This window comes from Chelon labrosus (genome assembly GCF_963514085.1).
Source record: "Chelon labrosus genome assembly, chromosome: 12".
Lineage (NCBI taxonomy): Eukaryota > Metazoa > Chordata > Actinopteri > Mugiliformes > Mugilidae > Chelon > Chelon labrosus.
The window spans coordinates 10,000,586-10,061,244 of record NC_140345.1 but is presented as its reverse complement, the minus strand read 5'-3'; the positions used below and the strand labels follow the sequence as shown (position 1 = coordinate 10,061,244).

The 60,659-nt window shown below is 41.8% G+C and overlaps 4 protein-coding genes across 5 annotated transcripts; all 4 read left to right on the top strand.

Moving 5' to 3' along the window:
* The first annotated feature begins 6,561 nt into the window (after positions 1-6,561).
* Positions 6,562-12,657, top strand: LOC311497331 (uncharacterized protein). The gene is made up of 6 exons (XM_084557605.1): positions 6,562-6,661; positions 8,132-8,475; positions 8,620-8,695; positions 9,028-9,106; positions 9,455-9,638; positions 9,753-12,657. Exons 2-6 carry the CDS (start codon positions 8,134-8,136, stop codon positions 10,302-10,304), a joined length of 1,233 nt encoding a protein of 410 aa, XP_084413731.1. The 5' UTR covers positions 6,562-6,661; positions 8,132-8,133; the 3' UTR covers positions 10,305-12,657.
* Positions 12,658-18,732: 6,075 nt separating this feature from the next.
* On the top strand, positions 18,733-26,637 carry prpf3 (PRP3 pre-mRNA processing factor 3 homolog (yeast)). Its single transcript, XM_084556349.1, has 17 exons — positions 18,733-19,002; positions 19,449-19,602; positions 19,903-20,033; positions 21,177-21,344; positions 21,459-21,545; positions 21,669-21,925; positions 22,045-22,163; positions 22,279-22,466; positions 22,575-22,741; positions 22,884-22,966; positions 24,306-24,449; positions 24,529-24,628; positions 24,735-24,848; positions 24,942-25,060; positions 25,557-25,634; positions 25,724-25,779; positions 25,870-26,637. Exons 2-17 carry the CDS (start codon positions 19,458-19,460, stop codon positions 26,017-26,019), a joined length of 2,106 nt encoding a protein of 701 aa, XP_084412475.1. The 5' UTR covers positions 18,733-19,002; positions 19,449-19,457; the 3' UTR covers positions 26,020-26,637.
* A 114-nt stretch (positions 26,638-26,751) lies between these two features.
* On the top strand, positions 26,752-40,480 carry rprd2b (regulation of nuclear pre-mRNA domain containing 2b). 2 transcript variants are annotated; one of them, XM_084556170.1, is made up of 10 exons: positions 26,752-27,056; positions 33,388-33,517; positions 33,657-33,862; positions 33,949-34,004; positions 34,110-34,236; positions 34,477-34,652; positions 34,906-35,191; positions 35,279-35,533; positions 35,710-35,874; positions 35,977-40,480. In XM_084556170.1, exons 1-10 carry the CDS (start codon positions 26,861-26,863, stop codon positions 38,004-38,006), a joined length of 3,627 nt encoding a protein of 1,208 aa, XP_084412296.1. In that variant the 5' UTR covers positions 26,752-26,860; the 3' UTR covers positions 38,007-40,480. The 2 variants fall into 2 exon arrangements, with proteins under 2 accessions (XP_084412296.1, XP_084412295.1); XM_084556169.1 differs by having other exon boundaries at positions 35,707-35,874.
* Positions 40,481-40,603: 123 nt separating this feature from the next.
* tars2 (threonyl-tRNA synthetase 2, mitochondrial) lies at positions 40,604-56,469 on the top strand. The gene is made up of 18 exons (XM_084556171.1): positions 40,604-42,323; positions 45,361-45,536; positions 45,621-45,735; positions 46,123-46,244; positions 46,522-46,630; positions 48,442-48,506; positions 48,605-48,683; positions 49,338-49,484; positions 49,574-49,672; positions 50,912-51,081; positions 51,157-51,319; positions 51,754-51,891; positions 52,411-52,488; positions 53,504-53,604; positions 54,426-54,527; positions 54,621-54,693; positions 54,823-54,937; positions 55,064-56,469. The coding sequence occupies exons 1-18, from the start codon at positions 42,240-42,242 to the stop codon at positions 55,204-55,206; spliced, it is 2,079 nt and encodes a 692-aa protein (XP_084412297.1). The 5' UTR covers positions 40,604-42,239; the 3' UTR covers positions 55,207-56,469.
* The last annotated feature ends 4,190 nt before the right edge of the window (positions 56,470-60,659 follow it).

The window sequence follows — 60,659 nt, the reverse complement described above, 5'->3', positions numbered from 1 at the left end:
TGGGCAGAGACACAGGGACATCGGGGAGAGACAAGACTGCATAGAGAGAGCAGTGAGTGAGAATTAATTCAGTGTTAGTTGCGGAAAGAGTGGGGTGATACAACAGAGGGTGAGAAAGACAAAGGGGGAGAGAGAATGCAGAGCTGAGAAAAGAGGTGACTGCACGAGGCTGTGGGGGTGAAAAATGGTTTTAGACATAAAATAAAGAGAATAAAATCAAAATAAAAACATGCACAACTCATTCAGCATATACTGGACCTGACCAATTTGTTTGAGGTCATCTGAAGAGAAATCATTTTTCAGACTGTTAGATTTGTTGTATTGTTTTATAAATTAGATCTGTCATATTTTCCTATTTCTAGTTAAAATGACTCATCTTTTACTTCATACCTTCTACAGTTTATTTTAACTTTGGATATTGGCTTTTTAATTGATGGTCCTGTAGTACAGGTATTTTATTGTATTGATCCCTTTAGTTTCAATACATGAACCTGAACTTGTACATGAAACATGTGTCTGGCAATGACCTAACTTAAATGAATTTGTGTATTTGTAGTTTGCTAGTCTCTCATTTACACATTTACATTCTTTATTTGCAGGACTCATTAGAAAAAGGAATGCATGTAGATGTCACCATGTGTTTTGTATGGGCTGTTTCAGTACAACACTAATTTGTATACCTTGAAGTGTGTGTCATGTAATTATCTTCAGCAATGACATATAAATCAGTTATCCATTAAGTGCAATTCTGATGTTCTTGTACATCAGCACCTCTGTTTCATGCAACTTTAAACCCTTACTATATTTCATAGGGAGTTTTATTTTGCTCTCCTCCCTTTGATAGCTTTTATGTTATTATGAAGTTATTCACCTCTAAAATGTCAATTTTCCATTTGAAAAAAAAGGTGTTTATATATATGAAAACTGCACAGTTTAAGATTAATCATGGTATTCAACACATTTTTGTTATTCTTGCACATTATCTCTTTAATTTTTTGTCTCCTTCTCAGTTCTTCCAAAACAAACACATCTAGACTTCTTTCACCCATCAGTGCATTATCTATTACCGCTTATTCTGTAGAGAGTTGTGGGGGATGAAGCCATATTACCTTTGGCATTGGGAAAGAGATGGGGTAAACCCTAGAGAGGTCACCTGTCCATCACAGGGACCGCCAAACGTCTTATATAGTTTAAAAACAAACCTTCAATTTTATTTTATTTTTTTTAAATGAGCAAAGTGTATGTTCTCAATCATCTATATCGCAGCCCTTTTGAGATGCCTGTCTTCTATTTCGGGAGCCACGTGGTCTAAGGTCTTTTTATACACTTTTAAATTTGTTTTTATTTATATTGCATTGTATGTTTTATCCCACGACCCTCCAGAGGACAAGCGGTAACAGAAAATGAATGAATGAATGTTTTAGCGGTAACAGAAAATGAATGAATGAATGTTTTATTCTTATGATGTTTTGTGCTTTGCTGTTTTATGTAAGGTGACCTTGAGTGCTTTAGAAGGCACCAACAAATAAAATGTGTTATTAAAGTGCTATATAAATGCATAAAGCCTTAGAAACATCTCAGCATTCATGGAGCGAACGGTGAAAGGCTGCAACACATCAATGCATTAGGTTTAATAATGTAATCTGTCTCAGTACAGTCACAGCAGTTATATACGTGCCTACGTGGTGACTGAAAATATTAAAATGAAACGACTCATTTCTTGCTTCATCTGGCTGACTTATATTTTAACTATTTCTAGAAAAGAAATAACAAAACTGTAGCCATGCCCCAGGTAAAAATGAATTGAACCATTTAGCTGCTTCAGTTGCAGGGTCCTGTTATTGTTCATGCTGGCTCTCTGTCACACTGGAATATAAATAACATTAACATTAATACAACACCCATGCTCTTCCTACTATGGACAGTTAAAATACATTATGTCTCTAAACTGAAATGCATTCTATACGTCTTTAACTCAATTCTGTGTTCTCTCTCTTTGTTAGCATAAACTTGCATTATTGTGTCTAGAAAAAATGTTTGATGTGTGCACGGTTTTCTGAACAAAGTCTGGCTGTAAATTCTGCGTCAATTTTACATTATGTCTCTGTTCAAATGTTGCATAAGCTGAACATATGCTGCTGTATAATGCACAGAACTTGAAATAAAAGGTGTGTTCAGTGTGAACACTAGGGGGAGCCTTCTCCACGTGACATATATTGGGCCTCGAGTCAAGAAAATGTACATTTAAACCAAATGTTACTCTTTCTACGACCCTGGAAACACCGGCTACAGTCCCGGGGCTACCCCCTGCCACCCTGAAGGATGGGACAAGGACAGCCATGTTGATGGAAACGTGAGATTCACTGTCACAAAATAAATAAATAATAAATACTCATGTGACTGTAATAAAATTACTCATGTGACTTGTGTAAAGCACAAAGAAAGTGAGCCCACATGACTCCATGACTCCACCAACCGCACACTCCCACCAAATTACATCACCAATTTAAATCTTCCTGCTGCGATTAGCTGGGTATGTTATTTTAAACTGGGGGCGTTACATAAATACTATTTTAGGTGCATTTCCCTTTAAAATCTTAGAGACATTGCAGCCAGGAGAGGTTTTTTTTGATTTACATTACATCACACTGTGGAGTTAAGGATGAAGTTAAAACTTTAGGATGATAAAACTGCAAAGGTTACATCAGTTGCTGCACCATACATAGATGGCTAGATGAATATAGAAAGATAGACAGACAGATATATATACATATCTTAAACTATGTTAAATTAAGGAGGTTGTTAATGAATATTTATTATTCTTCAACTATAAAATAAGAGTCTTTGTCACTGGGCAGACTCACCTTCATATTTAACTCTTTATCAGTTTCTATTTACAGGTTTGTTTGCCTGGTGACCAATATTTCTGACATGAACTTACATCTCTGTCTGTAACGCCACTCTTTTTATTTGGTCTCCCCTCTCCATCTTTTCTCACTGGGTGTCGGATCGCTCAAACGTGAAGCACTTCATCCAAATTATGCAACAGCAGTAACCCCCGCCGGGCTCCTATTGGCTGCTCAACGCTCGGCTTGGGGGGCGTGGCCATATATGTTGTTATACGCCATTGGCTACGTCTACGCGGGGGGCGTGTCGGTTGATTTCATTCACAAATCTGCCAGCAGAGCGTCACTCAGACATGTGAAGAGCCTTCTGTTTACTGCTGCGCGCACGTCTCAGTGGATGTCCGTTTGCAGCCTTGGCAGAAGATAGAGTCTGAATAGTTTTGTATCAAACATTAATGTTGACAACTTGCTGAGAACGTTCTGATTTAGTATTTCTAAGCTATATCATAATGCAAGGTGCTGAGCCCCGTTTGCTGCTCCACATTTGGACGGTCATGAAAGAAGTCTGCACTGTTGTTCCACCAAATGTCAAATCCCTCAGTATGACAATCTGACTGTGAGGCCTGTAAGCAGACAGATGTGGTTGGTTATAATCAATTAGGGCAATAAACCAAGTAATAAATGCTTTAAATCTGAAACATAATGCTTTGTACTGTCTGAGCACTGAGGTGAATGCATGCATGTATGTATGTATGTTTCATCCTGTTCATTTCTAAAAACAAATCACTAACAGCTAGACTTACTCTAGTTAAGAGGAGGCTGGCAGACAGGGGCAGTGCAGCGAAGCGAAAGCAGCGATGTGTAATTGTTCCCCAGCTGTCCTGGTTTCCAGGTGAAATGTGATATGTTGGTCGGCCTCTGCACTGAGAGTTTTTTTTTTTTTTTTTGGCGTTGGCGTTGGCAATGGCTCACAGTTTAGTCTCTCTAAAGGCCTCTGTTTTCCCTCAGGCAGATAAGATTTCGGTTGTGGCGTCTAGCTCTTGCCACACCTGCTCATGCATTCTGCTCGGCCTTACAGGAACGTCTGCATGCTTTCACTACCTGAAAGCTTGCATGCTTTCACAGTGAGGAACACAAATGCCTCTTTTCATTACAGAAATATTAGTAACATGATATTCAGTGTGTCTGAATACGCTGTAATTAAGCTCCCTCAGCTTCCTCCTGACAAATCTGAACCAGCTGTGTTTCTGCTCTGTCATTTAAGGACATGAGCTCCAACATCTACAAATCATTCTGACGTAAGAGGCAACCGAAGTGTTTTATTCCATACGTGCACATACCACAAGTAACCCAATTGAGGAAGGCACTAATTTTGCCATTAGGCTACCTTTCACCCACTTCATCGACAAATGCACCATCCATAGGCTTACAATGGCCCCTCTTATTGGATTCTCAAGCTTGTCAATACAAGGGGCAATAATGAGAAGAGGACAGAGAGGAAAAACACAGAAACCATGTGGGGGATGGGACTCAAGAGAGAAGGGAATTGGAGAGATGGAAAGGATGGGGGTGGTCTTCAGTAACCATGAACTCAACGCAGGTTCACTGGGTTCATGTACTGCAGAGGAATGCTGTGGGGGTTGGAAAGCTTCTTCAACCAGGTCCATACACAAACAGTAACCTTTCACTTGGTTTACTATTACCAAAGGTTAACCTTTATTGTGTTTCAACACTAAAGGGGGGGTTGTTTGCTCACCTGGTTTTGAGGCTACTGAGTTTGGATTAGTCACAAAGACAGGTATTGTCAATCAACCAAGGACACAGGCTGTTGTGTGTATGTTGAGGAGAAGTGTCATTGGGTTCATGTGTATGTTGTATGTATAGTGGGGGATGGGCAAGGCTTGACTGCAACACGCAAGGGTCTTTAGTGGAATCCACCACTCCCAGTGCTTTACCGTGTTTCACATCTAAAAATACCAGTAAAAGTCTCAGTAAATCCTGACCTACAATCAAGGTCTTATGAGGAGAGAAAACACCAATACACATCATGGGTATGGGACAGATGATGGTGTGTGTGTGTGATCTATACATGCTGGTGTAGAGCAACGCATGTTGCAAGAGAGGGTCATTGAGTTTACTCTGTAGGAACCTAGAGGTATTATGGTTGTAAGTCATGACCTAGAAACTGATTTGCCACGCTAAAGACACATCGTTTTACTAAATATCTTGATTAAAAATACAACCATGTCAACATCAAGTAGAATAAAATGTCCCATTTAAAATAAAATATAATTTTTTAGTACATTTTTAATTTTTCAACTCATATTGTGAACCTGTTCTTCAACCTGAACAATATTAACACGTTTTTTTTTATATACACTCACTTGTATATATAATTATAATATATTTATACACTCATGTATATATAAAACAACACACAGCCAACATTTCACAAACAATTATGGTTCTGGCAATGCTGAATAACCACTACCATTAAAAAGGTATTCTTGCCATATCAGAAACGTTACATATTGTGGTCTATATGCTCCCTATAGACATATACACAGCATAGGTCACCTGATCATGTGCTTTGCCTTGGAGGAGCCTCATTATACCGTAAAAGCTGAAGCGAGGGTATTCGAAATGTGTCCAGCATTATCGGCTGTGGTAATTGAATCTTGACATTGAATCAGTGAAGGGAGTTGTTGGGGTTGCCTGGAGACAGATTGTGCTGCATTGGTTTCATGTATCCCGTGATAATGCCACACGGAGGTATCTGAGTGGTGAAGCGTGGCCGGACCCAAACATGTTGAATTACATTTGATTCATAGGTCAGTGTCAAGTCTGCTGTAACGAGATTGAATAATGCACGAGAGAAGTGTTCTTATGCCTAAATTTGGTTTAAAGCTGCCAAAACGTTAGGTACACTAGCGGAAGTGAGCGTTAAAAAAAAAAAAAAAAAATAGGGTTGTCAAAACTCAACAGTGCTACAAGCCACAGCCTCTAAAATGAAAACACACCCTCTTTCACTTAGTTTAACAAATACTGAACACTATAACCTTCATGAAACTAATATTAATTGCAGGACTGATCTATTAGATTACGCAGTGAACTGGTAAATGAGGATGACTGGAGAAAAAGAATCGTTGCTGTCTTTTAGATGCGCATGAATTAGTTTTATTAATCCAACCATAGTTACATTCAGTAGCGTAAGTTTGCTCATTTCTTTGCCTTGTGAGTGTGCTTTCATGTTTTCGGTGTGGGTGGGCGGGGTCGACACTTTCGTGTACACTCGATGCATAAAACATATCGTGCATCGCACGGGCCGACTCCTTAGTTTGTGTGTGTGTGTGTGTGTGTGTGTGTGTGTGTGTGTGTTTACACCCGCTCGCTGTAGTAGTGCAGCCCTGCCCGACACCACGCACACGGGCGACACATGAGTGGGCAGGTCCATGAGTGCTCGGGCCGCTGGCCAATCAACGCCGAGTAAGCCAATCACTGGCTGCGAGCTTCGGCCAATGGCGTGCGCAGCCGCCGGGACGGCAGCCAATGGGATGCGCGCAAAACGTGGGCACGTGGATCCGCGCACATGTTGACGCTCGTAAACTGCCGAGAAAAGCAGCTAGCAGAGTCACAGACGGATGAACGGCCGGGCGGTGTGTGTGCGTGCGTGTGTGTCTGAGAGCTGACTCTGGACGCCCCGATGCTGCTCCAGCTCCGGAGTGTGTACTGACGGACCAGTCGTATCAAAGTAGGAGATAGAGCCGTCATCGATAGTTTTCGGCAGCTGCTGTTTTCGTCTAATATCACCGAAGGTTAGTATTTTACATTTTTTTTTTGTTTGTGTCGTGGCTAACGTTCCCTGAAGTTGGCGAGCTAGCCTAAAGGAATTTCCTGCCCCGCTATATCCTGTATTTGTTCCCAGTACAGTTCAATAATACAGGATAGAAATCTCCCTCTTCCGGCTTTCTATTATTATCATGAATTGTAATATTTTATATTCAATAATTTGATCTTATATTTCCCATATGTTTTGTTGTCCCTAATACCAGGATTAGTTTTTCATATATTAAATGATAATCTATTATATTGGCATTACTGGCGGTGCGCAGACAAGACAGCCAGCACCTGAGACGCAGCCTCATGGTCCTACCTGTGCAGACTGTGCGACACATGCACCATCCCATCCCATCCCATCCCATCCCATCCCACCCTGTCTCCATCCACCACGGGTTCTGAACCAGATCAGAAAGGGCGTAGACCAGTAAATAAATAAATAAATAAATAAATAACAGGAGTTGTGTTCTCTCAGTATATGTTGACTCATTCATCTAAACAACGTGACATTTGGATTTTTGTCAGATGAAATGGCAAAGCATGCAGCCCGGTGTCAAAGCTCAGCAGATCTGAATAAAGGGTATTTCTGTCTTGAGACACAGTGAATCCAGTTCGTTCTCCCTTTTGCTCCAGTGTGCTCAGAAATCAGTGTCACCTCATTTGCGTGCGAGTTTAGATTGTCACATCGTTCCGAGGCGTGTTGGTGTGTTTACTAGTTGAGCGCGTCCCCCCGTGGGTTGGTGGGATGAGAGAGAGAGAGCAGCAGGCACTGGGAGATCACACAGACCAAGACAGAAAGAAAGAAAGAAAGAAAGATGAGAGAGCGGCACATGGCCCGAGATGCAGAATGCAAAATGTGAGAGGAGGAGAGGGGCACAGAGCTTGTGTGCATATCGAACAGGATGAGCAGAGAGAGAGAGAGAGATGAGAGGCATGCAGAAATGCAGCCGGAGAGGAAAGAGAGTGGTTTGTGTGTGGATCCAAGGGGGGATGGAGAGCAAGCGAGAGAAGGAGAGGAGGGGCTAGAGAGAGCACCGGAGGCTGTGGCAGAGAGAGAGAGAGAGAGAGAGAGAGAGAGAGAGAGAGAGAGAGAGAGAGAGAGAGAGAGTCTATTCTGATTTCACTACTCTACAAGCTCCCATCCCCCTCAGATTTTACTCTCTTCCAGTCTCCAATCTCTTCAATGGGAGCCACCATTGTGTGCCTACTGTGTGCCTACTGCCTACCCCCAGTCCCACTCTGCACCATGTTAAACTAGGGCACTGATATACCCACCATTTTGAGTAAAATAGGTGATTATTTTTGGTAGAGAGAAAATGGACTGAATTTCTCCCTCCTCTTGCCTGTCTCCATTTGAACTGCATCTCACTCGTGTAACAACTTCAAACACGCTGGCTTTCAGTGTTCACTCTGATGGTGATCCTAACCCTCTGCTGCTCCTCCGACAGCGATGCAGTCCCAGGGCAGCACTTCCTCCCAGCCCTCCTTCGATTCCCTGAGCTCCAGCGACAGCCTCCTGTTCAGCGACTCGGAGCAGGCTGAGGACGACGCCGACGTCTTCCTGACAGACAGCTCTTCCTCTGTCATCATCAGCCAGGTGGGCGGGGCTGCGGCCGACGGGGACCGGGCATCGGAGAGCCCGGGGTCCCAGTGGACGTGCGACGGCTTCACCGATAAGGACGAGGAGGACGAGTCGGGGAGTGGCGGCAAAGTGGCTCGCATCGGCCTGGGCGAGACGCATCCTACGGGCCAGGTCCCAAAATCACAGGGAGATCTGCTGTTTGCTCAGAAGGTAAGGGGAAAGAAAAAGAGGGTGATGAGGAGAGGGATAACGTAGCAATGTGTGCGCAAAGGAAATCCCTGCGGACTGCTTCAGACGGCAAAGCCTGGCCGAAAGTGAGTAGTAATCTATCTTCTCTCCCTCTTCCTCTGTCAGTGTGCTGAGCTGCAGGGTTTTGTCAGGCCCCTTCTGGAGCTGCTGAATGGACTGAAGAGGGGCCGATTTGACCGAGGTAAGCATCCTTACATCACTGCCTCCTGGCAAGCGTGTGCACGGTCTAGCGGCTAAAGTTGTAGATGCTGAACACAGGTTTATATGATCTAAGAGGTCCCTTGCTGTAGTCATAGTTCCTCTGTGCAGCAGTCTGTATTGATGCAGCTTATTGATGCAGTTCAAAGTGCTGCCTGTGTGAAGCAGCAGTCTTGCAGCTGACTCATTAGCTCACAAGAGTTTACCGATACCATGAGTAGAAGCGGTGCACGTGTGTCTGAGAGAGAGAGGGTGTCCACGTGCGCACTCATTCAGTGTGAACGCTGACGGGAGGATTATGTTTTTGATTGACAGGTTTGAGTAGTTTCCAGCAGAGCGTTGCCATGGATCGAATCCAGAGGATTGTGGGAGTTTTACAGAGGCCCAGCAGCGGGTAAGATGTCTCCTGTATTGTTCCGACATCCACGCTCACTGTTACTTGTCCTAGCATCGCTGGACTTCTTGATTTGTGAATGCAAATGATTACAGTGTACACAGGGCCAGTGAAGTATTTGCAAGTGTCTTGCATTTTAACCCTCAACTCGTGTTGCATGTTTTATTGAACAGTCCATGGGGTAGGTAGAGTTACAGCATTCACTGGCGGTGCAAAGAAATTCAAAGCTTCAGAAGAAATTTTACCCAGATCTATATGCATCATAAATGTTCCTGTACAGTAACACGATCACAGTCCCATCTGCTCCTCACCTACACTGTATATCTCCCTTTCCTCTGTTCAATGTAGGGAGAAGTACCTGAACACTCTGCTCCAAGTGGAGATGATGTTAAAGCTTTGGTTTCCTCAGATCTCCACTCAGCCTGTGTCTGCAGCCTCCAGCGTGGCCACATCCCCCACTCGCTCCCTCCAGGACACTTCCAGCTCCACCCCGCCGCACAAACACAGGGATCAGTTACATATTCCCGTCAAGGTGAGAGCACTCGCATTCCCGTGTGTGCAGAAACCTACTTGCACACATAAACGCCGCCACCACAAGTTGAAGTTAATATTCACGGGCAAATTGCTCTCCTATTCATTTTTCCAGAAACGCAGACTCAGCTGGACAGGCACAGACTCCCCTGCGCCTTCCCCCATACATGTCAAGTGCCCTCGTATCAGTGCAGAAGAGAAGAGTGCGAAGCATGATCCAGATGAAAGAGAGGGCCCTCCTCCTTCTCCGTCACTGGTGCAGGATCCAAACCAGAAATCACCAGATGTGGCCGGTAACAGCCAGCTAAACGATGGCACAAAGGGAAAAGACACTGACAGCGAAGAACCAGGCAAGCTATCAAAGTACAAAGCAGGTCAAAGCTCTGAGCCGAGCCTGACGTGGGTGCACGTGGCACCCATCCCATCCCCGTGGAAGGCCTGCCTCGCACACGAGGGCACGGCAGCGGTGGGTAACAATGAAAGGACCCCCGGCAGGAGGTGCAGTCCAGCTACACAAGACAGCTCCATCTCTTCCACCACACCCCACAAAAGCCCAAAAAATCTGAAGAAGCCAACCCGGTGCCAAAGCCAGCCTGTTGCCGGACAACAGAGTGAGACCGCTGAGACATGTCAGGGTCAAAGCCAGCCTCCTCACGTCACACTGTAGCCTTTGCCCAGGGTTGTGCCCGAACACCTTAGAGACCTGATGCGCCGAACACACAAAGAGCCAACAGCCTTGCTTTGTGACACCACTGGGCTAACAGCTGCTGCAACAGGAAGAAGGGAAGAGGCGACAGGCTTGTGATTATAAATGCATTAAAGAAAGGAAAGAATCATTGGCGATAGATGTTGGATCAAACATAACCCCTCATCATGACAAACATAAAACAGTTATTAAAAACAGGACAAAAGCAGCTTCAATGAAATCCATCAAAGAACAGTAAACATGTACAAAAGTGGTTTTGTTTGAAGGGGAAAGGAAGATGAAACACTGAAAAATACTTTGCAGTTTACAGGAGTAATGACCAATAAGAGAGACTCTGACGAATACCGGGGGGTTTACATTCCTCCTCAGCATTAAAGCAATCAATATATCCTGAGATGGCTTTTTCACCAGGCATCTAATGTGAAGGACACGCGCTCTGAAAAGTGAAAAGCTGATGTCGATATTCAGAAAGAAAGCTTCCAGTGTTTATTGTGGCGTGGTAGTTAGGATTCAATCGAGAGTGAGCAGGAGACTTTACATTCACTTGTAGATAGAGGCTTGCAGAGAAAAAAAAAAAAAAAGGTGAAAACTCTCCTTTAGCTTGTGATGTGAGAAACGCCGCGTGTCAGAGCCATCGGAGACGGCGGAGAAATGATGTCACTACTCACGAATGTAATCCAAGAATTTGTCGGGGCACTCGTTTGGCAAATCAGCGGGGATCGATGGGAGCGACATCCAAGTGATCGCACAGCTTCTCCTGTCTGGTCCCCCGAAAGCAATCGGTGTCATGAAAATCCAAGAAAGACTATAAAAAGACCAGCCGGAGGGGGGGAGAAATAAAAAAAAAAAAAAAAAAAAGAAAACGGAAAACAAGGACCACTCAAAAGACATGTGACTCTTGAGTCCACACAGTTAATTTATTCATGTGTTGCTCTGACATTGCATCTATTTATTGTATTTATTTATTGGCAGCTGATGATCGCCTGCTGTGCACTGACTCGCAGAGGTTGGCGGTGTTTTTTTTTTTGTTTTTTTTTAGGAGATTGGAAAGATGCTGTTGACAAGTTTTTCTTTTTATTGCTATCAAGAGGATGGGGGGAAAAAAAAAAAGAAGGAATTCTTACGATTGGACGACTGGACTACCGTGCCTTCTACCAAATAGGATGTGTTCAGAAAAGCATTCAGTGCATTCATACGGCATTTTGATTGTTTGCTTGTACTTCACGAAACATTCAATCATGAGAGCCCACATGTAGTCGCCTCCCTTCTAAAGCCACACACAGCATTGAAACCATAGACCGTGTATAAATATTATATAAAAGTCTATGATTGAAACCAACAGTATCCGCCGACTATCTTACTGCTGAAAACACCGACAGTCGAATCCAAACCACCTACGTCTCCAACCACAACACACACACACAAACAGCGGTGGCTACTATTCGTCGTGAAGTATTTAAGTGTAGCCTTCCTCTGGGGCTTTTCTTCTGATCACTGGGGGGATAGACCCAACTGCACTTACAGCTGGTGCTCTTGAAAACTTGAAAATAAATAAATAAATAAATAAAAATACAACAGAATATGTAGATGCAAGGGAGGAAATCTTTTATTTGCACCACCCTCTACCGCTGCTAATCTAAATCCAGCTCTGAATTGGATCATAGGAGAATCTGTTTGGGGATCTGCTCACGGCATTCTTCCAAATGTGGGAGGAGTTTCAGCGACCTGAATGGATTTACCTGTACTGCGAGATGCGTTGTAAATATTTACACTAAAATATTTTTGAATTGGTGTGAGAGGTTCATACGCCGGAGAGGGGAGGGATATCCACGTAACAGACTCCTCCGATTAAAAAGCGCCACGCGTGACCACGCGGAGCCACTGGCAGGCCACCACGTTACTGCCTATGATTTTTGGGGTACGGTGCAAACAAAACCCCACCCACAGATCCAGGGCGAGCGTGTCCTGTGACTGGACGCCGGCTCTCGATCCAGGGCTGGGGGGCGTCTGCCATCCCTCTCCTGTTTTTATACGGTTGTGGTATGACAGAGAAACCAATTGCACTTATTTTTCATTGATTATGTCCTTTTTCATGTATGTTTTCTACTGCAGCGACCACTGCTGATTGGTCAGAAATATTTTAGCTGCCTTCTTCTTATTACATTGTAAAGCCGACTAGTTCCCTCCCCTCCCTTCCCCCACTCCGCTGCACTCGTCTGACCTTGCCTCCCTCCTCTCCTTCACCCCCCTCAATCCTGTTAGTATCATTTCTTTCTAAACTCTTTCTCTCAACCCATCTCTACGTGATATTACTCCCCTGGCTTTTTTTTTTTCAATAATGAGACAAAAGAAACTAAAAAAATCTTTTAATAAACGACACACTTTTGAAAGCTGAACTGTCTGCTGGTGTTTTGTTTGTCTGTGACACGGCCCGGCGGCGTGAGTAAGACTTGTGGTTTATTTGAGAGCGGCTCTCACTAAACAGATGTGGGACTCAATGGGGTGCAGATTTAGAGACTGTACATTTTGGAGTGTGTGTGTGTGTGTGTGTGTGTGTGTGTGGGTGGGAGGGCGATGATGGGAGGAAGGAGAGGGTAGTGAGAAGGAGGGGCCGCAGGGTGTGCGACTACAGCCTCTGTAATCTGACTGAGTAGTAGTAGGGGGGCTGGCTGATCCCCCAACCAGCTGCTACTGCAGAGAGCAAACACTACTGTAGCTTATTTGTGCGTTCGTGTGAGTTGGTTGTTTATTTCAGGAGATCATCACGAGTAAATACCTCCTGGAGTTTTAGAGAAGGTTCTGGCATGGAGCTGGTTGTCTGTGGTCCTGGGATCAAAACAATCACGCATGGGCTCCAGTCTGATCTCTGCGTCCAGGCTCTGTGATTCCAGTCCCTCGAAAAAATAAAAAATCAAAGGCTCAAAGTCAAAAATGGTGTAGATGTTCTAGAGATTACACCACAATATTATATACAATCACCAGATAGTTCATTAGGTACACTGGAGAAAATAAATGCACCAAATAGTCAGCGTTTAGACTTAGACAGAACTTTATTGATCCACAAGGGAAATTGCTTGGTCACAGTAGCTTAGTTGTGTATAAAAGACACTCTTGAGAACCACAAGTAAAAAGAAAGATACAATTAAATTAAAATTAAATTAAAATAAAAATATAAGTAAAAATCTAGTAAAATAAAATAAAATAGTAGAAGCAAATTTACAAAATTAGTATATGAACAAATGTATAAGATATAGAGATAGAAGTAAATATTATATTATATTATATTATATTATATTAAATAAGGTGCAATAATCTGCATGAATAACATGGAGTTATCTGTTGCAGAAAAGTGAGTTCTTGTACCTTTGTTTAAATAACTGAGATAGCTGTTGATTGAGCTGTACTGACACATGTTTCTATTATTCTGACAACCCCGTTGCAGTCAGTGGGCTAGGTTTTTAATTCAATAGTTTAACAGCACCACAAACTACCATCATATAGTTAAATTACTTCCTTTTGTGATGCTGTTTCATCATAAACTGAACATTACAACAGTCTGCGAGGGGGATTCAATCAGTTTCTCTTGTGTACCCAGTGTTTTTGCAGATGAATGTTAAATGATAAAAACAAAAAATGAATTTCTGATGACACTGATTAAAATCAGATAAGCTACAGACAACATAAAGCTGTGTGTGATCAAGTATAATATAGGAAAATGTATCAGCAACAGTTTTGATTGTTGATTAATGGTTTTGTAGAAATAACTCCAGCTTCTCTTCTTTTTTTGTTTTTTGGACATTATAAATTTGATTTTCACAAATTTCACTGATATTTTATAGAATAAGCACAAAATTTAAATGAATTGTTCTTAAATAATGTAAAGAAGGTTTTTAAAGATCATCTGACTCAAATTCCTGAATTAAAAAGACAAACATTCACCATTTGTTCCTTCACATCCGTGGATATGCTGCGTGCACATGGGCACGAGAGTGGCAACATTTTGGGTGGGTGTGGTCTGAGTTCCCCCCTGCTCAGACGGGATGAAGTCAGCCATGCCGCACGTACTCACACACAAACATACCCGGAGTCATAAATACGGACACACGCCACTCCCCGCCACACCGTCTGACACACTGACTGGCTGATTTTGTGATGGGCCTGTCTCTGACACACTGACTGTGCTGCGTTACAACAACAGAGACGGCCCTTCCTCCCTCCTCCTCCTCCTCCCTCCCTCTCGGCCCCCCCTTGTATCCATGCAGTTTTTAGCAGAGAAGCCCTTGCCCTCCATCTACCCACCGCCACTACTCCCCCCCTTTCTCCTCTGGAGGATGGAAACGAGGGGCAAGTGGAAAAGGACGGGAAGAGGATGTGTGGAGGGCACCAGGAGGAGACTTGACCTCGCTACAGTTTTGGGGAGGATGAAGGACATTTGTTGTTTTCCCACTTATTTTAACATTTCTTTGCACTCACTACACCCATATATTTGTGTTTATTTTTTTCAGCTAGCCAATGGGAGTAAATCGAATGTCATATAACAGCAAAAACATAAAAACGATTAATTATTGCACCATTCATGTTCTGAGTTTCACTTCTCAGAGTATCCAACAAGCATGTGTTGGATTAATTGAGCATGTGTGTCCGTGCATCAATAGGATTGCACATAATGAACTTACAGAGCCTCTTATCCCTTGTTGTTGTTAATTGTGCGTCCACGTCCCGTTATTGGTTTGAACAAGTCAATGATTTAACGGTGTGTGTGTGTGTGTGTGTGTCCAGCTCTGCTCTGTGTCCTGTGTGTGTGTAAAGAAGCGAATGACACAATGAGGTGCTTATTCACTTATCCTAAACTCCCCTCCCCCATAATTCAGTCGCTGCACTCCTGAAAAACTCACGTGAGGTGAAGCCACACTGGGAATTTACAACTACATATACACACGCTCACGTTTACACGAACACAAAAGCACACTCACACACATATGCTCTTACTCACCCCTGAGTCCACGGGGGTTTTTAGTGCAGACTAGTCCCAAAACAGCCTCAATGCTCATTAAAATTGCACAGTGGCCAGCCCTGCTATGGAAATCAGAACTGTTTCGAAGTCATTTATGCCTTGCTGGAGATCACAGCGATGACAGGCCTTGGTTCATGTGTGGGGTTGACGGGGTTGCTCCGCTCGCCATCTGTGGTCCCCGTCGCCGTGATGTCACCAACAGGGGACACGGCGAAGACGGAGATACGAGAACTACATTTTCAAGGACGCACGTGTATCTCGTGACATTGTGTGTGATATTTGGGGCACGGCCGAGCTACAGGCAAATAACATCCTCATCAGTTTCTTTGGCCTGGATGTGTTCTCGCAGCCTGCTCGTGGTGATGACATCTCACCAGACTGCTCAATTATTCAAGTTGAGTGAAAGGGAATCACCAGATTGCCTACAAGGATGATAGGAAAAATAAAGATCGGTAGAGAAGCAGGGGCAAAAAAACATCTCATTATGAATGAGAAAAAGGTGCACGTATTAGTAGATGAACTGGGATTTAAACACGTGCTCTCACTCTGACACGCGGGTCCTTGCAGCCCATGTGTGAAGTAAAGACAGCAGAGTCCCAAGAGATTGTATCTTCCAACATGATTTACAGCCCCTGTCAGATATAATGAAATAAAACTGGGTCAGCATGATGAAATATACCATAACCGAACACTTGATGAATCAAAATCTTTGTGGGGGTACAGGGGAATGTCTTAACTAGAGTCATAAATAATGCTCTTATGTAATATTTATAAGTCACATTAATATACTCAGCTGACATCCCGTTTGGAACTGAGCGTGATGAAAGCACACACTTGTGAGACTCAACAATTAGTGCTTTGCAGATATTGGATTAGTAACTGCAGACTAAATGCTTTGCATTCCAGTAATATAATAGATTAATTCAGGCAGATCTCATCACATGCCCCCATGATGCTGTGTTAGCTGCACAGGCGAGTCGAAATCACAGCCAGTGTGGGATAAGAGCATGTGTGTGTGCATGTGAGCACGTTTTGTTTTTCTGTGTGTACTTGTATAGAAATATCTGTGGTATTGTCGTATTATGTGCTGAGGTGTCATTACATAATAGAGTTGGCTCGAGAGATAGAGGGGGGCAGACAGGACATGTGAGGTGCCAAAGAGGACGTTGGGGTGATAACGGGTGGCGGTAGCTGGGTGGGTAAATGGGAGTGAGCGTGTGTTGCTGTTTACCGGCCGGCTAATCATTTGATTACAAGCAGATTAGAGCACCACTCTTGTAAAATGTCATGCAAATATTTAATCAGGCGGTGGTCTAAATTCAGGTGAGTATTATTAAAATCACAGATCAGAGCAATTTTATGTGGAAGTCTTGCAGTATATTATTTGATTGTCGATCAGCAGAAAACTGACAGACAGCCATTTTCATAAACACCTAAACCAAACACTTTCTATTTCCAGCTTCATAAATGTGAGGATTTACTAGCTTTTGCTATTGTGCATACATTCCAATACAATTGTAATTCTTTAAAATATATACAGCTGGTAGAACACAATAATGTCACTATGGCTGCAACTAACAATTATTTTTTATTATTCATTCATTCATTCATTCACCTTCTATACCCGCTTGTTCCTGTTAAGGGTCGCGGGGATTTTTTTATTATTAATTAATAAATTTCTTTATCATTTGATCTAGACCTTTCAGATTTAAAAAAAAAAAAAATGCTTTGTTTTGTCCAACAACAGTCCAAAACCCCAGTTTGATCAATAAAATCCGCAAATGTTAAATTGAGAAGCCAACTTAGGCACAACTTCAGGACTTTGAACCTTGTGTGGCTGCCCACTGATGCAAGTGTATTAATTGCTGAATGGGTTGAATGCAAAGAACAAATGAACTGCATGTGTATATACAGTACATACTTTGCCAATAAGGCTGATTTACATTGCCAAAAAGCCGATCAATTTGGGGAGTAGAGAAACAGCTTTGGGAGTGTAAGGTCACAGGTTTGCATCCCACACATGTCCATGCCTCTCCTGGGTGCTGCACAGGTGGCAGCCAACTGCACACTGTTGTGCGAACAAATGGATGGGTTAAATGCAGAGGAAGAATTTCCCCATGGCAGATCAAAAATGGAAATATATTCTCATTGTAATTACTCAAATAACAGTCTTGATGCTGCCTCACTGCCTCACTTCCCCATCATTTCCACTGACAATATCTGTAGCACAACAGAGAGCACTTTATAAACACAGATTTTAAGCTTTTTAGTGTTCGATTTAATAGCTTTCTCTTGCACCTTGTTTTCTTGCTTTGTTGCTTTTATATTTCTTTTATTTATTTAGTGTTGTTAGTAGGGAGACTTACAAAACAAGAATTTCATTGTATGTCTGAACTGATGTCTTTACTGTGCATATGACAATAAAACCTCTCATATCTTGAATCTTGTAGCCCAATATATGATTCGTATTTTGACTCTGTACATACACCGGAAAGAAAGCTCACATTCAAAGCACATAATGAAAGTTTCACAAACGCCCGTGTGTTAATATGAGGTTTTCTTTGGGCTACCACATATCCTTCCATATACCAAGCTGGAACACTTCAACCTGGCTATTCACACAAGTCTGGTCATAAACATGGACGTGAGTGAGTAGGTAAACTGTCGGTGATGATGAATCAGCATGTGATTGATGGGTTGATGATGGAGGGGCGCTGTTTCAGTACGAGTAAATGAATGCAGCTGTAATAGCGTGCATTTTGAAACACCATTTCTGGCAGCTATAACGTGTATACAGTTTATCCTGGCAGTTCCACATAACATTAGCGCTGTGAGTGAAAGCAGGGACATGGCTTGTTTTGGAGGGAGGGGGGTGATTTGGCAGACTGGTGTTGCCTCAAGGCTCGCTACAACTGATTCATGCTCACACTACTACAAGTGCACTCAGTTGACCCACATCATGCAAAGAGTGAAAAGGGGAGGGGAGGGGAGGGGAGGGGAGGGGAGGGGAGGGCCTGCAGTGGAAGGAAATGGAGATCACCTGATAATCTGCATGTTTTTTACAAGTTGACTGGGTTCATGACCAGTCTGTGGTTAGTTGGGCAATACTTAGGCAATGTTTAACTGACAAATAATAAAAAAAAAAGATGGAAAAGTTGTAGTTTTAGCCTGTAAACCCAGACCTGTGCCTTTTAGAGTAGAAGAAATGTGCATGCTCTTTACCACTAAACAGCTAAATACAATATTGATGTCTGATCATATATATATAATGCATGCATACATTTTTTTTTTGGTCACAAACAATCTAAAACCTTAATTTTCTTCACAGTTTTTCAAAATAAACAGATGTCGCCTAAAGAGAAGCTGATGCAAATGGCGTAGATCCTCACATCTGCAGATAGGGGGAAACGGAAAGTTGTTAACCGAAAAGAGTGCGTGGAAAAAGGCCACGAAGAAGAAGAAGAACCAGCGCTCACTTCCTGTTCCGGGTTATAAGCCTGAAACGTCGTGTGAACGGCGCCACAAAACAGAAAGTTTGATAGAAAACTTGGCAGTTTGAGTGAATTACGCGGCTAAAACCTGATAGTTTTTGTTTCATTGGCACAGTGGACACGGACTGTCAAGAAACAAAGGGACAATCGAAAGGTTTGGAAGCTTAACTGAGCAGTTATTCGCTTATGTTGGTAGCACGCATACAGCAGTGTGCTAACGGTTGTTAGCAAGTGCTCGGAGAGTTTTGGCGGATGTGATTGATTTTAGCTAATATGTTGCTCCGGGTTAGCACATCCATGTAACCAGGCTAATAAAACAGTTATGAGCTGACAAAAAATAGCACGTTTTGGACTGACTGTTTGTGTGAGTTTGTTGAGGTAGTACCTTGTGAACGTGTGTTTCTGTGCAGCTGTAGCTAAGTGGGTATGGATGGATGGATGGATGGATGACGGAGTGTGTTTATGCTCATGTAGCTCCTGGTTGGGACCTCGCTGGAGTGTGATTTAGTCCAAGACGGAGGTGATACACAGGGATAATGTAGTTTATTGACGCTGCTGAGTGGCTGTGTTTCATCTTGTGAATTATATGATGCTCTGCAGAGCTGGAGGATGTCTCTTCCTAAGCGGGAGGTGGAGGAGCTGAGGCCATGGGTGGAGCGCACAGTGAAGAAAGTGCTGGGTTTCTCAGAGCCCACTGTGGTTACTGCAGCTTTGCACTGTGTGGGAAAGGGATTGGACAAAAGGAAGACCATAGGTAAGTCTACTGACCAGTTTAGACAACTGTCTTATATCTGAATACACATTGATTGTATAGTCGAGACAAAATTGTGATCTACTGCACAGCCTTTTTGACCCAACCGTCAGGACAGCGACCTTAATTTCATCAGTTTATTGCAGAAGTCACCTATGTGAGTCAGATAAATCCTCTAAAATCTTTATTTGTCATCATTTTTATTTTCTGTAAGGCACTCTGTGATAGGATTGTTTGGTGACGCAGAACAAAGAACTGATACTGGATTATTTGCTACCTTGTTTGACACTTATTTGTCCTCAGACCAGCTGCGTCCTTTCCTTGATGAATCTGCTGGGGGTTTTGTGGAGCGCCTTTTTGAAGCGCTCGAGGAGAGCCGCAACACCCGTGGCAGCAAAGGAGCAGGGGAAAGGAACCGCAAGAGAAACGTCAAGGTAACCAAACGCCATAGCAAATATGTTGTCTTTATGTTGTCATTGTGTAGGTAAATAATTAGACAGAAACAAATCTGGTCTTTCATGCAAACACGTCATCTGTCTTGTTGTTTCTCTTTACTCAGGGTGTTAAGTAATTTGACACCTCAGCCCCTATTATAAATTTGATTGTGTTATCTGGGTCAGTCTTTGACTTGAACCTCAAACTAGGTTTAAAGCAGCACTAAAGAAGTTTTCTTCTTTGGTCCCCCTACTGGTTGGAAGTGGAATTGTCCATTACTTCCGTCGTAAATAAGTATGCCTACTGCATCCTACTGTCGCAAGCACGTTATTTATTTATGCAGAACCGGCTTTGGAACACCTTAGCTAGGTTTAGCTAACATGAGCCATAGCGATAGTTACATATATATTAGCACAATAGCTAACGCCTTAGCTAAGATGAGCTGATAAAATAATTGACAATGTATTGTACACCGATGCACACTGTTTAAAAAAAAAAGATTACCGGTATTACTTACAAGTCCAGCAGCAGCAAAGCCAAGTCACCATCCGTCTTGCATTTTGTTGCCTCCTTCAGCTCTCGCCAACGAGTATGAGCCGGTCCGATATTCACTCTCGTTTTAGCTCTTTCTTTATCATGCTCTCGTTTTCTTTTCTTCGCCTCATCGGACACTACACTCCTCCTTTTCTTTGCAGGCTCTGTCATGGCGAAAATTTAAAAACTATCTAGCTGGTATCTTCCACACACCTGCTGAGTGTTCTCTCGCTGATCTGATTCACTCTCTCACTGATTTGAGCCTCAACCTACCGGCTTTTGTAGCCGCGTTGCCGTAAAGCAGGTCAAATTTGTAGTCTTTTTAGAACTACAAAAACGCTACCCGACGAAGCAAAGTTACATAGTGCGGTTACAGCCAATAGAGGGCCGCAAAGCGAATACAGAATTGGCTTTCACCCGGTTTTGAGGTGATAAATCACTGAAACTATTTTTGAAACATTATTTTAAGGTACTAAAAACTCTTTAGTGTTGCTTTAATTTTTAACAATATTATCGATAAAATAAAAATAAAAAATACTCCTGTATTTGCCTTAATTGCAATATCTGGTTATTTATCTAATGTTTCTGTGTTTTATGGTTTGACTCAGGATGTGTTTGGCGATGAGGGCGATACAGGCACAGTGCAAGAGCCTCTTGATTCAATCGACGGGACTGTTGTAAAGCGAAAACGGGTCCCTCGCTTTGAGGAGGTAGAGGAGCCTGAGGTCATACCTGGACCGCCGTCCGAGAGCCCTGGCATGCTCACCAAAATGCAGGTACAATACTGACAGTGCAATGGAACAGTGTATATGATAATTATTTGGTCAATCAATCAATTGTTTTGACACATTTCTGTGATTGGTTAACTGATCCCTTTTCTGTATTAACAGATCAAACAGATGATGGAGGCCGCCACAAGACAGATAGAAGAGAGGAAGAAACAACTGACCCTTTCCTCTTCAGTGCCAGCTGCATCAGTAATAAGATTTTTTTTCCCAAGAACTCGAAGATTTAATGATACAAAAAGAAAATATCAGTTATTTCAGGCAGTGCTTTTAATATTACAGTGCTGTTATAATTTTCCTTTTCCCACCCCACAGTCACAGCTGGATGCCCCTCCAGTCTCACGGCTTCATGGCACTCCTGCAGCTAGCGGTGGTGCCTCATCCATCGCCCCCTCCCAGGCTGCCAGCTTCATGAATGATGCGATCGAGAAGGCCCGTAAGGCTGCTGAGCTACAGGCACGCATTCAGTCCCAGTTATCTATGAAGCCTGGTATCCTCGGAGCCCTGGGGAACACTGGGCCTCACAACTTAGTGGCTCTAGCTAATCTACATGCCATGGGGATTGCTCCACCGTGAGTAATTTCAGAGTATATATCATTTATAAAAGAACAAAAAAAAACTGGGGATTATATTTATGTTTTCTTGGGCACTGTGAAGGTAAACTGTTTTCTGTGTGTGTGTGAAACTACAGGAGAGTAGAAGTTAAAGAGGTGAACAAGCCAACACCTCTTATCCTGGATGATAAGGGAAGAACTGTGGATGCCAGTGGCAAAGAGGTTGAACTCACACACCGCATGCCCACTCTCAAAGGTATGTAGTATATGTATACAGTGGTCCAACAACAGTATACAGACACGCACATTTTTTATTTGTTTAATTGTTACTGAGATGATTCTTCTCACACCATTTTCCTCTTCCTGTATAGCTAATATCCGAGCAGTAAAGAGGGAGCAGTTCCGTCAGCAGCTGAAAGAAAAACCTGGAGAGGATCTGGAGTCCACGTCCTACTTTGATAATCGTGTGTTTATTACACCAGCTCAGCGTACTCGCAAGGGCTTTAAATTCCATGACCAGGGACGGTTTGAGAAGATTGCTCAGCGAATCCGAACAAAGGTTCATTACAACTCATAAACTGTCCCGTGTCGGCAAATATCTGCAAATGTTAAAACTTCATAATATACTTTTTATCCCTCTTTCATGAACCTTTTTTGTTTCCATCAGGCCCAATTGGAACGGTTGCAAAATGAAATTGCCCAGGCAGCGAGGAAAACAGGAATCCAGGCATCCACCAAGCTGGCACTGATTGCCCCTAAAAAAGAGATTGGAGAAGGGGAGGTGCCCAGTATTGAGTGGTGGGACTCTTACATCTTGCCCACCAACATGGAAATGTAAGGATGTTCAGCTAGTACTAAATACTGAGTATGATGTAAAGTTTAACACCATGTTGAAGCTATAGAATGTAACACATTTTTATAAGTTACTGCAGTTAACTAATGTTTCTCCTTTTTTTTTTTTTTTTTTTAATTAAAGAAATCCAGAAACAAAATTCGAAGAGTTGGTGTTGTTTGGTGTGACCAACCTGGTAGAACATCCTGCCCAAATGAAACCTCCAGGTAAGTCTGTGCAAGGTAAAAATGTGAGCGTTGAAAACTGAAACACAAAGATCTGTTAACAGGTAGAAATGCACTGCCTGGCCAAAAAAAAGAAAACATCTAAGGAGATTATAGAAACCACTAAAATTGGGTTAAGAACTGTCCAATGCATTATTAAAAACTGGAAGGATAGTGGGGAACCATCGTCTTTGATGAAGAAATGTGAAATGTGTGTAAAAAAAATCCTGATTGATCATGATCAGCGATCATTTCTTCACATCGAAGAAAAACAAGAGTTGTAATAGTGAAAGTAAGAACATTTCCACACGTACAATGTGAAGGAAACTCAAGGGATTGGGACTGAACAGCTGTGTAGCCTTAAGATAACCACTAATCAGTGAGGCTAACTGGAAAAAAAGGCTTCAGTTTGCTAGGGGAGATTGGACTCTGGGTCCAGATTTACCCTGTTCCAGAGTGATGGGGGCATCAGGGTAAGAAGAGAGGCAGATGAAGTGATGCACCCATCATGCCTAGTGCCTACTGTACAAGCCTGTGGGGTCAGTGCTATGATCTGGGGTTGCTGCAGTTGGTTCAGCAACATTATGTGTCCAAAGAATGAGGTCAGCTGACTACCTGAATATACTGAATGACCAGGTTATTCCATCAGTGGATTTTTTCTTCCCTGATGGCGCGGGCATATTCCAAGATGACAATGCCAGGATTCATCTGGCTCAAATTGTGAAAGAGTGGTTCAGGGAGCATGAGACATCATTTTCACACATGGATTGGCCACCACAGAGTCCAGGCCTTAACTCCATTGAGAATCTTTGGGATGTGCTGTAGAAGGCTTTACACAGTGGTCAGACTCTCCCATCATCAATACAAGATCTTGGTGAAAAATGAATGCAACACTGGATGGAAATAAATCTTGTAACATTGCAGAAACTTATAGAAACAATGCCACAGTGCAGGCAGTGTATATTCAGAGAGAGTTACCAAAGGTCAGTGGGAGGTACATGAACCCGGTGAGATAGCTGAAAGTATTGTGGTAATTTTAAAGCAATTACTGTATATAAACTGTAAAAATACAGTTATGAAACAAGTACAAGTCATGAAAAGGTCTAGTTTCCCTATTTCCTTTCCTCAATTTTATAGCACAAGATCCACAGTCAAAATAGAGTTTACAGAAAGCACTGAGGGAAAAAAAATTGTGTTCACAAGCATTATGCAGGGAGAGCACCAGCTGTGCATATTTGCTTGATTGAAGATGTGGCGTTCATGTGCAGAATCTGTCATTGCCAAACTTTTACCTTCCCGTTCAACTGTCTTGGTCAATAAAGTGTTGTTTTTTTTTCCTCAGTTGACACAGATAAGCCTGTAACTCTGGGCGTTTACTTGACAAAGAAAGAACAGAAGAAATTGCGAAGGCAGACCCGGAGGGAGGGTCAAAAAGAAGTGCAAGAGAAGGTCCGACTGGGATTGATGCCTCCACCTGAACCCAAAGGTAGACATCACAATGATTATAAGCTATTACTGTTATAGATTAAACGGAATGAAGCTGATATTTGCTTTTATTTTCTTAGTGCGAATCTCCAACCTGATGAGAGTCTTGGGGACGGAAGCTGTTCAGGACCCCACGAAAGTAGAGGCCCATGTCAGAGCTCAAATGGCCAAGAGACAAAAGTCAGTAACATGATTAATTACTCTGCCTCCAGTTATTATTTATTTATTTATTGCACCCACATATTGTACAATAGTCTGTGAACAACAAAGTCCTTGTCTCTTGCAGGGCTCATGAGGAGGCTAATGCAGCTCGCAAGCTCACAACAGAGCAAAGAAAAGAGAAGAAGGTCAAGAAATTAAAAGAAGACCTCACTGATGGCGTTTACATTGCAGTGTACAGGTATGTGTTTGTCGAGAGAGCCGCTCATCCTGCAGTTCAAACATATAATGCAGAGTTTGTGTCTAAATTAAGCACCTTACTGTCCCTGCACAGGATCCGCAACCTGCAAAATCCTGCTAAGAAGTTTAAAGTGGAGGCCAATGCCAACCAGCTGTACCTGACAGGCACAGTAGTTCTACACAGAGACGTTAACCTTGTTGTGGTGGAGGGAGGTAAGAGACACTGACAAATTAATCTCATTTATGCTTTCTTTCACATATAACACGGGTACTTTTAATAACATGATTTGTAATTTCCTGTGAGGGGAAATGTCTAGTATGGCGAATTAATCCCACAATGTTCTTTATTTTATAACATTTTTGTAGTAAATTACATAAGTGTAGCTCAGTGAATGGAAACATATTCTCTGTGTTCTTGTCAAACACTGCCACTTGTTTTATTATAAATTTATTATAAATTTATATATTTTAGTTGTCCTCAGTTTGAATAGAGAAGTAGGAATATATTTAATTTCATTAATAACCAGCTGTTGTACTAGACGTTCTTCACAGCTATATTGAAAAAATATTCTTTTATTACATTACTTGTATAGTTGCACATCTACGAGACCTGTTGTCAATTTCTGTTGCCTGACGTTCTACAGTCTTACCTGGCAACATTTTAATAGGATAATTAAAGTATTAAAATCAAATTATTTGTCTATTTTAGGTCCCAAGTCCCAGAAAAAATTCAAGAAGCTGATGCTGCACAGAATCAAATGGGTGGAGCACAATAGTAAAAGAGATGGTAAGATTGTCTTGATGTTTGGGCCTTTATGTGTGTTTGTACACATATCTGTCACATTAAACTATTTATTCCCATTTATTCTCAATCAGATCCAGATGGTGATGACGATACAAAGAGAAACAACAAGTGTTGGTTGATTTGGGAGGTGAGTGCTCACACATTGAGGTCATGTTCTGAAATTAATTTGGATTATCTTGTTTTTGTTGAGAACTAATGTTTCCTCTCTGCTCTCCAGGGAACAGCTAAAGAGCGTAGTTTTGGGGAGATGAAGTTCAAGCAATGTCCCACAGAGAACATGGCCAGGGAACACTTCAAGAAGCATGGCACAGAACACTACTGGGACCTTGCGCTCAGCCAGAGTGTGTTGGACAGCACAGACGACTGAAAGCTGCCACTGGAGCGCCTAGTTTAAATCAGTGCCCCCTTCCTCCAAAATCCAGAGCCTCACATCCGGCAGACCCTCACTGGCTTCATCTGCAGGGACACAGACTTGCTAAAGAGACTTAAACATAGAAAAGGACGAACAATTAAACCTGTGTGGACGTTTGCGTGGGAATGTGCAACAGATGAGTGTGTACGACAGTATGTGTGTGTGTAGATCTGCATCAGTGTTTATCTCTTTGGTGGTAGACTGTTCTGTCAGATATTTCGTTATGTATCATTGAATACAGTCTGACAGGTTGCACTGTGTGATGTGAAGCTGTCCCAAGGCTTTATGTGATGAGGATGATGATGTCAGATTATGTTTTGACTGATGTTTTGTGACGAAAGCCCCATCTCCACTGTCAATAATCCCATTTGAGTCAAATAATAAAAACAAATGAAACATTTAGGTAAAACCTTGAGGGATATCTGGGTAATGCTGTAGTCATTGCCGATACATTTCACAGAGTTTAAAGTTCCCAAATTCACTTTTCTATTGGAGATGCGAGTAAATTTATGGCTGTAGCTTTATTTCTCTGTAACATGACAGTCACACCTTTAATAAACTAAATGTAACCGACTTTTGTTTGTTTATCTCTCTCTTTCTATATACATATCTATACCTATATATCTATATCTATATATCACAGCAACAAACAGGCATGCCATTTTCAAACGTTAGGCATTAGTTTAGTGTGTTGCTTGTCAAAGTATAAGATGGGGGCGTGTTTCCCCGGAGTCGTCCTCATTACGTTAGCTCCTTCGTCCCCATTAGCAGCAGCGATCCGCAGAGAGCTGGAAAGATGGCGGCCGGTTCAGGGGCTGCAAGTGGCCACGGAGCCCGAAGCTCCAACGCTGCACTGGAGGCGACTTTAGACCGGCGGTTTCAAGGAGTATCCAACACTATGGAGTCGATACAGGGGCTTTCAACGTGGTGCATTGAAAACAAGAAGCACCACGGCCTTATCGTTCGTTACTGGATGAAGTGGCTCAAGAAATGTGAGTGCCTTGCCGCTGGAGCTAAGCTGCTAGCTAGCTAGCCAGCGCACTTTTAGCTAATTCAAATGCATTTGTGTTTTGACCGTGATGTGCGTTGCAAAACTCGGCTGTAGCATTTTGTGGTAGCTTTACGCGGAGTGCAATGCAGACCAGTGCGCCATAAATAATTAATTCACCCTCGAAGTGGATTTTAATTAACGGCACATTTGAAAACCAACGCTGGCGTTGTTATTACTACTTAAAATTAGCCGCTAAGCTAACGTTTCGCTGCTAGCAGTGTTTACAGATGGGCCTCTGGGTTCATGGTCTGGACACACCAATGCACTTCACTATGCGTGCGTGTGTGTGTGTGTGTGTGTCAAAGAGCCGATGCTTTACATTTCTACTTGAAGGTTAGTCACATGCATGATTGAATTTGTGATGCACTGACAAATAGTTTGGAGCAGGACTGTCCACTAGCAGCGCTCATGTTCCTATGAGTTTTGTTTTTGTTAGTGGAAGTAACATGTCTGTCCTCAATATGTTCAGGGTAATATTTAAAAGCTGAGGTACACATATAAACTTTCACACACTCGTCAATATTAACTGTCTATTTTGATGTTACAGTAACAATGTTATTACTGCTGATAAACCACACAAGTACACAAATTATATATTTAAATACTACACGTTTACTGCTACTGTTGATGAGCCTTAACAGATGTATTCCATTTTATTTACTTTATTCAACCTTGTAGTCTTTCTAAGCCAAAATGAGTGTCTGCAGTATTTATTTTTTTTTTTTAGTGGTGTATGACAATAATCTTCAACAGTAATCTTTTTTTATTATTCATCACTGAAGCCAAGTGTCAGTTCTGCAGTGGAGTTAATGTGAGGCGGCCCACTGCTTCTTTACATCATTGCTTGCTTTTTGTCATCACCAATTTGTCGCTTCCATCGCTTGTGTCCACCGTTTCACTCATCAAGAATAGCTCTGGTGTTTGTATTCATTAGATGAGATGTCATCACCGTATTACTAACAACTGAAGGACTTTGCGTTTACAGAAATGTGCACTGTCTCTAATAACTCACACTTTGTTGAGAAACAAGTAGCATAAGCATTTGTGGTTATAAGCCGATTGTTTTTTTTAAAATGCGGGGTGCTGGTTGGTTCAGTGGATGTTTCACATTTCATCAGAGTGTGAGCCAAGCTGAGCAGACTGAGGGTCCCATGTGCTTTTTAGTGGGACTGATGTTGGTGAATGCAGGATTAAATGTTACGGGTGTTGCTAACACTTGATGAAGACATAATTTAATGTGCTGGAAGAGTTTCTTTATTGATTACATTGTTAGAAGAATGAGAATATCATTTATTGCCATTGTTGGTGCAATAAACATAACAAAAAAAAACAACATAAAATGCAAAGGATATATAAAAATTCTACTTTAAACAGTGAAGAAACTGTACGTATAAGAATGGATGTGCAAGAAATAGTCAGGGAATGTACAAATGTTCACAGTGTTAAGTATAAGACCATAGTCCAGAAAATGTGTGTTAAGGTAACATATAGACAACGTTGTTCTGGTTGCATAGGACGGCAGATTTATGTTTAGTATTCAGTCATCACTGTAGTGGACGTTGGATGAGTTATTGGCCTGTATTTGTTCATAGTTACATTTGTGTGAGAATTGATTGACATTAACATGAAGTCATTACTTTGAGGGTGTTATAAACCAACTCATACAGCTACCGTTGACGTTTGTGTGAAGCAGACTTTAAAAGGTTTCTTGATTGTGTCTGCTTGAACGTTTTTGAAAGGTAATATGATGTTTATGAAATTCAGAAACGTCAGTAATCATGCATTACCATTGATGATAACATTTAGAAAATAGGGCAAGCAGTAGCCACTTTTTCAGCATGGAGGTGTTGATACAAAAGTTGTTTTCCATTCTCATCCCAGTTTAAACATGTTAATATATAAATGTGGAGGGAAATCAGTACAACTGCTCAAAGCCAAATAAATAATCTGCACTAATTGTCACTGTGGGAATTTTAAATTTTCTGAGATGTCGAGTTTTTCAGATAGAACGACTGTAACAGCAGGTAATCTGTAAAACCAATGAGCTGCAGGCTCTTCTGGATCCTAACATTTGGAGATTTCATTTATGGAGCGAGGAGTTCTGTTGGAACAGTCCGTCTCGTTCAAACCATCATGTGGACATTTTTTAAATCCCCACCCTGCCCTGCATCACTGCCCACAGAATAATGCATGATAAAAGCTTATGCTGACAATACACGATGAACTGCTGCCCGCCCGGCTGAGTCTTTGTATTTTGCTGCAGAGCAGTGCCAGCTAATCAAGAGTCAATGTCCTGGTCATCATTTACTGCCGGTGGTTGTCTATGAAATGTTCAGCTTAGTTAAAAGTGTCCCATAAATGTTTACAGAGCCATAAGGTGGATGCATTATGAGTGAAGACAATCTATGACAGTTTTTAAATCGGCCAACATGCTGTTTCGTGCATCTTACAAAGACATTGCTTTAACCATAATTTTATTATGCTTGTTTCATCTTCTATTTTAGTTAGGCTGTTGACAGAATAGCCTAATTTAACAAAAACTAAGTTATTCAAGTGTTTGTGGTTGTGGCTGTATGATTTTAGTCACTACTGCCAACTTGCTATTTTTGTTTTTTAGTACAAGTCGTGTTTTTTTTAGTCCACCAGTCTTTGCTGTGGTCTCAGTATCAGTGCCTGTGTTGATCAATATTCTGACAAGGACCTGCAGAGGACAATAAAGATGCTGGATGCATGATGGTGTGGGATACAACATAGTTTCATTAATAATGTGCATTGTAATCCTGTATTGTTGTGTTCTAGGATGGATTTAGCAGAATTGATATGCACATTTATTTATAACATGCAACACAACAGTAGAAATTATACATTATACGCTGTTATTTGATTGTATGTAATAGGGCTTTGACTTTTGCCCTAAAATCATATTCGAAGTTCGTTTGTTTATTAATATTAAAATTCGAATATATTCGAATATTTATTAATTATATTTTGACCATTAAATGTCTTCAGTAAGACTGATATTGGTATCAAACTTAAGTTCTATATGTTCTGTCCACCAGAGGGCAGTGTATCAGTCAATGTTAATAGACTACGTGCACGAAAGGCTGAGTATTTATGCGTGTTAAAATTTTTATTATTAAGCAAACAAGATATGCAGTGTCGGAATGAAGATGTAACGAGCAGAATATAACAGAAGATGCTGTTACGACACAGTTAACGCTCCATCGGAAATACACAAGCTTACAGGAACCTTTCGTTAGTCAATGATGCTTTCGGAAGAAAAACACCGTCACACCAGGCGTGAAAAAAACAAACTCGGAATCTGAATTGAAAACAACGTTTACAAGCAAACACATTTACAAAAAATAATTCCCATACAGGTTCGAATATTAAGAGATCCCTAAAATTCGTTCGAATATCTTCAGTTTTTAAAATAATCTAATTATATTCGAATAACGAAGTTCGGAGTCAAAGCCCTAGTATGTAATGAGTGTGAATACAATATCAGAAGAGAGGAATGATGTTGAAATAGAAAAACAATATTTCATCTATATTCATAGATAAGTGGCAGTGTGTGCAGCTTATGCTACCCCTGTATTATTATGAGGCGTTATTATGAGTCTGTTTTCCAGACCAGGTAAATTTTTATTTGAAAGCAATATTGACCCTTTATTCATTTTCCATTGTTGAGCGACGCATCCATTTAATCTCATAGTCTTCATGGTTTGTGTTAAATAAAGGCCCCCTCAGCGTTCTGCCCATAGGAACTTAACTGACGTTGCTGAAGTTACAGTTGTTTGTGGATACTTTCTAAGTAATAAATAGGCTGATTGAGGTTATGAATTAATGAACTAGATTTAAGACAGGATTTATAGTGGGAGGCATTTACTGTTTGGTTGTCGTAACAGTCTTTGTTAAAGTGCATTCTGTATGTACATGAGTGTGTTGACCTGAGTCAGGACGGTCAGCAGTTGTTTATGAACGCATATGTAATGTAACCCTCGTTATTTAATATTTCATTATCTTAATTATGTTTGGTAAGAATCCAGTGTAAGGCCAGGTCATACAGATTACTGTCCCATTTTATTTAAAATGTATTGCATGCTTTTTGTGTTTATGTTTTCAGTCGCTGAAAATCAACGGACTTCTTGAATCTATGAAATTTTCACTGATGTACTAGACGTTCTTCCGAGGGTATATAATATATAATATATAACCTTCACTGAAATAATCAGTGAAGGTTATATATTATATATTTTCATTTGATATATTTTATGCATTGGTAATTTTGTGGATAGTTTGAATCTGAGTGTCATTGTACAGAATTAGGAGATGTAAATAACATTAACCACCTTGTGACAATATAATGTTGTGCTGGGAAACTTTTGGGCCTGGCATTCGTGTGGAAGTTACTTAGACATGTAGTACCCGGCTAGATCAGACCAGGCACTCCCACCCAATGGCAATGACATACATTTACGCCTAATATTAAAGCCAGGTGACTATGGAAAGTTGGAAACACATTTCTGGATCTATGACTGAATTAATTCATGCCAGCAGAAGCAGGCATATCTTCAGCCTTATGCTTAATCATAATTTCAATTCACCGTAATTTAAAAGATCTGGATGCATTTTAGGCTTTTGAATGAAGGCCAGCTGCCATATTGGTGATATTATTATTTTCAGTCACATGGTTTGGTCTTGAAAAGGGGAAAGAAAATCAAGTGGCTTGGATTGCAAAGGACAAGTTTGTTCAGGTCTAGCTTCCACAGAGGATCCAGAACAAGCAAACCTTCTGATACAAATAGACATTTCCAAGAACCCTAAATTTCATCACAGTATCCGCAAGTGACTGCTCTATGCATCTACATTTACTGAGAAATTGTACAAATTTGACCTAAAAGAGAGGTGTGCCATTGAAAACCTTTCCTGTCCAAAACATTAGAAATGAACTACAGCTTGTTAGAGAACATTCAGATAGAGACGAGCCCCTGTGGAGTAATGTGCTCTGGACAGGTTTATCATAGATAGACTGGTTTGGTAACAGTAACAGCAGACATGTTTTTTGCAGATCAACAGCTTTTTTGCAAAAAGAACTAATACCATCTGAGAAGTATTGTGGTGGGAATGTTATGGTTTGGGGTTGCTTCACTTTCGCTCAGTGATTCTAACATGAATTCTGCATTTTATCAAAGAGTACTTGAAGGTCATCTGTTTGGCCTTTCAACAGAATAATGATCCTACGCACACAGGCAAATCTAGCGAGTCAGAGACCAGTGGGCAGTTATATAAAACGCCTGCAAGAACGTATGTCTGTTGCAGAGGGAAATATTAGCCTTTTTGGTAAATGTTAGACGCAGAAGAATATTACAGCTATTGATGCTTTTGAGTAAATTATTGAAAATCCAATTTAACCAGAAGCTCAAATGTTTTCCTGTCAGAATATTCCAGTAATTTCCAGATGAATTGAAGAAGCCGCTTGGATGAGTGATGAACTGATTACAGATAACTTGCTCAGTAAAGTTGCCTTTTTATGAAATATAGTTTTTAGATATAGCATGACATTATATTACATTAGTTGCAGAGTGGTGTAACACAGCTGAGCATGTTAATGCGTGATGAAAGGAGTTTACTGCCAAATATCAACTAATCCAGCTCTAGTTTGTCAAGAGGAATTGTGTGAATGATGCTGTTAGCTAAACCTAAATTATTATTTGTCTGCATGTTTGATTTTAAATATAGCTAAAAACAAGAGTTTAAAAGTGTCCAATAACCACATCTTTATGAACAACAAAAGAGTTTTAAAATATTTTTTTTAGGACTCGCATAACAAGCAGGGTTTTTTTTTTTTTTTTTTTTTATACTGTCGACACATCAGTATGTCAGTGCTGCCTGGAGGGCAAACTATAATGGGGAAACTTGTTGATAAATTACCTTTATAGAGGTTGCACAGCAGGTATATGCTACTTATTGATTGACATACAAACTAATGCTGATGTACATGAATTTGATTATATGAGAATCAGCTAAGAGAAATGTGTACTTTCTTTTTTGCCATCTGTGCTTTTATTTGATAACAAATCATCTAGAGACAAACAGGAACCAAGGAAAGAGAAAGAAGTAAAATAGACAAAGTTATACTAACTTTGTCTAAGTATACTACTTGAAATTTAACCCTAAACCCTCTTGTGGATATGTGGTATACCCGTTAATTATTTTACTGTCAGAACAACCCAGAGGAACTTGATTTCTTGTCTGCCTTTTTATTCCAGCTGACAACAATCACCGCTTGAATCTCTTCTACCTTGCCAACGACGTGATACAAAACTGCAAAAGAAAGAACGCCATTGTCTTTCGTTCAGCTTTCGCAGAAGTCCTTCCAAATGCTGCCCAGCTCATCAAGTAAGTGTATTCTGCTGGATTATTATGCCAACATTACATTTGCTTTTTTCCCAAATTATGATTGCTATTACTGCAAAATGTTAAAATGAACAAAAACGTTGCTAGTACTGAGACGTGCACGTTCATTGTGCTTTGTTAGAGATGGGAAGGTCCGCAAGTCAGTGGAAAGGATCTTTACAATTTGGGAGGAGAGGAGTGTGTATCCAGCGGAGGTCATTTCCCAGTTTAAAGCTGGCTTGAACAAAAAGGAAAAGGAGCGCGAGAAGCAGAAGGAAAGAGAAAGAGAAAGAGAAAAGGAAAAGGAAAAGGAGAAAGAGAAGATAAAGGAGACTCCACCTGCACCCGGTCAGTTTGTTACTTTCATGTCTGTCAAATCCAAAATTGGTTCCTTAAGTTTTAAAATATTAAAGTATTTTTTTTTTTTTATGCAGTAGTTCCTGCCAATGCCAAAGCTGCCCTGAAGTCCAAGATTGTAGCAGAGTTCACAGTAAGCCTTCGTTCTTTGTTTTTTTTTTTTGGAATACATCTTTTAAAAGTATTTTTGAAAAGCCGTGTAACGTTTTGTCATCTTTGTTCTTGCTCTCCTTTTTAGCCCCAGTCCCTCATTGAACAATTGTCCAAATATAAGCGAGCAGTGGCTGAAGAAGAGTTCAGGGAGAAGCAGCTGGCCACTCTCAGGGTGGATGTGTGCAGCACAGAGGCCCTCAAGAGGCTTAAAGGTCAGATGTCATGGAGCACGTGTGTTTTCCTCTTTATCCTAAGACACTTGACACTTGGATGTTGGTGTCTTCGTCATGCCTTGTCAAAACATGTATTAATAGTGGAATCTGTTGTGTGCACACTAAAAGAAGGACCACTGAATTTTTGACATTTGACAGTATTTCGTATTCAAACATTCGAAACCTTAGGTAGCTGTGTGCTTAACTGTCTGTGCTTTTGTCATCTTTCTCTTATATTAGACAAAGCAGGAGGGAACAAGTTTGCCAAGGACTTTGAAGATGGCAGTTTGAAGCTGCAGGAGTTTGTCAGCTTCATGGAGAAAGAGTTGAAAACTGGGCCACCTCTGCTGGAAGCTCTGGGAAATGCAGATATATTCTACGAGATGCAGTACAAGGAGGTTAAGATTGTGGCCAACGTGAGTGTTGTGGTCTTATGGTGCCATATCTAAAGATATGTTTAGTTTTTGGGCAGAGAAATTGTAAATGGTTTAACAGACAGCTACATCATTATTTATGCATGAAAGCGATCCAGACATTTCATGTAAAGGTGATTTTTCACTAGGTAACAGTAAACAAATCCTAAAAAAACAAGATTGATGTTAAAGGATTGGATTGTTTTTTTTTCTTCATGACTCCCGTTTAATTTTGTGTATTTTAATTTTTACTCAGGCGTACAATGCCTTTGCCAACCGTGTGGCCAGTCTTAAAAGGAAGCTGGATTCTCTCAAGTCGACTCTACCTGGACCTGAGGACTCTCCCATCCCCTCACCATCTGAAGATGCCCCGTCCCCCACCGGCTCTGATTCACCCTTCTTGGGAATGAGTGCTAGCAGAGCCCAGGTGGATCCAGAGCTGGATGGAAAGGCCATGGATGAGGGAGAAATGCATAATGATAACAGAGACATGGAGGACATGGACATGTCCGATGAAGAGACTGATGGTGCTGCAGCGGGCGGTTAGTGGCTGCACAGTGTTTTGATCTGTGGTTGCATTATCACACTTCTCTCCATATGTCTGTATTAATTATTATTTTCGCTTGTAGATGACAAAAAAGACAAGGCATCCGTTGCCGCTTCCAAGACTGCAAAGTCGGATGTGGCGTCAAAGCCTCCCAACACGCCTACAAAAGCCTCTAAGACCAACACTTCTGCTGCTGCGACAGTCACCCCGCTTACTCCCACATCTGCTACTGCTACAAGTGCTCCAACAACCCCACTAGGAGTCAATCTTGCCAAGGTGGACCTGGGAAAGATCAGCTCCATTCTCAGCTCACTCACATCTGCCATGAAGAATACAGGTGTGTTTGGAGAGCCTACAGGAAAATATATATATAAATTAATTTTTTCATAGATTTGTTGAGAAGAACCATATATATTCACTGGACTTATTATTTTTCACGAGTTTTAGCTCAGTTCAGTGCATTTAATATCTACTGATCTTCTTATCTTTCTGTCCATACCTTCCTCTCAGCAGCTAGTCCGTCACCTCGGCCATCTCCTGGGACCCCGACCACACCCTCTGGCCAACCAGCAGCTTCCAAAACGACCCCTCCAAGCCCGGCCTTGGCCAGCATACTGTCACGTGTTGACATCACTCCTGAAGGAATACTTAATGCTCTGTCTAAAACCAACACACCAGGTTAGACACACATGTTACTGTTATTTGAACAGACAATGTTGTTGTTTTTTTTTATTAGAATGAATTAATTAGGTTTTTCTGTCTTTTTGTTGTCTGGCACAGGTTTGTCCTCTCTTCTGCAAAGTGTGACCAACACCACCTCGGCTCCTCCCACAAGAACCTCCCCAGAATCAGCAACTGCTAAAATCCCGCTCAGTCCAACCACACCAAAAACAAAACCTTCTCTGGGGAACAGCCTGAAACGAGACTCAACCGGGAGAACCAGAGACTGGGAGAAAGAGAGACAGCTGTCCCCTCCTCCTCCTCCACCCCCTCCTCGCCCCTCAGCTCCCACTGTCTCTCCCCCCAGTTTGGAATCAAAGATCAACAGTTTCTTGCAGGGTAATCCAGGTTTTAGCCTCGCTCTTGGTGATGTCAGTCCTGATGGGGTAGACGGGACCCCGGTGAGAGATGAGGCAGCTGGCACCCCGACCCAGGATGAGATCATGGACACACCTGGAAGTGTGCCAGAATCTCTAGGCTCATCTGGAGGTCATAACCTCTCACCCACAGCCTACCGCAGTGAGCCATGGGATGCTGTCATCACTCCGTCAGGAAGCAACAATGACGGAGACTATCTGACCTCCTCTTCTTCCCGGCATGGCACTGGGAAAATGAACAGCTCAAAATTAAAGGACGATGACGTGATGAACATGAGGAAGCAGGTCTCCTCTTCTTCCACCAATGACATGAAGGGTAAGAAAGATGAGCAACACAACCAGTTAAGAATGATGGCAAACAACAGAGCGATGGGAGAACGGAGACTCTCTGCTGGCTCACGTAAGGCGAGCACAGGTTCAGATGATGGAGGTTTGATTGGAAGAAGAGAAGACAAGGGAAAGGGTCACGAGTCTTCAGGTGGAGATATGAAGGAGGGCCAGTACCATCGTATTGAGACACTTGTGTCGCCCTGCACCGAAGGAGCACCCATCCAAACTCTAGGCTACTCCAACCAGCCACTTGCTGGAGAACGCATCAAGACGGTAGAAAGCATCCGTGTAATTGGTCGAGGCTCTCGGCGAGGGGGAGGGGCTGGCAGCCGGCCAGCGGGAGCGATGTGGTACGAAGAGGAGGAATACCTGGAAGCTCAGCCTCCCTCACCCCACATAGTCCCCCCTCCTCTAAACATTGGGCAAGGAGGCTCAGAGAACATGAACGCCACCATGCCTCCTCCTATTCCCCCACATCTCCTCCTTTCACATCTTCACCCTCCTCACCCCCATCCCCACTCACATCCCCCTCCCCACAGTCCGTTCCAAATGCCCTACCACACAGACAACATGCAGACTCCTCCTCCTTCACACCTCCACCAGCATCTCCCTCCTTCATCCCCTTTCTTCAGTGCTCCTCCACCAATCCCAAGGCCCCCTCCTCCTCCCGTACCGCAGCGCATGTCCCCACCACATTCTCACTCCAATGTGCCCTCTGCAGTCATGGTGGGGGGAGTGTTGGTTCCAATTGACCGGCCCCTATCTCTTCCTCCACAGATCAGACCTGAAGGTGCAGAGCGAGGTGGAATGGGGCACAGAGGAAACAAAGTGGCCCCTCCACCCCTTATGTCATCTTTGCTAGGCGAGCCCCCTAGGCTTCCCCGTCCTGGCACAATTAAAGAGGCATTTGGTCCTCTCCATGCGCCCCCTCTCCACCGCCCAGGCACCCCTGGTGTCCCTCCTCCCTTACTAGGCAGAGTGAAGGAGCCTCTGAATCTACCTCCTCCATCCCCTTCTCCCTCTCCCACATCCTCCACAACCTCTCCTTCCACACCTAGTTCCCCTGCAGTTGACACCGCCCCTGCTCGCTCACTTGCTCAGTCCACTGCCCTTCCTCTCCAGAAACCCCCTGCTAGCCCTCCAGCTCAGCCCCGCAATCAAACCTCTAACCCTGTTCCCCTCCTCAACTTGCCCAATCCTCGACCCCCAATGCTCTCTGTTCCCATCCCGCAGAGACCCCTGCTGCGAGGTCGCACCCCATCTCAGCAGCATAACCAAGATCTCCCCATGAGGGGGTTTCAAGGGGGAAAGCGTTCTGGTCCTCCATTCACAGGTGGTCCCTTCCATGCACAGAAGAGGCCTTTCCGACCCCCACGCTACTGAAGTGGTCGTCTGTGACGAGCAGAATGAGAAGTGCAAGCCACACGTCTAGCAGTGCAGTGTGTGTTAGCCCTGCTGGTATGAGCCCAGATATCTTTACTCTGTTAACTAGTGTGAATTAAAACTACCTTAGGTTGTGTGTAAATAGCTGATTCAATTTTCATGCTTCTTATCAATAGTCAGTCATTGTCCACTGTACAGTGCAGCTAAGAGGTTATCAGTTACGTAGTGCAGAGTGTTGTGTAACAACCCTCAATCTCTCCTTTTTTCCAATACTCCATATACAGCAAATAAAAGTTGCAGTAGGTCTGGTGCAAGAGAAACATAACCATATGAAGTAAATACTGATAGTTCAAGCAGAAATTAAACTATACTACGTTTAGCGTTTACCTACTTGTGTGATTTTTGGGTTTCTTTACCTGAGACAGTGAGAGAAAGGAATGTTTTCTCGTGAGATACTGAGAAGAAACTAAAAGCAGTAGTTTGGTATTTTGGGAAATGTGCTTTTCTTGCTGAGATTTACACAAACTCAGTACGACTCACTTACATCAACTGGCTGTACAGTCCATGAAGCTTGGCTTAACAAGGACTGGAAACAGGCTGCCTCTGTCTAAAGCTAAAAAACGACACCTCTCATTGGTTGCACCTTATCTCATTTGCTTCATCCAGTCTGAAGGGATTATTAGTAGTTTTGTTGCTGTGATTGCAGTGACTTCTTATATTCACAACTGGTTGCCTAGCAACCCCACAGCAACAAGACTCCAGGAAGTTGCAGCTCCTGAGAGGTTACCTGGTTACCCTCGGATTGAACCAGGCTAGTCGTTTACCCGTTTCCAGTCTTTATGCTCATTTATGCTAAACATCTTCCCTGCTTCATCTTTAACATGTCCCAAAATGTCAAACTAGTCCATCAAATATGTGTGATTGAAGTGATGAATGCAGGTAATCTCTTCTTCCACGAGTGCATGGGTGTGTGCTGTGCATCCTGTTTCTCATTTGAAGTGAGGACATTTGTGTTGCAGCTGAGGTTAACACTTGTTCTTATTTACAGAGTATCTGTTGTAAATAATTTTCTTCTCTTGCTAAACCTTTTTTTTCATTCTTCTATCCCTCCCACTGTATATTTCTAAGCTTGTAAATATAAAGACTGACTGAGTTGAGTTTTTCTCTTCAAGCTCTTATTTCTGTAAACGAGGACATTGATCGTTGCTCACGCACCCCGTCTTTACTGTGATTGAGGCCTTGAAATAAGCTATAGACCTGAAGAATTTCACTGCAGTTTCTGTCTTTCTTTTCTGTCCTCCTTTAGAAACCACCACAGAGAAGAGGAGGTTGAAGATAATTATTAATTTTTATTTCTGGCATAAATGTCTGCCTGTGCGCGTTTAAACTTAGACCGAGTAGTGGATAACGGGTGGGGGGAGGCATTCTTAGTTTGAGCCACTCTCCTGCTAGGCTTCAAAATGTACTGACTTGAATAAAATCCAGAGTTTCAATTCAACCGGGGAGGGAGGTATTTTATTTGGTCACTATGATTTATCACTTCCGTTGTGCTATTTTAATGTTATGCCTCGCTGTTCATCTGTATTTTCAGAGGAATAGTTTTCATATATTTACACAGCTGCTGCCATTTTCACATTACCATGTAACTACTTTTTTGTGCTGTGTTTTCTACTAGATTAGAAATCTTCCATTTGCAAGCACCTACAGATGGAATCTGGGGCAGAAATATTTGCGCTAATTACTATTGTTTTGTCTTTTATTTAAATAATCCACTTGTTTTGATCCCCTTTTCTCTGTATTTTTTCTTGGCTAACTTCATGCTTCTGCCTTCAAGCCCCTGTGCTTATCTTGTGCTCACATTGCTTCAGCCAGAAACACCTCTGCACCACTTCTGAGGGTAGAAAAGCATCAGCACAGTGGCAGTAATTCTCCCTTTCACGCTGGAATTGTTTCCATTATTCTGCAGTCTTTTATACAGTGATAGTTACTCACACAGTGAAGAGGTGCCTCATGTCTCTCATGCTTATTTTCTTTTTGAGTTAAAAGTTCGTCAAGACTCATATTTTCGTAGAGTTGGTGAATAGATACATTGTAAGAATGTAACAAAGCATTTTTTTTGTCACTACAGTGTGAACACAACATCTGATGTTTTTACTGAATGTCATGTCTGTTACCACCCTCTGTAAACTTTGCTATCTCTGCAGACACACATTGGAGGAGCAGATAATCAGTACCACTTTGAAGTGTTAACGTTGCACGGAGAGAAAACCAGATAAATTGTTACACACGTCTTCATGCAAGCTTATTAATCAAAGTTAAACATTTGTCCCTGTAAATGAGCGCTCGTTCTCTTGAGCACAAGAAACTTTGACAAATTAATGTTCAACATGGCTGAAAAGGCTGATGGTCTTTGTATATTTGACAAGTTTACCTGCTATTACTGCTGTTCTCATCAATGATCCTATATCACTGGTCTTTGAGTGTCCAATCCTTTCTGGTGTGATGAACATGCACACATTCTGCAGCAGTTTTTTTTTTGTCACAGTGAACATATACATACCTAAAGAGGAAAATCTCTGATAAGAATCTCACCCATAAGGAAGACTACATTTTGTATGCTTTCATGGACTGACTCACATATGTAGCATGTTTCTAATTTTGGTTACTGACTGTAATCAGTCAGTGCTGTTTTAATTTAAGAAGAGACTTTTTTCTGTTTTCAGTTCATTTTTTTTTCTCAACACACTTTTCACCTCCCAAAGAAAACTTTTTTTTCTGCTAAACATTTTTACAGTGTAGTGATCGCTGGAGTTGGAAAGCCGCATGTAATTCAAAAACATTATGACAGTAGTGATGTCAGGTTTACGCATTGATGTCCACCAGTACATGGGCCACATCTGCAGAACTGTCTTGTGACTGTTTGATGACCCAGTTCCAGCGGACCAGCTTCAAACATTCACAGAATAACACTAGGCAATGGCCATGCAGCTTTCAGAAATGTTACTTTGTTTAATTATTTAGGATCATTTAACTTAATGTAGTCATGTTGGCAAACTGTTCGACTACACATTGTGGCCTCTGTGCCATTGTTCTACAGTTCACATTGGAGAAACATGCATGTTTTAAATCGTACGTGAAACCTGTAAGATCCTGCACCATTAAGCAAAACTTTCGAGCTCCCCTAAAAGAGGTCGTTACCTTATAGGCCAACAAGATTTCTCTACAGTTTCACTGCATTTTAACTTGGAGAGCAAGTTAGAAACCACAGACTGAAAGTGACCCCTTTATATTCAGAGCTTAAGCGCAAAAACCTAGTTAGAGTGATGCCACCAATTTATTAGTGGGATAAAACCCAAAGCTGTCTGAATGTGTTTACAGTGTAGTTATACTGATAAGTTTCATCTCAACCATGTAGACTGTGTTTATTCTTCCTATAGTGCTGTAGCTCCCCCAAGTGGCACATCAGTGGTACTTCAGCCTTTAAGTCTTGAGGTCGTCCATGATGCAGCCACAGCACCCCTCATTTTAATGAAAATGGTGAAATTAAGAAAAGTATTTTTCAGAATTAATTTAGCTGCAACATCCTACGGTCCACCTGTGGTCCACCTGTAAATGTCCACTTTAAAAATATAATCCGGTTATGACTGCATTTCAGAATCCTTTTAAGTTGTGTCTGTCAGATTTGAATAGTAGCCACATTGAAGACGTTTTCTGTTAAGAGCAGTACATGATTTTTATTCCCCTGGATTTCCTCAAAAATATTTCTGACACTAAACCAATAGACTTAAATGCGGTTAATGCTGCAGCAGTAATCGAGCATATTAACAGATGCTCAGACCGTCGAGATGTGTGAATTTACTTTGCTATCACACACGGGCTTGTGTTGTGCTCCACCTGTCGTAAACTCCCTACGCATGCGCAGTTTCGTTGAGCATATTGTAATCCGGTCTGAAACGCCTGATCAGACTGTACACGGCTGTAGTTGTTAACGTTTTACTGTTTCTTAACAGTTTTTCTAAGAGGTGTCTCGCTTGTTTTTATCCGTGTGCGCAGCTCCTGTGTGGCAGCGCGCTCTGGTCTTAAGGCTGGGAGCGCGCACGCTGCTACGGAGCTGCGTCACAAGTTTTCACCTACAACGTCACCGTTGCTTCCGGTATTATGGCCGCTTGCAACAGAGGGGACAATGTTGATTAACAGGAGATGAGCATGTGTGTTTAGGCAGGTGTTGTTAGGATGGCGTTGACGGAGCTGTTTCGGCTCGTTATATGTCGGTCGGCAGCTCGTGTGACACTCCGCGCGCACAGGAGTTACAGCAAGGTGCGACAGTTTGTTATTACACCAGCTAAAGCTAACGTTAGCCACTAGGACAGTGTGTTCAGTGCTGTGAGCAGAGGCTCTTCATGCTTGTGTAATGTGGGAATTGAAATTTAGCAGTTTTCCTTTTATGCTGTGAGACCTAAAGTAGTAATTCAACTTTTAGCACATTTTCCATTAAGTTGGCAATCATTTGACACTTGTTTTGTTTGGAAAGAAACTTTATCTGTAATATAAATGTAATAGATGTTACCATTTATATTAACGACCTGGATCCATCATCCACTTCCTCTTCATGCTTTTTATAATTAGTTTATGTGGTTACTGTAAAACTAAAAGTAAAGAAACCAAAATAATTCTGACTTGAGTGCTTACCTGTTAATATTTTGGCATTATATGTATGGCTTATATGCCATACTTCAAATTCTATAAAATGATTGCAATGTTCTTGTTTCTTTTAAACTACAGTCAGGAAAATGACTATTTTAATTAATCAACTGAAGAACAGTAAAATATATTCCAGTTTATTAGGTAGACTCAGGTAATACTAATGAAGTCTGAAGTGACATCCCTGCATTTCAGTCTTCCTTCATGAAGGTCATAGTATTTAGTTATTGCATCTGTTTTACGAACCCTTCAGATGTAATTAGTAGTGGCATTGACATTGCATTAATTCATTTCCATGTGCTTATAATATTCAGCCACACCTGTATACACTAACGAGACAGTTAATTAGGTACACCAGTAAACACAAATGGATTCTTACAAGTCCTGCACTAAATTGTAGCTTCCTGAAGGTTATGGTATTCAGCAGTTGTATAATATACACCGATCAGGCATAACATTATGACCTATTATTGTGTAGGTCTTCCTTGTGCCTCCAAAACAGTTGTGACTCATCAGGTAATGGACATGGGTCTTCTCAGGGTGTCCTGTGGTGTCTGACAACAGGATGTTGTTGGTGGGGGGCCTTTGGGTCCTATGGGTTGAGGAGAGGGGCCTCTGTGGATCAGGCTTGTTCCAGTGCATCCCACAGATACTTGATCAGTTTGGGATCTAGTGAATTTGGAGGCCAGGTCAACACCTTGTACTATTCTTCATGTTTTTTTAGTTGTTCCTAAACCGTTTTTGTGTGTGTCTGTGTCAGGCTGCATCCTGCTGGGGATGGCTGCTGCCATCAAGGAGTGTCATTGCTATGGGGTGGGGGTGTCTGGTCTGTGTGGGGGGTACATGTCTAAGTAACATCCACACGAATGCCAGGTCTAAAAGTTTCCCAGCAGAACACTGGATTGTCACAAGATGGTCCATGTTATTTACCTTTCCTGTCAGTGTTTTTAATGTTATGTCTGATGGTGTAACTGAGAGAGCAGCTGATTCAACTGTGTTTTCATTTTGGAGGCTGTGGTTTGTGGTACTGTTGTATTGTGTTGAGGGCTAGACTAAATAACAAAGTGTTTAATTCAATCCAGTTTAACAGCACAACAAACTACATCCCCCAAAATGGTCACACAGTTGAATTACCACATTTCTAATACCATTTCTACATAAACTAAACATTTGTGTAGAGGGATTTAATGTAGGGCTGCAATATGAGAATGTATTTGTTTTCACAAGTTACCTAATGTTTTGGTTAGTGAGTGTATTTCAGTTAGGGTTGTTTGTCATTTAAACAAATACTAAATAAAATGCATCTCTGCGGTTGTACACTCTGCTTGAATAGTAAAATACACTGCCTGGCCAAAAAACAAAAAACGCCTTTAGCTTTGATTACGGCATGCATTTGCTTGCTGTAATCGGTATGCATTTGCTGTGGCATTGTTTCAGTAAGCTTCTGCAATGTTACAAGATTTATTTCCATCCAGTGTTGCAGTAATTGTCAATACAGTGTCTGGCCAGTGTGCAAAGCCTTCTCCGGCACATCCCAAAGAATCTCAATGGCTTAAGGTCTGGATTTTGTGGTGTCCAATCTATGTGTGACAATTATGTCTCATGCTCCCTGAACCACTCTTTCACAATTTGAGCCCCATGAATCCTGGCATTGTCATCCTGGAATATGCCCGTGCCATCAGGGAAGAATATTCAGGTCGTCAGCTGACCTCATTCTTTGAACACATAATGTTGCTGAACCTAGACCTGACCAACTGCAGCAACCCCAGATCATAGCACTGCCCCCACAGGCTTGTACAGTAGACACTAGTCATGATGGGTGCATCACTTCATCTGCCTCTCTTCTTATCCTCATGTCCCCATCACTCTGGAACAGGGTAAATCTGGACTCATCAGACCACATAACCTTTTTCCTTTGCTCCATGAGTCCAATCTTTATGTTCTCAAATTGAAGCCTTTTTTCCAGTTAGCCTCACTGACTAGTGGTTTTCTTTCACTATTACACATAGCCCTGAGCTCTGCTGTTGTTTTTCTTTGATTTCACCAAACGTTTAACTGATCGCTGATCACTATCAATCAGGATTTTTTTCCGACCACATTTCTTCCTCAAAGACGATGGTTCCCCACTATTCTTCCAGTTTTTAATAATGCATTGGACAGTTCTTAACTCAGTTTTAATAGTTTCTTCAGTCTCCTTAGATGTTTTCTCTGCTTGATGCATGCCAATGATTTGACCCTTCTCAAACAGACTAACATCTTTTCCACAACCATTGGATGTGTCTTTGGATATGTTTGTTTAAGAAATGAGAAGCTACTCATTGCATCAGTTGGTTTTAAATAACTTGTTGCCAGATGAAAGATAGTTGTCCATGCAGTGATTATCCAATAAGAGGCTCCTGCTTATTTGCTTAGTTAAATCCAGGTGGCCACTTTGTTTTGGCCAGGCAGTGTAAAAGAGAGTCGAGCAGCATTCATCCTATTTTAACTCGGTTACAGCCAAAATCCTGAATGCGGTCATCTTTTTAATTTCATAGCTTGTCTCTCAGCTGTACTGTACCTCTGCACGCCTCTAGTCTGAATGCTTTCATTTGGCCTCTGTCTTCTCCATATTTCACTTTCTTTTGACTGTAATCTCTATATTGTCCAACTGCAGGTGTCCCCAGCTTTGTCTGAGCGGTTGCGAGTCTTTGAGTCTCTCAGGGAAAGACGAGGCCGTAACAAGAGAGGTGAAGCTGCAGAAAAGCCCCTCAGTATCCAACTAGCAGATGGCCGGACAGTAAAAGGAACAGCTGGTGTCACAACGCCTCTCTTTGTTGCGCAGAGTGTGCGGTAAGTACACAGATCATACTTTAATGTTTTGCTTTTAAGGTGTTTGTTATAACTATATTTTACGTCTTTTATACGGTATTACAGGGTGAAAGGGGCATTAGTGAGCAAGGTGAATGGAGAGCTGTGGGAGCTCGGACGACCCCTAGAGGCAGATTGTGAACTACAACTACTGGGGTTCGATACAGTTGAGGGAAAACAGGTAATTGCAGCTTTCACTTGAAACTCCATTAAGTCTGTTTAAGTTGCTTGAAATGTATCACCAAGCAATTTTTCATATTCCTCAAGAGGAAATGAGTGGAGGAATAAACCTACAATATAACATCAGTAAAATGCATGTACACTTGGGTACATAGTTGTGTTAATTTATTGTTTTTATGTGTATGCAGGATAAATAATTGTGGGATGTGTGTATCTTTGAGTTAGTTGGCTGTGTTTTCTTTGCTTGATGAGAGCTGAAGAGACTCTCCCTGGCATCACACAATTACACTTGCTGTTACCCTGGGTGCCACTTTTATCCCCCATCAGGCCAATATCACATACTAGATCTCTATGCCTCACTCTCTCTGTATTACCCTTAATTTTACAGGCAGCATGGAGGACAGGAGCTTGTGTCCTGGGTGGTGTCTTGGAGGGGATGTTTGGCGCTGAGGTGTGCAGAGAAGGCGCAACAGAGTTCGGGCTTTTCTGTGACCATGTGTTGCACAGCAGGTCAGTTGTTTATGTGACGGGTTCTGATAGAAGACCACAGCTTTTGTTTGAGTTGATTAGCTGTCATCGATTTTAAAATTTGTAGATATTTTTATTTGCTTATTTATGTGCCATGTGTGGTTATGGTAATCTGTTGCTTTAAGGACAAATTTTCCGGTTAACATAATCTCTACATGATCCTCATCTCCAAAGCTTCTGTCATGGCCTCCTGTTTCTGCCTTAACGCCACAGATTTTTCCTCACTTTATATTTTATCTTAATATGTTTTCACCCTCAGTCCCTTGTCTCTGAGCGATGTGGAGGCCAGGTGTAAGGAGGCGGCAGCCCTAAGACTTCCTTTGTCCGGAGTAGAGCTGAACACAGAAGAGGTCCGAGAGCTGTTCCAGGTCAGCAACACGTGCTGTATTTGTTACCTCATGTAAAAATGAGTATAGATCCTTTCGAAAAACTGATATTTTCAGTTGTCAGAGCAGGAAAAGCAAAGGTATAAACTATTGGCGAGGACTCTGGTTGTCTGCTTTAGATGTATCCATGAGCCAGCAAGCAGAGTACCAAGGCCTTCTGTTTCACCACAAACTTGTTTCAATCTGCGCAAGTGTCCAAAGTGCCTGACTGGTGAGCCACAATGCACCACACCTGCACTTTGACCCTAGCACAACTAATTGGAATCATTATTAATATTATTGTTAATAATCATACCTGTACATTTCCTAAAACAGTGTCATGTGTAGTAGATGCTGCTCCACTATTCTGGCTTACTGGGAGTTTTGCCATTTGTTTCAGTTTTGCATGTCCTGGTATGAGAATTCAAAATGTCTGCTGTGTTTGAACTATATTGGCTCATACAAATCTAGCACCCACGGTTCTCTGTGCATACAGATGGTCCTCAGATGTGTCAAAAGAGCCAATTTAGAGAGATTACCTAAACAAACCTCTTTTAAAAACTGTATAAAATGTCTCTGCTTCATTTTATGAGCATCCGTCGTGGTACAGGTAATACTTCTGTTTTTCATTTGCCCAGTAAAATATAGTCCAACTCTTACTCTTTTGCAGTAAGCTTCAAGTGCTACTTTTACTATGAAACAGAAAGTATACAAATAAACTCTGTAGCTGCTCAGATACGTATATTATTTTGGGAATGTATTTATTGGGCTGGAGTCAGAGCAACAGTTCAAGTGTTTCACTAATTTTATTACCTACTCCAGTGTATTTCCAACTGTGCAACAAATTAAAAAGAACATTTATTTACAGAGCACGATTAAATATGCTTTAGAGATAATTACATCGATTAAAGTAACTGTAGTAGACAAAATGGTTTCATTATGATTTTAAAACGTTGAAGGGTCTCAGAGACTGTTTAATAAAGTTGTGTCTTTAGCTGTGATTTAAAGCATTTATTCTACCCCAGCACCACAGTCAACATCAAATCACAAGGTGGCAGAGACACACCAAGCCAACAATTTTTCTGGTTTGTCCTGCGCTCTTGCCACTGCTTGGACCTCAGTTGGCAGCTGTTCAGCTTTAGCATGTTGAATCTGTGATAAGGATCTCTCTGATTGGCCGGTTTAGCTTGGAGAATCGGTGCACGAGAAGAAAAAAGGAAGTGACAGATGTAAACAAAACAATGATCAAATACACCATTTTCTTTCACAACAGCATGATCATCTAGAATAAATAAACAGTGACAAACTGAGCAGCATGATTCAGAGGTCAGCTCTGTACAACTATGTGTAGCTCTTCTTAACTTACTAGTCTCCAGCTAACAGAAGCTCTGTCTGTTTACCCTATTTAATGACAAACACAAACTATTGCCACCTGATAATATGAAGAATTGTTTCCTTTCACGTATTTCACAACGTATGTGCCAGCTGGCCACTGGCTGTAGTCTTTGACATTGATTTGTTGTCTGTACCTTTAAGAGTAATAGTGATAAAAACATTAGTCATGTGTTCTGACGTAGTGTGTTATTGCAGTGCCTGTAACAGCTTGTCTTAGTGTTTGCATACGGCCTGTTTCTTTTGATAATATGTGAATAGCAGTGATTAGTCATGGTGTACGACTACTGTTTCTAGTGTACCTGTGATATTTTCTACTTTTCCTGTGTTTAATCACTGAGGTCAGGCACTCTCCTATTGTCCTGCTGTCCGTAGTAAACTGTGTTATAAATGGAGTTTTTGCATTTTGTGGCTTGTTACAGAACAGTGAGCTGAGGCTGCAGCTCATTGAAGAGGAGATGAACGGCTCCACTGTCACAGTATACAGGCACGTATAAAAACACCCACACCTCATGTGGATTTAACTGACTTTGAAACAATCCCCAGGTTCAAATGAACCTGTCTCATCTTTCCTGCCTGACTCAGGTGTGGAGACAGTATAGCGGTCTGCAGCGGACCCCTCCTCCCACACACAGGCTTCCTCAAAGTCTTCAAGATGCTCCAGGTTTGTTTGTGAGACTGATCTCTCTCCTTTTTGCCTTCATGTTGTTTTTACATACTGTTATCTTGTTTCCTGACACTGTGTTGCACAACTGCTCCCAAATTGACCTTGTTCATTAGCCCTTTTTAATCCAATTTTAGTTGAAGGATTGATGGCAAGTCCCTTGAAAGCCAAACACTGTTTCATCTATTGTGGCTCTTTAATTTTTTCACTGAGCTTCAAACAACATAATCTGGAATTTATGACACACATTATAATGAAAGAGGCTCTCGTAACTTTGTCTCATCAGTAAGAATCTGTTTTATTTGAACCCATGTGAGTCTTTCTGTCTGATGGGACACATGCTGTGTGGATGGAATTTTCCTCGTCTTTATTGATCCAGAGAGAGGGAGGAGTTTCCATACTGGGTTGTTACTGGGCAGACTGGGATTCCAGAGGCAGGAAATATCAGCAGCAGGATGTTGTGTTTGTCAGAGGCCAGATTCTCTTACTGACACATTGCCATCCATCTGTCAGTCTTATCTGTTTACCCTTCATTTTTCGGGTGAACCTCGCTTCCCTTTCTCTTTTGCCACCTCTTTGTTCACTTAAAAATTTCTCTTCTCTTTAACATCCTCTTCATGCCTTCTCTCTCTCTCTCTCTCTGTACCCTGCCAGCTTACTGCCGTGACCCTAGCCGATCAAACAGAGTCCTCTGGTTTGACACGTCTGTTAGGTGTGGCCTTTCCAGGAGAGAAGGACAAAGAGGAGTGGGAGCAACAGCGAGAGGAGGCGAAGAGGAGGGACCACAGACGGATTGGGACGGTAAGATGAAAAGCATATTGCAAAACGAGATCAGCTTAAGAACAAGAAGCACATTTGTCATGTTTTTTTTGTTTGTTTTTTTTCCTCAGGACCAGGAGCTGTTCTTCTTCAATGAAGTCAGTCCAGGGAGTTGCTTCTTCTTGCCAAAAGGAGCCCACATCTACAACGCACTTACTGACTTCATTAAGGTGCCCTTGACTTAACTTATATCCTACTCTAATCAGCCTTAACTTTATGACCTCATGGTTATAATCACTGGTCAGCTTATTATCATGGCACCTGTCCGTGGATGACATATGTTAAGCAGACAGTGAACATTTTGTTCACCAAGCTGATGTGTTAGAAGTGGGAAAATGGACAAGTGGAAGGTTTGGGCAACTTTGACAAGAGACTGATTGCTAGACGACTGAGTCAGAGCATCTCCAAAACGGCAGGACTTGTTGGGCTTTGCTGGTCTGCAGTAGTCGGTATCTGTTGCAAAGGAGAGCGGTGAACCGGCAACAGGGTCATGGGCAGCCAAGGCTCATTCATACATGGGGAGAGCGATCCAATAGATGAGCTGCTGGTTGTGATAAAAGGGCGTTGCTTTGGTCATAGGGACGGGCTTTTATCTGCAGCAATGTTCAGGTGGTGGTAGGTATCAAAGTAAAATCTACATAAATGCCAGGACCCAGGTTTCCCTTTGTAATGAGATCATCACTGTTAGGGTCACTTCAGTGGTTTTGTGGTTTTAATGTTGTGGCTCTTGGGTGTATGTATGAGCCTGCTTGTAGAACTATACAAGTGGAGTAGTACGAGTAGAGTTTCTTCAAATTATGAGGTGTTATAAATGGAGTACGCAGGTTATATTGTGGTTAATACGGATCTGCCATCGCTTAACTTTGGTATAAATAAATTTCACTCACCCAGATTTAATCAGAAATCACTATTGTATAATTCATTCGTCAGTATTTTGATCGGCTGTCTCAAGCTTCAAATTTGGTTACACACAATGAATTGTTGCCTTCATTTTCTTAAAATAATGGATTGAAAAAGAAATAATATACAGTCCCAAGACTTGACTTACACCTTGTGTCCACAGCACCCACTTAAAATAAATTGAAACTCGATAACCATTTTCAGTACTGCTTATCCAAACAAAACCTAAATAAATTGTGTTATTGGAACTCTAACTGTGACCTTAGTTGGATTTGTGTTATCATAAAATGCTTCATTCTGTGTTTCCTTTATTGGGTTAATAATGGCTATCATCTATGTAAACGCATGTTTGTCAGTTAACGTGAGCTGTGTTGATTGTAATCCTGAGGACATGTGTCTGTATGTCAGTCGTCAAGATATTGCTCTTGTTAGCCTTCAGTGATGACATTGTTGTGACAGTCTGACCCCACTCATTGTCACACACATCCTTCCTTCCTGACCTCTCGTAGAGTGAATACCGAAGGCGAGGCTTCAACGAGGTCGTGACCCCAACGTTGTACAAAACTGCATTGTGGGAGCGCTCGGGCCACTGGGAGCACTACAGCGAGAACATGTTCACCGTGACCTCAGAGGGCTCTCAGACCTACGCCCTCAAACCCATGAACTGTCCTGCACACTGGTAAACACACAAACACAGACATTCCTAATCTAAAGTGTATTTACAGAGACTGACTCTATTTATTCTTATGTTTAGTCTCATGTTTGAGCAGCGTGTTCGCTCATGGAGGGAGCTCCCTCTGCGATGGGCTGACTTCGGGGCGCTGCATCGTAATGAGCACTCTGGGGGTCTAGGAGGTCTCACTCGTGTTCGTCGGTTCTGTCAGGACGATGCGCACATCTTTTGCACACCTGAACAGGTAAACACATGAGCATGTGTGTTAAACCGTGTATTTGTTTAAAATTGGATAGAAACCGTAAACGGGACACATGTGGGACCATGTTACAGTTATTAGAAGGGCTGTGCAAATAACTCCTGAGACATTCCTGGAGGCCTTAACCTGGATGAATGAAGGTCTTTGTCCTGTTCTAACATTACACCTCCATACGTGTGTCTTCTGTCTGGCTGTACAGTAATCCTGATCCCCTATACAGAGTGCTTGAATGTTACTGCTCCTACAGTCCTTCTGTTTGCATCCTGTTATTTCAGAGATCACATGATGATCTTCGCTGTGTTACTGAAATACTAATTCAGAAAACCCAGTTTCTTTATACCTTGGTTGGAATTTAACCCTCTCTCAGCTGTGTTTATTATTTTGTCTTCTCTCTTGACATTTTTGTTCCTTTTTCCCAGCTGGAAGCAGAGATTGTGTCTTGTTTGGACTTTGTGAAGAGCGTCTATCAAGTGTTTGGGTTTTCCTTCCACTGCCTGCTGTCTACTCGTCCTACACCGTGCCTCGGGGAGCCCGAACAGTGGGACCATGCTGAGCAGGTAAACACACCAACTCGCACACTCTTTTATCATGTTGTACGCCACAAGCAGTCCTAGACAGGGCTAGCTGTTGAACGTGTATATGCTGTAAACGTTGTAATGATATCCACTTAAACAATCACTTCTGCGAGTGGTACTTTCCAGTAGAGAGCTGCTCCCCTGGGTAGATGTATATCTCCAAATCCCCGTGGACTCCTTTTAAACAGGCGCAGTGGCAAATTAAGCAGATTCAATTGAGTGTAATTGAACATTATGGCTCTGAGCTCCCACAGCTTGTTCACACACAGATGGACCAACATGGTACTCATAATGTGCACTAATGTACTTACGTGCTCTGCTGTGTGTGTGTGTGTGTGTGTGTGTGTGTGTGTGTGTGTGTGTGTGTGTGTGTGTGTGTGTGTGTGTGTGTGTGTGTGTGTGTGTGTGTGTGTGTGTGTGTGTGTGTGTGTGTGTGTGTGTGTGTGTGTGTGTGTGTGTGTGTGTGTGTGTGTGTGTGTGTGTGTGTGTGTGTGTGAGCAGCAGTTGGAGAGGAGTCTGCAGCAGTTTGGTGAACGGTGGGAGGTGAACCCAGGAGACGGAGCCTTTTACGGACCAAAGGTCAGTGGGACGGGTGACATGCAGAAAAGAGATCATTTTTTATTAAATCTTTAAAAAGCCTTTGGTGTGAAGACTCACATATTCATTCATTTGAAGGTAACTTAGCTCTAAACCAAGGAAAGCACCAAACTGCTCCTCTATATTAATAATCTACACTGTATTTCACTTTTTTCAATCCACAGAAAAATAACACATTATTGTTTTACAGTGGTTTACCAAGCCTTACAGTGATGACAGAATTAGTTTTCATATTTTATTTATATGTGACTGCTGTGGTTAAGATATCTAAAAATGTGTTGGTGAGCTTTAGAGGTGGTAGTTGTTATATTTTAATTTCCTTTTCTCCTGTTGCCCCTCATTATGTGATTGTTCTCCCCTATGCATACTCTGCTAAACTAAGCTAAGCTAAGCTGCTATCTGTAATTTTTAATATAGTGTCATGAGGGTGGTTCCTAATTAAATTTTCCTAAGGTCTAAAGTCTATTGTTCTGTGTTGCATCACAGATCAGAAAGTCACGTCCTGCTTCTGGCTCTGCAGAGAGAAGCAATGAAATGATGCGGTTAAAACTAATAAATAAACTTAACTGTGATAAATTGTATAGAATATCCTAAGCTTCACACAATTTGAGAATAATCTCGGTTTTATTTTAGTCAATTTAATTTTCACATTTTGAACAAGAAGTCTACAAGCATCAGGAGGAAGCCAGCCTCAGACAGACTTTATCGTGTTCATGTGGAGCCACAGAGAGTAGGAGGTAGGTCAAGTCAGGTTGGGGTTAGACACACACCAACACACTCTGCTATGTAAACAAACATTCCTCACCGCCTTCTAGCTAGGGTGTGTTAGCCACAATTAGCTAGACCGGCTTCTCTTGGAAACCCATTTGTAATTATTTCTGTCCGCAAAAATGCATTTTGTCCCCAGCAGCGTGCTCACAGCTGCAAACTCAGACTTGTCTGCCTTGGCTGGAAAAGACAAATGAAGTCTAACACAGTCCTTCATGTTTCATCATAGATTGACATCCAGATCAAAGATGCAATTGGCAGACAGCACCAGTGTGCCACACTCCAGCTGGATTTCCAGCTCCCAATCAGATTTGACCTTCAGTATGTCGGGTGAGTCCGTCATATATTTGATTATTTGGCGTCTTCTCTCTTAAACACTCCTACATCTGTGCTGATTTATACCTGCACTCATGGATATTTTCTTGACTTTTTGGTAGACACACATGCTTTATAAAATGTCTAGTAATTACTCTGATTAAATGGCACAAGCCTATCTTTGTGGGGACCTAATTTCATCAATAAAGATTAGTCCTTTATTGAATTTATGTGCTTAAGTGAGCACGTTGCCTGTTTCTGCCCTAAATCTCCTTTTTTTTTGCTAATAGTGTGTTTCTATCTAAGTGTTTCTCATCACACAGTTCACCATATATTTTGACATTTTAACAACCAGAACATAAAAATAATGATGATGTATAGATGGAGCAATATTAACACTGCTGCTCCATCTGGGTTCAACCAACATCCAAGCCTGTTATCAGCTTGGTGTGATATGCAGGTGGGAACCAAAGTCACATGGTGTTTTCTTTGTGGTAAACTTTGACAAGGCAAATATCATTGGTTGTTAATTTAATTGTGTTGCCTCTATACTAAAATGACTTCAACTTGTTACCCACCCATCTCACCACCAAAGTGTTTCTCTGTCATCGCTAATACTCGCTGAATTTCATTAAAATTTTACTGTCTCCTGTCGCCGCGTCGTTGCTAGTCTCTGCCTGTGTGCACACCCCTTGAGTAATGTCTATTTTTGACGAATTAAGTAAATAAGATGCTTTGCAGATGACTGTACTTCACCACAATGTTGCCTTTAAAACAGTGTTGCCCATAGATTTGCAACACTAATATTTTTTTTTTTTTTTAAACCTTTCTCTCAGGCAAGACGGACAGTTTCACAGGCCAGTGATGATCCACAGAGCTGTGCTGGGATCACTGGAGAGAATGATCGCTATACTGGCTGAAAACTTTGGAGGCAGATGGTTAGAAAATATTTAAAAAAAATCCCACAGAGTCAGATGTGATTTTGCTTTTGCTTCCACCCTAATCCATAACGTCTATTTTACCTCCGCTAGGCCACTGTGGTTGTCTCCAGCTCAGGTCATGGTTATTCCTGTTGGGGGCAACAATGAGTCATACAGCCAACAGGTCAGTCTTGGATCTCAAGTCTGGAGATTAGCTTCGGGTTCATGAGCAGAACAAATAAACTTTTGCTCTCCAGCGTCAAAAGCACATTACTGATACAGCTTTATAAAAGCATATCTCTCTTCTGTTAAGGTGGTCCAGCAGTTGCACACAGCTGGTTTCACGGCTGACTTGAATGAAGATCAGGGAGCAACTCTGAATAAGAAGATTCGCTCTGCTCAGCTGGCCCAGTACAACTACATATTTGGTAAAGATGAATAAACAATAATAAAAACTGAGGCCACTTTTTTCATTAGTACACCGTCTCTAACTCCTCATTCATTGCTAGTGATGTTGATGTATTTGAGCACCTGTTGTATGTGTTTTTGTGTAGTGGTGGGGGATAAGGAGCGTGAGACTGGAACGGTGAACGTGAGGAGCAGGGAGGGTAAACAGCTGGGGAGAAGGCCGACAGAGGAGGTGCTGATGGCCCTCACACGGCTACAAGACACCCGGAGCAACCAAGACGGGTTTTGATGAGGAAGTCCTGGAAATAAGGAGTCACTAAAGTAATAAATAAGATTGTTTTACATGTTCAAACTGTTATACATTTGTCTGTGTCTAAAGATCTGCCTCATAAAAATGATAATAAAAGTAAGAACTTTATATTAATGCTCTTAATTCATTGTTGGTTTGTCCTTTAATGGCAATCGCTGATAAATCTGTGTGCTGGAAAGTGCAAGAAAGATTTAAGGGTATTTAAAGATCATTATCAGTTTAATATCAACATTACTCAAAGACAGATGCAGTATGTTTGCTGAAATCCATTAAATGTGCAAATCTCCTGCTTACATAAGTCTGTCATGATGTCAGAGTAGAAAGCCAGGCATACCTTTAAAAGACTGGAAGAAAGGGAGGATACAGATGGGGATTTGACTAAAATAGGAGAGCGAGCAGCTGTGTCAGGGCTGTGTGTTTTCATGTGTGTTTAGTGGAAACAGCCACGTCAAGGTAAAGGTCAAAGGGATTGGAAGTTTTTCCTTTTTAATTGAGAGAGGGCAGCAGGATGGAAAAGACATCAGTCGTTAAGAGTAACACAGAGGGGGAGAGAGAGAGAGGTGTCAGGTACGGGAGAATAAACTGAGTTGACTGGATGAAAGCAAGTGCTTCAACAAAGCTGACTGAGAACTAGGTAGTGCTTTTAACTAAAAACAGTCTAGTTCAGCTGAAGGGAACAGAGTTATTAGATTAAAAATGCAGACGTGATGGGTGAGATGTGGTGAGCTTCTGCAGCATGAGAGGTTACTCTTTCAGGACAAAGGTACGGCTTATAAAAGGAGTTGAGCCCATGCACCTGCTAGAGACATGTGTCCTGCCACTGCAAGGCCAGTGGTGCATGGTCATAAAAGAAATACCTCAAAGAGAAGAGACTGAGCTATCAAGAGCATGTACTTTTCCTTATGTTTCAAATTATCCAAGTGATCAGTCATAGAAACCGGATGCAATTTCACCAAAACCTGGACCTAAATGGTGTCACAAACTCAATGCATCCTCTCCAACATCTGCCAAATATGTTTGTCTTGAGCCTTAAAGTCTGGTTACCCCGTACAAATTCATTCACTGAATTCATCCTTATGTCCCCATGGAAAGTCTCAGACACGGCTCATATGGAGGGAGAAAAACTTTGAATTGATCCTTTTAACTAGTTACGCTATGTCTCACGAAATTGGAGTGAACGTTCAATTCAGTTTGACGCATTTTAAACAAACATTGGGTTAGATTTATTTTTCTTCTATAGTTAAAAAGATCCAGGGGTGGAGCAGCAATTTTAAAAGTGGGGGGGTTCTAGGGGTAGCACATGAGCACCTCAACCACCTTTGGCCCCTGTTTCAGTCTCCAAAACTAATGCAATGCATTTCTAGATTTTCATCATGAGGATAATGCAAATAATATTGCATTCAAAATGTACATTATAGCACAATGCTATATAACCCAAGATATATATTCACAAACAATCACATACCATGGTATTAAGCAATTAATTTATGTTTTATTAGGAACAAGTGTGAGTGACGAGAACACTGTGTTCTCTCCCTCTTCTCTCATGTTCTCCCCTTCTTCTTCTTTTATGTTCTCTCTCTCTTCTCTCCTGATCTCTCCCTCATCTTTTCCATGCTCTCCTTTGTCCTGACTCCTGGACTTCCCTTCCTCAGCCTATAAAGAACTCAATGTTAATGTTACTGAACATGGAAGTGTTGAAATATTTTATGTAAACTTGGAACAAACCTCTACAGCCTTGATTTTGATGAGGAAACATTCATTTGTTGTTCTTTTTTCTGCTTTTTATTAATTATTTCACATATATTTTGTTGTTCTAATCTGTTTAAACTAATCTTTCATCCCAGCCTTTATCGTACTCTATATTATTATTTTATTCCTCTTATTATTTATTTCATTTCATTGTCTTCATTTCTATTATTTTCTAGTTTCTGAGAGCAGTAACAGGGATGAGTTGATGTCGGGGATTTTCTTCATTGAAAAGAAGGTTTTAAGCTCCAACAAATAGCTTTAAGTTATGTAAATGAACACCTACATGGCATTAATGCAAGAATATGTACTACTATAAAATTGAATTAGTGCATTTATGGATTGACAGCTTTCTGTTTCCCTCCTGTCATCTAATTACATGACAGCTTGAGTGGAAAAATAAGTCAATCTTCTGCTGCCTTTTCCTTTTTGGCATTCCTAACACAAAGAATAATGATAATGTTGAATAATATCAAAATCAGTGGCTGGCTCTAGAAAACTGTCAGTTACCATTAACTTTCCTGGGCGTTTCAGTACGCTGGTACACTGCCAGGACGGGCAAACAGTTTAATGAAATCACCTTGTTGAAAAAGTGGTGTGACGCCCATGAAAAGATCTCCCTACTTTGTGACATTTTTAAGACATATAAATTGATTGATTTAAGTAATTAACTGATCATGAAAAGTAATTATTTGCAGCCAAACGTGTTCACCATAGTTCTGTTTTTAAGGCCGTGCTCTCGCTCTGCTGCAGGCTTTGTCCAAAATGTGGAGATAAAGTACGACCCAGACAGCGCAGCCACCAGCCAACATTGCACAGTAGTTGCGTAGTGATGACATAGACCATTAACTCCAGTAAACACTCCTCAAATCTTTACTAGATAACCATATCTTTCTCCCTCCACTGTCCTTACTTCCCCGCTGTGCCCACCCTGCACACTTACTGTCTCTTCTCTCCACAAGACACAGCGGCCCTTCATTCACGTGGAGTCGCACAGAGTTCATAGGAAATTATTTTTAGCTGAAGAGACATGCCACAAAAGAAAGCTGCTGCGGGGGTCGGTTCACAAAAAAAGCTTTTTACCAGCAACGGTCAAAAGATTCATGTGGGCATAGATGGATATCTACAATTTAAGAATAGTGCAAATAGTGCAAGCTTGAGGAATTGCCAGTGTAACTAAAGTTAAAGGCCCTAAAAACTTTATTTTCTCAGCTAACTTCTTACGCTGAACCGTGAGTTTATTTAACATCATTTTTGTTTTTCTCGCTGATTTTAAGCCGGTAGGGCTGTGGCTTTGGTAACATTTGAATCAAATCCTTATGACATTTGGTGGGTGGGTTCCCAATCAGTGACTTAACAGTGAAATATGCTCTGTTTTAAAAACAGCCACAGTAGATGACATCTACAGATGGCTAGTTTTGTCCAGTTATATTCAGTTAGGACCACATGGGACAAACATAAAGCATCAACTCCACACCTATGACAAACTAGAAAGAGCAAGCAAATGTTTGGAAACTTTATTTTGCTAAAAGATGACTAAAATGATGCTGATCAAGGTACGGACTTATTTGATATAGTTAGACAAACGATTGTGTCATCTCTATGCTGAATCCAGTCTGATCAGTTTTTGAGTGTTGCTAAATAATACAGATGTTGGAGTTCACACCTGTGAAGCTGTTGTCTTCACACCTGTGTTTATTTTGGATTCAGGGATTGATACAGTGTTACATTTAACGTGGGTTTGGTTCTTACAGGACAATGGAGACAATGGAGACAAAGTTAAAGCAATCGAGACACTGCAAACAGTTTTGTCATTGGTCGTATGTTGTGGGACAGACTGGATTTTTTTCTTCCAAACATACATCAGGTATTGCTTACTTTTGTAATTAGATGGTAGTCATATCGTTACGGGGTGACACGTGTTCACACTGCATACAAACTGCTACCTGGAGCAGACTGAGACCACCGTCTCTGACCGGGTTCAGCTCAGTCGATTTGAAGTGGAGTATGATTGCTGTGTTCACACCAGCTCAATCGAACCGACCTGAGGGATAAACGCTCCCGGATTTAGAACTGCAACTTAAGTGTGATAGTCCTCTGAGATCTGACCTTTTCAGGGGCTTTAAGTCTACACTACAATAACAAACTGGTGGCAGTGGAAAAGTGTCTAGAGAAAGTATATAATAATAGAAAAACTTCTTCGTTGTGGCAAAATGCCAGATTTTGACGTCACCGTTGTCCTGGAAGCCCCTTTTTCCTGGAGGGAGGCGGGATGACGGTGACCCAGGCTGGGAGGCAGAGCCTAATAGACTGGCCGGGGTAAGATAAACAGGCCGGTCTGTATTGTTCTCCTGGTATCACAGAGGAGCTGTCATCCTGAGTGATTGAAGGCCGAACCTCCCAAAATAGGCCCTGTGAGGCCGTGCTGCCATTCCCTTCCACCCTGTTATAAATAACCTGTGTGTCTGTGTGTGTGTGCGCGTCCTGTGTACATGCATTTTACGGTTGTGTGTTAAAGAGTAGGAGTATGAAAGAAATCGAGTGTGTGGGCGAAAGGAGAGAAATGCGATCACTGCCAAGGCGGCCTTAGAAAGTGAAGCCACTGAAAACAATAACAGGAGGTCTGTGAGCCTCCGAGCCAAACGGTGACAGGGACCCAGCGGTCAAGACCCTCCGCTGACCTCTTAATACACACATTCAGATGTGCGTGCAGTAATAGTACACCCCCTCTCCTGCCAATATACGGTCCTCATTATTCCAAGTCATCTGTGTGTGCTCGTGCCTTTGTGTGTGCGTGTTTAAGTCAGTATGTTTGGATAGGGGCTTGTAAATTACTACCTGAGGGAATAACACCACATAATTTAGTGTTTACTCCGTCCAACAGGTGTCCCGGAGATAAATGTTTTTCATGCAAATATGTATATATAACAGCTCTAAAGCCTCGAGCAGCTAGTTGGAGACTCTTTTTCTTGTGCAGCTGCTCTGAGCAACACTTAAGAAAAAATAGTTTCTTTTAAGTGTAAGTCAGTTTAGGAATAAGGCTGTCAGACAGCCTCCCACTTTTTGGATACCCCAAAACCTCAGCCCACCCGCACTGCCTCAGCTCGCTTTTCCAGTAACTCTTCTGGGTCCAGTTCAGAACCAATTCTCAGTTTGTGTAGAAACAGTCTCTGGGTTTGTTGCTTCTTATTTGATCTGGCTCCTCTCTAAACCCGTCAGCCGGGCTCCACTCTAATCCACCAGTGTGCACTTCACGCCTCTGATTTAAATGCGCGCTCGCGCTTGGCTTTAGATTAATTTTGAAGTAATGGATGCTTCGGTATGTACACACTGAGCCTGCGATTGTGCCAAGCTGGTAGAAGTCACTCACACTAAGACACACAGATAGCTCGCAGCTCAGCACAGTAGATTACAGTCTCAATCTGGCCTCAGTCTGCTCCAAAGTATGTCTGCTATGCTGGACACACTGCTGACCTGATTTCCTATCCTCTCATCGGAGCAGGATACCTAGAGGGAGCAGAAAGAGGCCAGGGAGAAAAAGCCTTTCTCCAATCAATAGCCTCTGTGTGAAAGAGGCATTTGGTTTATTGTTCTAGTCAACCTGTTGAATCGCTCTCGGGTGGGAGGAGTTTATAGGTTCAAGGGAAGGTCAGAGGTCATGTTGACTCCCAGGCCAGTTTAGT

Excerpts from the sequence above, each read along its gene's own strand:
- LOC311497331 (XM_084557605.1), top strand. The coding sequence starts at position 8,134 with ATGCAGTCCCAGGGCAGCACTTCCTCCCAGCCCTCCTTCGATTCCCTG. Across the intron at positions 8,476-8,619 it reads ATCTGCTGTTTGCTCAGAAG|TGTGCTGAGCTGCAGGGTTT; the intron begins GTAAGGGGAAAG and ends TTCCTCTGTCAG. Across the intron at positions 9,107-9,454 it reads TTACAGAGGCCCAGCAGCGG|GGAGAAGTACCTGAACACTC; the intron begins GTAAGATGTCTC and ends TGTTCAATGTAG.
- prpf3 (XM_084556349.1), top strand. The coding sequence starts at position 19,458 with ATGTCTCTTCCTAAGCGGGAGGTGGAGGAGCTGAGGCCATGGGTGGAG. Across the intron at positions 21,546-21,668 it reads CTTCAGTGCCAGCTGCATCA|TCACAGCTGGATGCCCCTCC; the intron begins GTAATAAGATTT and ends CCCACCCCACAG. Across the intron at positions 22,967-24,305 it reads TGCCCAAATGAAACCTCCAG|TTGACACAGATAAGCCTGTA; the intron begins GTAAGTCTGTGC and ends TTTTTTCCTCAG.
- rprd2b (XM_084556169.1), top strand. The coding sequence starts at position 26,861 with ATGGCGGCCGGTTCAGGGGCTGCAAGTGGCCACGGAGCCCGAAGCTCC. Across the intron at positions 33,863-33,948 it reads GGAGACTCCACCTGCACCCG|TAGTTCCTGCCAATGCCAAA; the intron begins GTCAGTTTGTTA and ends TTTTTTATGCAG. Across the intron at positions 34,237-34,476 it reads GGCCCTCAAGAGGCTTAAAG|ACAAAGCAGGAGGGAACAAG; the intron begins GTCAGATGTCAT and ends CTCTTATATTAG.
- tars2 (XM_084556171.1), top strand. The coding sequence starts at position 42,240 with ATGGCGTTGACGGAGCTGTTTCGGCTCGTTATATGTCGGTCGGCAGCT. Across the intron at positions 45,736-46,122 it reads ATACAGTTGAGGGAAAACAG|GCAGCATGGAGGACAGGAGC; the intron begins GTAATTGCAGCT and ends TTAATTTTACAG. Across the intron at positions 52,489-53,503 it reads GAGCCTTTTACGGACCAAAG|ATTGACATCCAGATCAAAGA; the intron begins GTCAGTGGGACG and ends GTTTCATCATAG.